Here is a 72,089-nt window from a genome sequence, read left to right on the forward strand (position 1 = left end):
TGGGGCCAAAAAAGAAGAAATGAATTTGATCATATCTTGTAATGCATTGGCGGGAATTACGACTCCTCAAGCTCTCAAGATAGAAGGATATAGCAATAAAAAAGGTAATAGTGTTCATTGATTCAGGTAGTACTCATAATTTTATTCATTGTAAGATAGCCAAGGATTTGAATTGCTTTCAATATCCAACACCAAAGTGTCAAGTGATGGTTGCAAATGGAGGAACTATAAATTGCACAGGGAAGTGTTATAATATTTATCTAACCATGGGGGATATGCATTGAATATTCCAATGCTTTCCATTCCAATGGGTGGTGTGGATGTTGTATTAGGAGTCCGATGGTTACAATCTTTGGGGACGATAACTTTTAATTTTCAAGAACTTTTCTTGAATTTTTTCTCAAAAGAAAAAGAAATTGAATTAAGGGGTATCATAGAGGAACTTGGGAAGATAATAAGCTCTGATGGCATGACAAAGCTTTTGAATAAGGAGCAATGAGGGGTAATTGCTCAATTATGTTTGCTAGATGTTCAAACATCTAAGTCGTCCATTTCTCTAGGTCTCTAAAGAGTACTTGACAATTATTCCAAGGTATTTGAGACCCCCAAAGGTCTCCCACCTATCCATGATCATGACCATGCTATTCACTTGATTCCAGTAAGTGTTGCTTCAAACATTAGACCTTACAGATATCCCTATGCCCAAAAGAGTGAAATTGAACATATGGTTGCATAAATGCTAGAGGCAGGTATAATTCAACCTAGCCAAAGTTTTAAGTATGGGGGATTACGCAGTGCATTATATTAGATATCATTTTTGGGATTCAACTGCGTTAAGTAAGTCATTCAAACGTATGACCATTTCCATGAGAGGTAGTCGTAACTGACTAATTTCTCGTGATTTTTGAATAGTTCACTTAGCACTCATTGCATCGGGTGATGCTCACAGGGGTGAAGAAGTGGGATTGAAACTAGTGAAATGTGGAGAACGAATCACATAGCATCAATCATCACTTCCGGGGCTTGCACCCGGTAACCAGGACTTCCCAGGAGGTCACCCATCCTAGAACTCCTCTGGCTCAAGCGCGCTTAACTGTGGAGTTTTTCCCACAATCAAGCCCACTTAATTCAAGGCAGGTATAATTCAACCTAGCCAAAGTTATTTTTATTCTCCAGCGGTATTGGTGCACAAGAAGGATGGTGTAACACCCTCCTCCCACATCCACCCAAGCAACCACGCCAACTGGCGTAAACATGAGACGAGAGGCTACTATGATCAGATTTGACCTCCTATGTGACGTTAAGGAAGTGGAATCGATAAAACATCATAGACAATCATCCAACATCATCAACACAACCCTCAAAAGGCAATTCAGCCACACAGATAGCTGTCCCTAGGTCCCACTATTGTTCTGGACCTTTGAGGCCATGGTTGCTCTCATGTTATGGGTAAGAGAGCGACCAGAGACCTAAAGTCACTCTCATAGGCCTGTATGCCAGCAACCCCAGGATTTAAGCCAGTTTTCCATGCCTAGAGCCCAAGCCACTGCTCATAATGGAATGATAGCTTGAAATCCATCAAAGTACAGGGAAACAATGAAGCAAAAGTAATAAGCTCAATAATACCTTAACTAGACCCCTACTGGCCATGATAGTCATTTTGTCAAGCATATCATCGACATGTAATCTACAGGTGTAAACAACATAATTAAGTGTAAGGGTCTCATACTTATCTAAGAATCGCTATAAACCATTGTTCCCTCATGTCATTTGCTACATATTCATCTATTAGGTCATAGACACATTATTCATTCATATACAAGTAAAAACATGCTGAGAGCAATACATAGTCGCTATCATAAAATGTGCATATAACCAGCATAATAGGAACATAAATACAATAAACATATCATCCATCAAAATCCATATATACAGCATTAAATTTACACATGAAAATTAAGGGAATGAATTTCTCATTGATTAATGCAATGAACCAACCGGTGATGGGACTACCACATTCTACCTGACCATAGATTGTTTGAGCCAAGTCTCTCTTCAACCAATCACCCTCGTGCCATATTCCAAGCATGAATGTGGGACTCATATAACACATCAAAAAACACCAACCAATGTGGATGCCACCGGAGTTCTCCGCCCACACCGTGAGGAATTTGAGTGCCTCCTAGTCTCTCGTGATTTACCGTGCATCCGAAATTTAATCCAGGGATCACTAGGCCCTACACTGAGACATACTCCCCAAGCTTTACTGTGCATTCCATCCTGGAATCACTAGGCCCAACGGAGAGAAAATCCACCTCTTGGATTAATTGTATATCCCGCCATTCACCGGCAAGGATTCCTAGGCCCACCGAGGCACACAATTTGGCTTTACTGCAACCCACAATTTGGTTCAAGGGTTACTATGCCAATGGTTTCGTGCATCCTTAGTCTGATTCAGGGACCACTACACCATCTGTTTGTCAATTCGGAGATTCACCCCACTCAGCTTCGAATCCAATCCGATCATCCCACATAAACCAAATGAGAGAACCCATCTCATCAAAGTTATGAAGAAATGGCAAGGCTAGGCTAAAAATACTATCACGCCTAGAAAAACCCATGCCATGGTAGAAAAGAAACACATGCAATCCCATGCATGCCAAATCTAGCAAGGAAAATACACATGCAAGTCGATACCTGCAATGAAACTTGTTGTAGCTGCTTGATCCTGCCTTTCCCTGCTTGATCTTTGCTTCCTCTTGACTTCTTTGCCTTTCTTACTCTAATGCCAAAGTGCTCCAAGAAAAATCCAAGTGTCCAAGAGTATGAGAGAGATCCAAAATTGAATTGATCAAGCCTTGCCCACTGATCCTCATAAGCCTTCTTTTATTAATGAGGCCTCTGTTTTCTTCATTTTCCATTATTTTCCTTCATTTTCCTCCTAACATGCAACCTGTGACCTTTCACCTTCCTTTTCTCCTATTTTCCATTATTTCCATTAATAAAATGCCAATAAATGTCTCATTCCTTTCCAAAGCCTTTTCCACTGCCTTTGCTAATTTCCTTAGCCTAGTTATATTGTGATCCCTTGGACTCCTATGCATACCAAGGAGTACTTATTGTCATTTGAATCATCAAAGAATTGTTCATTTATGTAATGTAAAAGGAGTTTTCCCTCTTGGGCTGAAAAAGAAGAAATGAATCTGATCATATCTTGTAATGCATTGGTGATAATTACTACTCCCCAATCTCTCAAGATAGAAGGATATAGCAAGAAAAAAAGGTAATAGTGTTGATTGATTCAGGTAGTGCTCATAACTTTATTCATTGTAAGATAGCCAAGGATTTGAATTGCTTTCTATATCCAACACCAAAGTGTCAAGTGATGGTTGCAAATGGAGGAACTATAAATTGCACAGGGAAGTGTTATAATATCAATATAACCATGGGGGGATATGTATTGAATATTCCAATGCTTGCCATTCCAATGGGTGGCGTGGATGTTGTATTACGAGTCCAATGGTTACAATCTTTGGGGACAATAACTTTTAATTTTCAAGAACTTTTCTTGAAAATTTTCTCAAAAGAAAAGGAAACTGAATTAAGGGGTGTCATAGAGGAATTTGGGAAGATAATAAGCTCTGATGGTGTGACAAAGCTATTGAATAAGGAGAAATGAGGGGTAATTTCTCAATTATGTTCGCTAGATGTTCAAATATCTAAGTCGTCCATTTCTCCAGATCTCTAAAGAGTCCTTGACAATTATTCCAAGGTATTTGAGACCCCCAAAGGTCTCCCACCTATCCACGATCAATATCATGCTATTCACTTGATTCCAGGAAGTGTTGCTTCAAACATTAGACCTTATAGATATCCCTATGCAGGCAGGTATAATTCAACCTAGCCAAAGTTCTTTTTCTTCTCCAGTAGTATTGGTGCACAAGAAGGATGGTGTAACACCCTCCTCCCACATCCACCCAAGCAACCATGCCAACTGGGGTAAACATGAGACGAGAGGATACTATGAACAGATTTTACCTCCTAGGTGACCTTAAGGAAGTGGACTAGACATAACATCACATACAGTCATCCAACATCATCAACACAACCCTCAAAAGACAAGTCATCCACTCAAACAGCCTGTCGCTAGGTCCCACTGTTGTTCTGGATCTCTAAGGCCATAGTCGCTCTCATGTTATGGGTAAGGGAGTGACCAGAGACCTAAAGTCACTCTCATAGGCCTGCATGCCAGAAACCTTGGGATTTAAGCCACTTTTCCAGGCTTAGAGCCCAAGCCATTGCCCATAATGGAATGATAGCTTGAAATCCATAAAAGTATAGGGAAACAATGATGCAAAAGCAATAAGCTCAACAATACCTTAACGAGACCCCTACTAGCCATGATAGGCATTTTTTCAAGCATATCATCGACATGTAACCTACAGGTGTAAACAACATAATTAAGTGTAGGGATCTCATACTTATCTAAGAATCGCTATAAACCATTGTTCCCTCATGTCATTTGCTACATATTCATCTATTAGGTCATAGACACATTATTCATTCATATACAAGTAAAAACATGTTGAGAGCCATACATAGGTGTTTTCATAAAATGTGCATATAACCAACATAATAGGAACATAAGTACAATAAACATATCATCCATCAAAATCCATATACACAGCAGTAAATTTACACATGAAAATTAATGGAATGAATTTCTCATTGATCAATGCAATGAACCAATCGGTGATGGGACTACCACATTCCACCTGACCATAGATTGGTTGAGCCAAGTCTCTGTTCAACCAATCACCCTCGCGCCATATTCCAAGCATGAATGTGGGACTCATATAACACATCAAAAAACACCAACCAATGTGGATGCCACCGAAGTTTTCTGCCCACACCGTGAGGAATTTGAGTGCCTCCTAGTCTCTTAGGATTTACCGTGCATCCGAAATTTGATCCAAGGATCACTAGGCCCTACACCGAGACATACTCTCCAGGCTTTACTGTGCATTCCATCTTGGAATCCCTAGGACCAACGGAGAGAAATTCACCTCTTGGATTAATCGTATATCTCGCCATGCACCGGCAAGGATTCCTATGCCCACCGAGGCACACAATATGGCTTTACTACAACCCACAGTCTGGTTCAAGGGTTACTATTCCAGTGGCTTCGTGCATCCTTAGTCCAATTTAGAGACCATTACACTAGGTGTTTGTCAATTTGGAGATCCACCCCACTCAACTTTGAATCCAATCCGACCATCCCACATAAACTGAATGAGAGAACCCATCTCATCAAAGCTATTAGGAAATGGAAAGGCTAGGCTAAAAATATTGCCACACCTAACAAAACCCATGCCATGGTAGAAAAGAAACACATGCAATCCCATGCATGCCAAATATAGCAAGGAAAATACACATGCAAGTTGATACTTGCAATGAAGCCTATTGTAGCTGCTTTATCTTGCCTTTCCCTGCTTTATCTTTGCTTCCTCTTGACTTCTTTGCCTTTCTTACTCTAATGCCAAAGTGCTCCAAGAAAAATCTAAGTGTCCAAGAGTATGAGAGAGAGAGAATAATGAGATAGATGCAAAACTGAACTGATCAAGCCTTGCCCACTGATCCTCAGAAGCCTTTTTATATTAATGAGGCCTCTATTTTCTTCATTTTCCATTATTTTCCTTCATTTTCCTCCTAACATGCAACCTGTGACCTTTCACCTTCATTCTCCTAATTTCCATTATTTTCACAAATAAAATGTCAATAAATGCCTCATTCCTTTCCAAAGCCTTTGCCATTTCCTTTGTCAATTTCCTTAGCCATAATAAACCGAATCAACACCCATTACGATGTTTCCCCCACCGTTCAGCCTAGAATACGTGTCCCATCTCCATGACCTTATATATATTTTTACATGGGATTTCCACTAGGGCTGTTACAAACCCTCCCCCTTAGAGGAACACCATCATTGATGTTCAATGACACCTATAACCAACAAGACTGCTAAAAACAAAACATACTGCCCATGGAGCTTTATAACATAGCTCGTTGCAATGTTTACAATGGCCACGGCTGAAACATGACAAACATGCCGTATACTGGAGCTTTATAACACAACTCATTACGGTATTTACAATTACCACATATACACATACACATTTGTTTCAACCAACAAATAACCATATTGTCTATGGAGCTTTATAAATCCAGTTTGATACAATATTTACAATAATATATACATATACACATTTTCTCAACCAACAAATAAAAATATATGATGCCTGCATCTGCAACAAGGGAATCCAGAGGCTCACACCTTGTTATGAAACCAACTCATAAAAGATAGAAAAGAGAGATAAATGCCTTAGAATTCAGCCTCTTCGAGGGGGCAACCTCCTTTACATTACACAAATGAACAATCCTTGGATGATACAAATGACAAGACATCCTTTCTATATATAGGAGTCTAAGGGGTCATATTATAATCAGAGTCGACATAAAAATAATAATGTAAGGGTACAATAATAACAATATGGGGACTACATGGGTACAACAATATAATAATGGGGTTGTATTAATAACAATAAGGGGTTACACTAGTAGTATACGGGCCTAACATGCCCCTCTCCTTCTAAAAGTGTTGTCCTCAACGCTTGAGTAGTTCTTGATGCTTCTGTATAAAATTCTTGTCCTCCCATGTGGAATCTTCAATGGGTAAGTTCTTCCACTTGATGAGATACTCTGAAATTGATCGATTTCGTAGCTGTTGGGTTCTTGTTTCTGTGACTACTCCAGGTTCCAATATGATTTTTCCTTCATCTTCAAGTTCTGGCAATATTGTTTGAATTGGGATCTTCTGCAACTTTTGAATGAGTGGCACACTTCTTCGTCCTTCTTCCATTCATACCTTATTTCGTTTATCAAATCTGGTTGGATAATCGAAATAAGACAAAACAATGCTTCCATGTCCTCATCATTTCTTAAGAGTGCTTCTGCAACAAAATTTTGCTTCTCTTTCTTGTAGATGATGTCAAAGTCATAACCCAACATATTTGTGACCCATTTTTTCTGTTCTTTTAAAGATAATATTTGTTCTAAAAGTATTTAAGACTATCATGATCCATTTTTACCTTGAAGTGTCTTCCCATTGGGTAAGGTCGCCATTTCTTAAGTGCACGTAGTATTGCCAACATTTCCTTCTCATAAATAGCTTGCTTGAGATGTAGCCGTAAAAATACTCAATCACTTACATCAAAACTTTTTTCACTGTGATGTTGATCTACCTATTGTTTCATTTGATTCTGCACCAAAGTGGCGTTATCCTTTAAAAGTTGGAGAACATGTTGTTGATGCTCGATGTGATCTCTCACTGCTTGAACCTTTTTCTTCTTGATATGTCCTTCTATCTTGATAGTTTGAGGATTGGTGATTCTGGCCAATGCATTACAAGATATGGTTGGTTGGATTCATTTCTTCTTTCTCGATGTGATCTTTCACTTCTTGAACCTTTTTCTTCTTGATATATCCTTCTATCTTGAGAGTTTGAGGAGTGGTAATTCTTGCCAATGCTTTACAAGATATGGTCGGATTCATTTCTTCTTTCTCTGGGGTTGGTTCCTGGTGTATATCCTCTTCTTTTGATGTTTCTTGATCCTTTTCTTCATCCTCTTCATAATCTATGTAAAATAATTTCTTCTCAGCACACTTATGACCTTTAATGCATTTGTTATCACAATTGTAACCAAGCCCTTTTTCTCTTCTTTTTTTTCCAATTGTTGTGGTGTAACCCTTGTAGGTTGTGGAAGGCTAGGAGAAACAACACTTCCATCTTTATAGTTGTGAGGGGTAGACTTCCTTGATGCCATAATTTTTCTTTCCACTTTGTAACAAAGCCCCTTTGCTCTTTTGTCTTCCAATTATTGTGGTGTTGCTCTTTGTATCCTCGTAATGTGCTATAATTTCCTCTGTGAAAATTGACCACGTAACAAGTGGTTTAAGAGAACAAAGCCCTTTATACCATAAAAATTGATCTTGTTCTAAATATGAAGATGCAATACATACCTTTTGTAACAATGTTACACCATGTAGATCAAAATATTTCTCCATCTGTAGTATCCAATTTACCGGATCCTTGCCATCAAACTTCCTCATCTCGATTTTTCTTGATTTTAGGAGCTCGATCTTGAAACGACTGTAACTTTGTACTTTCGAATCTTTAAGTTCTGAAATTTGGGTTTGTAATAGCCCTCTGAGTCCTCTTTCTAACTCCACAAGTCTGATTGCAATTGGATTCCTGAAGAAAGATTTATTCCCAATCTCCCGTGATGACCTAATTATAGACCTTTTCAGAAGAGCGAACTTGTATGAAGTGCCACGTGTCACTGTTTTGACCTTCGGATCTGAAAAATATACACAGGAAACTATAGTCCGTCCTCTTTCTATAACTTCTTACGAAATTTCAATCTGATGCTCAGAGAGACAGTTATGACTATTTTCCCCAAGTCACCTGTTTGGGATGTAATTTGGGAGCCTGCAGAAACCCTGCATGTCTTGGACTGTATCTTGAAAAATATAGCGAAACAAGAGCTAAAATTTGGACCCGAGGTTCAAACAATTTTTTTCTCAAATGGATTTTTGTTTTACGTTCTGAAACTTTGTAGCGAAAAAGCTATAGCGAAAATTCCACGATGACCTGTTTTAGATGAAATTCTGGAGTTTGCAAAAACCCTAACTTCCTCAGATCATATCTCTGAAACTATAGCGAGACAAGATATGAAATTCAGAACAGAGGTTCAACAAGATTTCATCTCAAATGGGTTTTTGTTTTGTTTTGTTTTTTTTTTTTTTTTTGTTTTGTTTTGTTTTTTTTTGTTTGTTTGTTTTTGTTTTTGTTTTTTTTTTTTTTGGAACAACAAGATTTCATCTCAAATGGTTTGTTTGTTTGTTTTGTTTTGTTTGTTTTGTTTTTTTTTTTTTTGTTTTTGTTTTTGTTTTTTTGTTTTGTTTTTGTTTTTGTTTTTGTTTTTTGTTTTGTTTTTGTTTTTGTTTTTGTTTTTTGTTTTGTTTTGTTTTGTTTTGTTTTTTTGTTTTTTTTTTTTTGTTTTTGTTTTTTGTTTTTGTTTTTGTTTTTTTGTTTTTTGTTTTGTCTTTTTTGTTTTTTTGTTTTTGTTTTTGTTTTTTTTGTTTTTTTTTGTTTTTTTTTCCCAATCTCCCACGATGACCTAGTTATAGACCTTTTCAGAAGAGCGAAACTTGTATGAAGTGCCACGTGTCACTATTTTGTCCCTCGGATCTGAAAAATATACACAGGAAACTATAGTCCGTCCTCTTTCTATAACTTCTTATGAAATTTCAGTCTGATGCTCAGAGAGACAGTTATGACTATTTTCCCCAGGTCACCTGTTTGGGATGTAATTCGGGAGCCTGTAGAAACCCTACATGTCTTGGACTGTATCTCCAAAAATATAGCGAAAAAAGAGCTGAAATTTCTACCCGAGGTTCAAACAATTTTTTTCTCAAATGGGTTTTTGTTTTACGTTTTGAAACTTTGTAGCGAAAAAGTTATAGCGAAAATTCCACGATGACCTGTTTTAGATGAAATTCTGGAGCTTGCAAAAACCCTAACTTTCTCAGATCATATATCTGAAACTATAGCGAGACAATATATGAAATTCGGAACAGAGGTTCAACAAGATTTCATCTCAAATGTTTTTTTTTTTTTTTTTTGAAACGTCACAGAAAAAAAAGAAGTTATAGCACAAATACCATGATGACTTGTTTGGAGCAGCAAAACCCTAGAATCCAAAGCTCGGATACCAAATGTTATGAAACCAACTCACAAAAGATAGAAAAGAGAGATAAATGCCTTAGAATTCAGCCTCTTCGAGGGGGAAACCTCCTTTACATTACACAAATGAACAATTCTTGGATGTACAAATGACAAGACCTCCTTTCTATATATAGGAGTTTAAGGGGTCATAATATAATGATAGCTGACATAAAAATAATAATGTAAGGGCACAATAATAACAATAGTGGGCTTCTATGGGGCACACTAATAACAATGTGGGGACTACATGGGTACAAAAATATAATGAGGGGGTTGTACTAATAACAAGAAGGGGTTCCACTAGTAGTATAGGGGCCTAACACATCTCCACCCTCAAGTAATACCAAGATTCACCTCCTTCCCAGGAAGTCCAAAATCCACTGCCATAGTCAAACTGCATCTAATGTCCAACGCTATAATCCTGTGCCACTTGTCCTCTAAGTGAACAATTACCAGCTCATTGTTCCAGGGCACACTCCCAATGTGCATCTGATTCCATCTAGCAATGCTAATGACCAAAAAAAATCCACCCTCGGTCTTCCCTTCTCTGCTACATAGTCCCTGGGGAAATCCAGTCAACCCCTTTTGTTCAGTCACTCACCTTTGCAGTTTCGTTGGCACCCCCATGTCGGGAAGATACAAAAACCAAGGCATATCCCTACTTCAAAACCATCATACCGGTCATAGCATGTTCATGGAAATCAATAGACACTATTGGGTACCAGTGTCCCACAATGGCCTTGTTCCTGAAGTACACTGCCAGCATATTGCTGCACGTTCCAATTTCTTTTGTTGTTGTTGCCAATTCTTGTAGTTGATTTCAACCACCCAACTGGGAATGTTCATGCATTCCTGTTCCAAGCACATAACTTCCATTAGATTTAAAATAAATTAAAATAAATTCACATCATACCTCATTGGTAGCTCGTCCATAAGGTACATTTGCAATCATGTTCACTTATTGTCACAACAAGTCAAACTAGCATATTTGACCAAATCAACATATATAAAAACATTACATCAAGTTAGTTCAAACACAACCATCACAGACCAAAATCATAAATCACATGTAACCATCATAAATCACATATAATCATCATATATCATAGTCATAAATCACACGCATAATAAAACTAAAATAAAATGTTGATACTTATCCTTTCATCAATCCTTAGCTTCTACCTTTGTCTTTATTCCGTTCGCACTCTGAATCGGTCGCCACACCAGACAAACACCCAGTTCCTTCTCCCCAACCATGTGCACATATACATAGTGTGCATCACACACATACAACCACACATGACATACAATACAATGGAATACATGCACACACACCTGACATGCCACACATACAACTACACCCAGAGTACAACATCAATAATATACACATCATAATACCACACGTACACCAGTACCATATGTATAGCATGTACATAGTACCACCTGTACAACGCACCACCTGCACAACGTGTGCACAACATCACATGTACATGACAACACCTGCACAACATCTACACAACGCCACATGTACACTGCACCATTGTACAACGTGTACACAATACCACATGTACACAGTACCACACACATGACATGTATGTGACACCACATGTACACAGCGCCACATGCACAACATGTACACAACACCACTTGCATACAACGCCACTTGTACAACATGTACACAACACCACTTGTATAATCATGCACATGACACCATATATACATAGCACCACGTGTACAACATGCACACAACACCATTTGTACATAGCATTTCATATCCATCATGTACATAGCATCATATGTACACAACATCGCATATCCAACGTGCATAGAGCACCATATGCACACAACACCACATATCCATCATGCACACAGTATAATATGTACATAGCACCACATATCCAACATCTACATAGCATCATCTGTAACCAGCGTTGTGTATGCAATATTCACACAACACTATATGTACGATCTTGTACATAACGTAGCATAAGCAACATGTACACACGCTATGTATACACAACACTGCTTGTGCACAATATCACAGATGTGACATGTACAACATATACAACATGTGCACAACAATAGTACCATACATCCAAAACCACACCATCTTTACCAAGCAACCTTGATTCTAACATCTTATCCATGCTTGTCCCAACATGTCGTAGACCACACTGCTTTCATTTCGTTGTTGTATCCCTTGGTATAACCTGTCCATAACATATACATAGGCATAATACAAGCATACAATATAAATTCATATTCACATGATATTGACCTCATATGTTTGTCATGACTACTTTTCCCACTTGATTCCTCATAGACCAGGGACCTCTTCATGCCATTCACCTGTATAAGCGATCATTCCTCCACAAGAATGATCCTTGGAAACCCTATCAAACAGTGACATAGATACATACATACATGCATATATATAATCATTAGCATAAACAATCATCATCCTATCATGCAATGACATACACGCAGACATACATGTATACATATATAAACATTAGCATAATCATGATCATAACATAATTACTAGATATCAAAAGGTCTAGGTTAAGAGAACTTCCTTATTTTTGCACAGTATGCACAACATTGAAAACAACAATTCCCAACATAGACAAGGCATCCAACACCTCAGATCCATTTACTTTACCTTTTTCTGGTTACCTTTCTCATGACTATATTGCCACTGTCCATTTACACCAATGGACCGAATCAATCTAATCAATTATCATAGTCTTACCTTCTGTTGCGCTTACTCATGCACAAAGCTTCATATGAATCTCACATTACCTTTTGGGTACTACACAAATCTCCCCAAGCTCCATTAACTTTCCTCTTTCCCGACCAATTCCCAAGACTCAAAACGTAAAAGGCAAGAACAAAAACAACAACAACAAGACCATGAAAACCAAAAGTAATACGACATCGCAACAAAGTGGCATAGTTATGCACCAGACACAATCAAAATCGCAAATAAAGCGCAACAATCGCAAAAGACCAAAAGCATAAGACTAACAACATACACCATGACTCAATCCCCATGGTTCCCAAGGAAAGTTCAACTTGAGCCTTCTTTGAGATTTCATGGAAACCTCTCTTGCCATGCAAATCCCTGCATCATTCTGCCATTAACACATAATTGTTAGTGCATAAATAAACATAACAATACATTGGTTACCTTACCTTGTTGTGTCGAGCACATTTCTTACAACTGAACACATCTACACCATCTCTCAAGGGACTCCAATCCTTTGACAGATCCACCTGTAACTAAAGACTATCTAATATACCTGTCAAGTACATTTTCGTGAATCTAGCACATATCCACATAAAGTCAAACAAAATCAAGGTTAAGAAGACTCCTTGTATGCAAAGCACTTGTTCATTATGAATTAGGGTTTCCAAACATAGCCAAAGGAATTCTTACCTGATTCCTTTCTTTCACCTTTACCCTACTGCAACTGAGTCTTACTATATAATGTCACGTCACCCAATTGTTAGTTATATAAAAACATCAATTATTACCTCATCACGCTAATACCAAGCATGTTTCCTACAACTGCTCACACATGTCAACCACATGTTCCAAATATCAAGACAATCATATCTATTAATTTGAAATCAACCTTTACAAACAATCATGTCAAAATCCATAGTCAACTCATAGTCATTAGACATAATATTACAACTGTCAACTACTTTCAAGTACATATCAACTGTCTCAGCACATATATGTTAGTACAATCATCTTAAAACAAAATCATTTGAACCCATACACATATTATGAAATTCATCAAACATTAAACTAACTTGCAACATACCATGTTAAATAAATTAACTAGACACCAAACACTCAAACACCAAATAGATGTCATAATCAAACAGTCAAGCACCAAGTATACTACATAATCAAACTCATACCTTAGTGCACCTTAGGGTAGGATATCTTGTCTGCACAATCAATCTAGTTAGCAATACATAACTTTACAACATGTCAACTCAAACATAAATAAGATCACAATATCCACAACACTAACTAACTAACATGTTCACATCATAAACTCATAAGCATTTACCATTCATGCATAACAATCACATATGTATGATTAGTCTAGATTAGTACGATACCATATCACAAATATGTCGACTCATACCGGAATATCACAATCATAACCATCTGCATAGGTCAAGCCAGGTTAACACAATACATATAACATCAAGATCTTCAATGCAATGAACATAACCATCATGCATATGACCAATCCAAATTACAACATCAAGATCTCAATGAAATAACCCTAATCATCAAGTTAATAACATATAACAACAAGTTAGCCTATAAGATACTTTATCAACAACATATAACATAATCATTAAGTTATCTAATCTAAAACAACAATAACAATGCATACAACCATAGATTACTATCATTCATGACTATTTGACACATGTGCATATGACTACACTAATTTACTACAATCTATCATGTATGTAACCATAACATCAAAAGGCATGTACATAAACCTAATGTATATAACCCTAATGCATATAACAACCCTTAACTTGCATACCTACATACCCATCGTACAAACTTGTACGACGACATGCTCTCGCCTCAAGATCCAATGTTGCAACTTCACTTTGATGATCTACATCTCCTGCTTTACCTCATTCAACACATTATCATCATAACATTCCAATAGCACCATGATGACCTAAATTTCATACAATGACTTCACAAGACATGTTTGACCTACTATTCATGCATAACTATAACCAAGACCATACATATATAATGACTGCATATAGAAATATAACACATCTGTACAAAACCATATACACATCCTTCTAGCTAGAATCCAATCATTAATGCATGACCATATCAACTTCACAAACCATGACAACGACCATTACTCCACTGTACACATTGCCACATGCAACCATCAACATGCATAAGCAATGCCAAATCAACTACACATACACATAAACACATGTAGTCGAGCATAAGCGATCAATTCTTGTAATCAACCTACAAGACTGATACATGTAATCAAACCTACAAGAATGTAGCCTAACATACAAGGATGTAAGTAGGCAACATAAAATCAATCATGTAAGCAACATGAAACAATATGTAACCAATCATATACTCATGACGATGCATTCCATAAAATCAACATCAAATTCTTATGACAACCTTACTACAACCATGATCAATCATCAAGCAAATGTAACAAGAACATGAAATGAAAGTGTAGGAGACACACATGCAATTGACATGCATGCATGACTAATGCATTCAAGTCATCCAGTCTAAGAGTTGAACCATGCTCCGATACCAATCTGTAACACCCTCCTCCCACATCCACCCAAGTAACCATGCCAATCTGGGTAAACATGAGACGAGAAGCTACTATGATCATATTCGACCTCCTAGGTGACCTTAAGGAAGTGGAATCGACGAAACATCACACACAGTCATCCAACATCATCAACAAAACCCTCAGAAGACAAGTTAGCCACTCAGACAGCCTGTCCCTGGGTCCCACTGCTATTATGGATCTTTGAGGCCATATTCGTTCTCATGCTATGGGCAAGGGAGTGACCAGAGACCTAAAGCCACTTTTATAGGCCTGCATGCCAACGACTGTGGACCAAACTTGCCAATTTTGTGCTAGAGACCCCAGGATTTTAGCCACTTTTCCAGGCTCAAAGCCCAGGCCACTGCCCATAATGGAATGATAGCTTGAAATCCATAAAAGTACAGGGAAACAATGATGCAAAAGCAATAATCTCACAAGACCTTAACCAAACCCCTACTAGCCATGAAATGCATTTCTTCAAACATATCATTGACTTGTAACTTACATGTGTAAACAACAGAATTAAATGTAGGGGTCTCATACTTATATGAGAATCACTATAAACTGTTGTCCCCTCTTGTCATTTGTTGCATATTCATCTATCAGGTCATAGACACATTATCCATTCATATACAAGTAAAAACATGCTAAGAGTCATACATAGTTGTTGTCATAAAATGTGCATATAACGAGCATAATAGGAACAAAAATATAATAACATATCAACCATCAAAATCCATATATACACCAATAAATTTACACGAGAAAATCAATGGAATGAATTTCTCATTAATCAATGCAATGAACCAACCGGTGATGGGACTACCATGTTCCACTCGACCATAGAATGGCTGAGCCAAGTCTCTCTTTAGCCAATCACCCCCGTGCCATATTCCAAGCATGAATGTGGGACTCATAGAACACATCAAAAAACACCAATCAATGTGGATGCTGTTAGCGCTTGAAATTTCACCTCAGGCTGAGAAAGGTAGACCTCAAGGCAACATCAAACCACTTAGCCTCGTAGCTAGCCCTACAGGGCAGGAGAGGGCTCTCTCCGGTCTATCTCGATAAAGATCTTCAATGGGCGAGATAACCAATAGGGTAACACTGATTTTAGGCTAGTAAACTGATCAAAGGGTTGATTTGGGACTTTTAGGGTTTTTGGTGGCAAATTGAGGAAATGGCAATTTTGGGTGCGGGGATTGGACACAGTTTCTGCAGGGGGTTCTTTGGGGCGAGATAGGAGACAATATTGATGCCTTAGATTGAGGTGAATGGATGAGAAAGACAGGTGAGGAGCTAAGGAGAGAAAACAATAACTTTGAATTCTCCTTAAACAGTAGAAAACATTGAAATTAAACAAACTTAAAAGCAGAGCATGACAGTCATGAGTTCTACTTTAACACTTCATTTGCTTAATGTGCAGAAGGAAAAGAAAGGAAATGATTCACATAACACACTTACAAGTACATAGATAAACACACCATCAATACATGTAACCACAAGAATCCCAAAAAGGACTGCAAAACCCTGGTCTTCCTTAGCCAAAAATTGCAGAGATACAGTGAATAATACAATGATAGCTTCTCCCTCAAGAGTCCAACCATGAAAATGAGCAAGAAAGTACATAATATAGATCATCTAACATCTTTCCCTGCCTCTAGGGGTCGAGCTCACTATCCTAGGAGCTGTTTCAACCAATTCTAAACTAAGCACTCAAAACTAGGCAATCAAAACAACTTGCCTCTATAAACTTGGAAACCAATTCATTCATTTAATTTTCACCTATCTCATGAATGAATCTTCCAGAAGAGATACATAAGTGTAAAAGTGTCAAAAAATTACATTATTTACATCAAGGAGGATAACAATCCACTCAAAAAAGTCAAACATGGTCAAATCTGCGTTTTTCTGAGCTGTACAGTGAAATTTTGAGAAAATTGCCTGATAGGTCGCGCGCCTCTGCCTGACGGGTCGCGCGCCTTTGAGGGAACTTTTGGGGCACTTCCAGGTGTTCAAATTGGGCAAGAGTAGGCTTGTTGGAAAGGTCTGTGAGTCTACTTTCCAACCCGACTGGAATTTCTGAATTTGGTGGTCATTTGCCCCTCCAAAATTGCAATCTCCCAAGACTGCTTTCTGTGTCTCAAAAATGTGGCAGAAAGTCATTTTTTGCTTGTTTTTTGACCTTCTGGAGGCCCAAAACTTCATAAAATCTCTTGGAAATGGATGAGCATGTGTAACTTTTCATGACAAATCTGGAAATGCTGAGTTTTTGCAAAATGAAGTTGCCAAGAGAAAGGGTCGCGCGGGGGGTGAGACCCGTTATAGGGACAAAACCTGTAAATTGCCATAAAAACCAAAATTGACCCAAAATGCTCAAAATTTCTTGGGATTTGTGCTGTGGCTGAGCTATTTAGTGCCTTGCTCCTTCAAGGAAGCCTCGGCCAAGATGTGGAGGGGATCGGGCCTCTTTCTCCTTTTTTGTGCCTTGGCCAACCGCCTTTGGAACATCTTCATCTTCGCCTTGCACACGTGCATCCGTGCCCAATAATGGTTCTTCATGTTTCTCAACAATTTCTTATCTTGGTTGGCCTTAGCCAACAACCTCTCCAAATGAGCATTGAGCTGGATAAGCATAGACTCTCGCTCAGCGGGCAATGGATCACCGGGTCTTCTTCGATTCAAGTTGCGGTCACTACGAATCCTCCACAACTCATCAAGAGCTTGCTCATCCTCCAACTGTTTGTTGCGCTACTCTAGATATGAGATTGTCCATTGTGCCCCCTCTAATCTCCTCTGCAATGCATCATTTTCAGCTCTAAGGTGCTGAATGATCTCCTCCGACTCTAGGCTAGGAGAACTGACATCAAGATCAATAAGCTCTATATCTGGAACACCTGATGGCCCCTCATCAATCTTGGGCTGTTTTCCCCTCCCTGATACCTGTGCTGCTGAAGAAAGCGAGGCCCCTTCCACCTGCTGTGGAGATAACACTCGCTGAGCTGATGAAGAAGGCGAGAGCCCTTCCACATGATGTGGAGAAAATACTCGCCGAGCTGCTGCAAATAAGGCCCTTTGGCCTCTCTGATAAGTGACCAATGGTGAGGAGCTGACATGTCTAGTCACGGGGATGTCGTGCTGCTGTGATGGTCCTCCCTCCTCGTGAATAACCTCAGGATGTGGCGGTGGTGGTGCTGTGAAAAGCTCACGAGAGATAAACTCCTCCCATGAGATGCCCTGCTGAGCCAACTGATGTAAGACCACAAGCTGAATCAAACCATAATGGTAGAGGCTCCTATACTGCTGTGCCGGGCTCTTTCGCTGCATCACGGGCACCATCCTCTCAATGTTCTGGCAGAAGAAAACAGGGATGTTCATCATCCGTACCTGTGTGAAATGCATCAATAGGCGAATATGGTACGAATATACCTGTGAAAATCTGCCCTCACAGGTAAAATATAGCATGATAAGCCTCATCATGGGAGCATACTCACTCCTGAGAAATCTGAAGGGCAACAAACCTGTCAAGTGTCTCATGAGTGCGGGTCTAACGAAAGGCTCAAAATGAACACTGTCCAACACCTTGCGCTTATTCCATACCTCTCCGACATTAGGTATCCCTGTGGCCTGTGCAATCACCTCGGGTGTCAATGTAAAGTCCACCCCGGCAAGGTTGACATGTCCATCATGCAAATGTAAAACAAATAGGCGAGCCAACTCTCTGTGATGCTGAATCCGAGAGACCCTCTTGCAAAACTCATAACAAGACATATACCGGAAACATGAGACTGCCATAGGACAAGCCTGTAAATCTGTCAAAGAAGTGGGCTCCTCTCTCCTATGATGACCACCCTTTACACCCTTATGAGGCCTCCTCTGTACCTCAAACTTTGAAGTTGATGCCTGGTCATCACTTTGCTCGTAATTGGTTTCGGTTTCTGACATTGTTTAAGGAGCAAAGTGGCTGAAATGTACTGTTGTTTCTGCTTGATAAAATGCTGATTAAAATGCTTAGGCAATTCGGCGATTTTGGTGGTTCCTTGGATGAATTTGCAGGCAGTTTGATAAGGAGGGCGCTGACGGGTCGCGCGCCTCACCCAACGGGTCGCGCGCCACTGACGGGTCGCGCCCGTTAAAAAATTGCACTGTCGGAGGGCGCCTGACGGGTCGCGCGCCTGGTCTGACGGGTCGCGCGCCTCTGCAACTCACAAATTCGCCTCGAACTCACTTGCAATCACTTGCTCAATGACTTAGATGCACAATGAGGCTCGATGGAGGGAGATTGGGCTTTTATAACCTTGATTTGAATTAATTTCATGCCCAAACCCACTTTATAATGTTTTTCTTTGACACTTTATAAACTTGATGTTTTTGGTTTCCTTTTGTCCTGAAATTGACTAATTTGATGTTTTTGCTTGATACTTTTTTCAGGGATAACATCTGAGGGATCTTGGCAAGGGAGCCAGGGTTACATGTTGTCCTTTGAAGCCTTTTGAAATTTTACCATTTTTTACAAAATTTCGAAAAATGACCTTGGCTTTAAAAACAGGGTTTTTAAATCCAAGGTGAAATTTAACTATACAAGATAGAAAATTTCGAAGAAACACTTTGAAAAACATCCCTCTGGCTTGCTGGGCACTTATTGACCTTCAGAGACAATGACCTTGAAGACAAACTTGACCAAAACCCTAGACCTAGAATTTGATTTCAAGACAAGACAAGTAAGCTTTAAAAGAGTTTAAGGACTGAAACAACTTTGATCCAGCAATGCCAAGAGGGGGACAAAAACACCAGCTCCTCCATCAGGGTTATGGCATGCCTAATGGAATGCAAAAATTGACACTGATGAGACACCTACTTATGCAAATGCAAAGAGTTTTGATCGCTGATGGAGGGCTACTAGACCGACTCTAACAGATGCCACCAAAGTTCTCTGCCTACACCGTGAGGAATTTGAGTGCCTCCTAGTCTCTCAGGATTTATCGTGCATTCGAAGTTCGATCCAAGGATCACTAGGTCCTACACCGAGACATACTCTCCAGGCTATACCGTGCATTCCATCCCGAAATCACTAGGCCCAATGGAGAGAAAATCCACCTCTTGGCTTTACTGTATTTCCTGCCATTCATCGGCAAGGATTCCTAGGCCCACCGAGGCACACAATCTGGCTTTATCGCAACCCAAAGTTTGGTTCATGGGTTGCTAGGCCAATGCCTTCGTGCATCCTCAATATGGTTCAGGGACCACTACACCATGTGTTTTTCAATTTAGAGATCCACCCCACTCAGCTTTGAATCCAATCTGGCCATCCCACATAAACCAAATGAGAGAACCCATCTCATTAAAGCTATCAGGAAATGGCAAGGCTAGGCTAAAAATATTTTCACACATGGTAAAACCCATCCATGGTAGAAAAGAAACACATACAATCCCATGCATGCCAAATCTAGCAAGGAAAATACACATGCAAGTCGATACCTGCAATGAAGCTTGCTGTACTTGCTTGATCCTGCCTTTCCCTGCTTGATCTTTGCTTCCTCTTTCCTTATTTTCCTTTCTTACTCCAATGCCAAAGCGCTCGAAGAAAACTCTAAGTGTTAAAGAGTATGAGAGAGAGAGAATAATGAGAGAGATCCAAAAGTGAACTAATCAAGCCTTACCCATTGATCCTCACAAGCCTTTTTATTAATGAGGCCTCTATTTTCTTCATTTTCCATTATTTTCCTTCATTTTTCTCCTCACATGCAACCTGTGACCTTTCACCTTCCTTTTCTCCTAATTTCCATTATTTTCATAAATAAAATGCCAATAAGTGCCTCATGCCTTTCCAAAGCCTTTGCCATTGCCTTTGCCAATTTTCTTAGCCATAATGAACCGAATCAATGCCCATTAGGATGTTCCTCCCACCATTTAGCTTGGAATATGTGTCCCATCACCGTGGCCTTATATATATTTTTACATGGAACTTTCATCACAGGTGTTACAAATCGATCATGGTGCATGTGTCTGGATTATAAAGAGCTCAAGAAGCTCATTATTAAAGATAATTTTCCCATTCATTTCATTAATGAATTTTTGGATGAACTACATGGAGTAATTTACTTCACCAAGTTGGATCTCTATTCAAGATATCATCAAATTAGAATGAAGGTAGAAGACATTCCGAAAAAATAATTTAGAACTCATGAAGGTTGTTATGAATTTTCAGTCTTGTCATTTGGCCTTACTAATGCGCCTTCCACATTTCAAGGTTTAATGAATTCCACTTTCAAACCCTTAGAAAATTCGTGTTAATATTTTTTTGATAATATATTAATTTATAGCAGGTCTTGGAAAGGCCATGTTCAACATGTTGATAGGGTGCTCAAACTATTGAAGGATAAACAATTGTATGCTAAACTCTTCAAATGTTTCTTTGGGGTACATGAAGTGGAATATTTGGGTCATATTGTATCCCATGAGGGTGTTAAGGCAGATGCTAACAAGATTAAAGCCATCAAGGAATGGAAAATCCCCACAAACTTAAGGCATCTTCAAGGATTTCTCTGGTTGACAAGGTATTATCGCAAGCTTGTTAAGAATTATGGGAAGATAACAACACCCCAACAACATTATTGGAGAAAGATGCATTTTTTTGGACTCTACAAGCAATTAAGGCCTTTGGATATCTTAAAGAGGCAATATGCGAGCTCTAGTATTAACTACACCATACTTCACATAAACCTTTATTGTGGAATGTGATGCTCAAGAAACGGGATTGGTGATGTTTTAATGCAAGAAGGAAGACCCATTGTCTTTGAAAATCATATAATCAAGGGAAAATATTTACTGAAGCCTATTTATGAGAAGGAAATATTGGCAATCCTACATGCACTGAAGAAATCGCCCTTACCTAATGGGAATACACTTCAAGGTAAAAACATATCATGATAGTCTTAAATAATTCTTGGAACAAATATTATCTTTAGAAGAGCAACAAAAATGGATCACAAAGATGTTGGGTTATGACTTTGAAATCATCTACAAAAAAGGGAAGCAAAATGTTGTTCCAGATGCACTCTCTAGGAGGGATGAGGATGTGGAAGCATTGTTATGTGCCATTTCTATTATCCAACATGATTGAATAACTTAAGCAAGGTAGGAGTGGAAGAATGATGAAGAGGTATGGACACTCATTCAAAAGTCGCAGCAAGACCCCAATGCATCTGATTTGTTTATTTGGAAAATTGATTCACTGTGGTACGAAGATTGCTTATGTCTATGCAAGAAATCCCAACTTAAACAAAAGGTTCTTTTGTAATTACACACCTCTCCTATAGGAGGTCACTTAGGATTTTTAAAAACTTACCTTAGGGTCAGAAGGAATTTTTTGGGGATAGCTTTAAATCTAATATTCAAAAGTTTGTGGTGGAATGTTTGGCTTGCCAATAAAATAAAGTTGAGATAGTTAAGACCCCATGTGTCTTACAACCATTAGCTATTCCAAGTCAACATTGGGAAGAGGTGTCAATGGATTTTATCACGGGTTTACCCAAGTCTAAAGGAAAGAATGTCACCATGGTGGTAGTTGATAAACTTACCAATGCAATGAAAAGCTACATGGAAGCCCAAAGATTATTGTAAGTGATGGAGATCCCATTTTCATTGGAATTTTCTGGACAAAATTATTTTCTTATCTTGGTACTCAATTAGCTCATAGCTCATCTTATCATCCTCAATCGGAAAACTGAGATAGTGAACAAATGTTTGAAATGATATCTTTGTTGCTTTGTGTATTATAAACAAACAGAATGGATGAAGTGGTTACCCTTGGTAGAATGGTGGTCTAACACTTGCATACTGCAACAAAAATGATCCCATTTATGGCACTTTATGGATATCATCCACCGTCCGTCACATCATCTTTAAGAAACAATTATAAGGTTCAAGAAGTGGAATATCAAATCAAGCATCAACAACAAGTTCTCCAACTTATAAAGGATAACCTGACTCTGGCACAAAATCAAATGAAACAACAAGCAAATTAACATCACAGTGAAAGAAGTTTTAATGTCGGTGATTGGGTATTTTTACGACTACAACCATAAAAACACATATCCCTCAACCAAGCTAAGAAGGATAATAAATTATCACCCAAGTGTTATGGCCCTTACAAGGTGTTACAAAAGATTGGTACTATGGAATACAAATTGGAGTTTCTTGCATCTTCATGAGTACACCTAGTTTTCTATGTTTCATGCTTAAAGAAGGTTATAGGTGACAATATCCCAGTTTAAACTATATTTTCAGGACTTGAAGAGGAAGGAAAAATCATATTGGATCATGAAGCAATCAAAGAAATAAGAATCCGACAACTTCGAAACAGGTCAATTTCAGAATATCTCGTTAAGTGGAAGAACTTACCTGCTAAAGACTCCACACGAGAGGATGAGTATTTTATTGAGAAGCATCTAGAACTACTCAATCATCAAGGACAACACTTTTTGGAAGGAAAGGGGTATGTTAGGCCCCTATTATATTGGTGTAGCCCCCATATTGTTATTGTTGTGCCCTTACATTATTAATGTTATGTAGGTCCTAGTTATATTGTGACCCCTTAGACTCCTATATATACCAAGGAGGTCTTGTAATTTGAATCATCCAAGAATTGTTCATTTATGTGATGTAAAAGGATGTTTCCCCTTCAAAGAGGCTTATTTTCAAGTCGTTGATCTATATTTTCTTCTGTTTTGTGATTTGGTTACATAACAGTTTATGTATAATGAACAAGCATATATACATTAACAATACTATACACCTTTTTTATTTGAGAATGAATATCCACAGATATAATATTTTATGTCAACGTTTCAGAGCCACTAACCGGTTCCATTATCAAGACTTATCTGAGTGAAGATGAAGAGCAGAGATTAATTATATAGTATAAAGGGAACCTAAGAAGGCCAACTAGAGGAAATTATACAGCTTATTTTATGGGAGATGAAACGAGTGAACCACCAACCAATGAGACATGGAATGTGAGTCATTCAAATTGAAAACATAGGTAGAACAAATAGAACAGAGTCCCCTAAAAGCCACATGCGATATAGTCACTCGAAGATCAAAATCCTTCAATAATTTTGACAACTTTTGGAGGGACTCGCGTTCCCCATATTTGTCTCCTATAGCAGGAGGATGGTCAAAATTTCCTTTTTTAATAGATATTTAACTTTAAACTTTCATTTATTAGAGCCCAAACCAGATGTTCCTCCAAGAAGATAGGAAAAATTTGACCATTTTTTCTTAATTAGAAATTGTCGGAGTAAACAAATACCTATAGTATACCATCAAATTAAATCATTCCTTGCTTCTATCTCACTATAGAAGGGGAATTTTTCATGTTCACAGTCCTCGTTGTTATAATGAGGTCAGCTCTTCTAGGACTAGATCTTGGTACCAGACCATAACGATCAGACACTCAAGGGGAAGCATCCCCTTTTGCATTGTAGGAGAAAAAGGCTTAGTGAGGCTTGGGGCCTTCTCCATTATAACTGTAGCAATTGGAATTTCCCCTTATCCCGACAACTAATTCAAGATATCAAAGCTATTTTTTGGATTTGGGGATGTTTTGTTATTACTAGCAGAGGCTCCCTCTCTAGGCGTCGACCCTTACTTTTTTGGAGACATGGGCCCTTTCCCTTTTTGCCCTGTGGTCACTTGAGGAGGAGCTTGGTTGTTCATCCATGTAAGGCCTCTTTTTCTTTTCTGTTGTTCCCATTGTTCTCCATCATCAGGCTTCTTTAGCTACTCTCCTACCTTCTTCTTGCAATTGCTTGCGAAATTGCCATATTCATGAGAAAACTTGCATTCAAATGGAAGTTAACTGTAATCAACTTCCTGTATGTGAGACCAATTATCCAAGTTTATATTTACTGATGCCAGTAACCCTTGTTTAGGTCCACCTCCACACAAGTCCTTGCATAGTTTTGCAATCCTTCTTTTAGCTCAGCTTAGTTGATGTATTTGCCAAGGGCATTTCCTATACCCTTAAAAGTTTCCTTGTTCCAACCATGTATCGAGAAGAAGGGAAGCTTGACCCATATTGGGGTTGCTACCAAAACATCATATCCAGGACTCAAATCTGGAATCCAATGGTCCGAATATAATCCTTGGGCTCCCATGAACTAGGGGTTATTCCTGAAGATGAGATCCCGATTTGCTTTGTATTCGAACAAGAAGGTGTAAAACCCTCATTCGCAAAATGACATTGAAACCTTATTTTTAATTTTGGGTGTCTAGTTCTTATCGATCCATGCCCATAGGGATATCAAAAAGGGCCATAAGCTCATAAACTAGCCAATAAGCCCATGAATTGCAAACTTTGGGGCCATCGATCTTCTTCAAAAATTTGGAGGATTTGGCCTTTGGAAATGTGCCCTCCAGCGATAACGACATTCAATGTTGTTATGTCTAGATAGGATGATGGGGGGAAGGAGGGGAGATGAGGGCCCTCCCAAACCTTGATCCATATTTAGCAAAGAGGGGAACAAAGCAAAGGGTGCTTGGATGAGAAGTGTACACTAGGGTACACAGGAAAAAAAATCTTAAAACATATTATGCATTTCCGTTCCTCTTACACAACAAAATTATTCACTCTAAATAGATTCTAACAATAAATCATTTAATATAATAAGATTTTAGATGTTATTTTAAAAAACATCATGCAGAGGTATACTTGGTCATTTTGGTTTAGTCATCTTCATGCTTAGATGTAGGCATTTAAGAGTATCTTAAGAGTAGGAAATCAAAGAGGGAGTTTTAAAGAGATATTTCGCCACAAGTGAAATTTAATAATGTTACCAAATCAACGAGAACTTTACAAAGTTATCATTTTTTTGGAGCTTGCATCAAATCATGATTTTCATGCTAATTTTGTAAAGTGGTGATGCAACATTATTCCTTTTTCATTTTAGGGTTAAAATTCCAATATTTTGTAACCTTGACATTAAAAACCAAATATCATGATTACGAAAGGTTTTGCAGTATGGCTTGTTGATGACATCTGATAAGTTCTGTTCAGTTTGTTGTTGCTTGCCGATGATGTCTCTATCATAATAACCTGTGTTTGACAGTAGTGATTGGGTTCAATTGATTATGGAATGGAATGTTAATGATGGTACTGTGTGGTGATCTGTATTTGGTTCAAAAATTTGTGATGGATTCAGTATGTGATTCAATGATTGGTTTAGTGTGACATTGATTTAGATTCAGGGGTTAGTTATTTGAGATTTGTATGTAGGTCTTCTTCAAGGGAAGCACGTACATATGCAGGTATGATTCAAAATAGTAGTGTATACATGTTGATATATGTTTGATCAGGGTTTGCAGTGACAACATTTAATTTCTTTGATGAAGAATATGTGGTCTGGTATACTTATCAGTGGTTATGCATTTATATGAATTGGTTTGCTCTTGTTGCATTGGTTGACTAAGATTCAATGATTGATTTGGTTCAATGATTGGATGATTTGATTTAGTGATTGGTTTCAAAATTGTTACTTGGTTTGAGCTTAATGATGGAAGTGTGTCTAATCTAAAAATATTATGAAATATGGCCTACAAGTTTGATGTTTTGAGTCAGGTGGATCCAGTATGAAATATTATGAAACGTGGTCCACAAAGGTGTTGAGGGTTGGAGCCTTTAGTGAGGAAGTCAAAGCTTCCTTCGAGTAGTAGCTGGAGAATTTCTGTAGGGGGTACGAGCTTCCTTCCGGTAGGAGCCAGTATACGAGATTAGGAGGTTGGATCTCCCTTCTAGTGGGTGCTGGAGAATGAGAGAAGGTTGTATCCTTATGAAAGTGGGTGCCTATGTACTGGTATGGGTCTACACTAGTACAAGATTGTAAGATGTTTTCCTTTATAATAAAATAAGAAGACAGAGATGACAACAACAATGTTTTTCTGCCACATTGGGTTTCCACATAAAGTCCTGGTGTTTATGTGTGTTGATATGATTCTTGTTTGCTGATGATTTATCTGCTTCTTACTGCTTATGGTTATATTTAATTAATGATGAATTAATGATGCACTAGATAAAGATGAACTGATGATGAAATATATGATAAATTAGTTATCAAGATATACATTGTTTGTATTCATCACAGTCGCGTACATACGCTTGTTTCCAGAATAACATTAACGTACATAAATCAGAATAAGAAATTGAAAAGAAGCAAAAGAAGAAGGTTGCTCAAGGGTAGAAATCTAGTGAAGAAAATTGTGAAAGAAATATATGAGAGACAATTATGGTTATAGATATTTAGATGTTAGCAAATATTCAATTTCAGAAACACCCCATTTTATGTTGATCAAGAATGAAGAAGATAATAACAAAGAATTATCAGGTACATGTTTTTGTTCTAATTGTGGTCCATTTCCTTGTCTATGTAATAATGATGATAGTGAAGATGACAGTGAATCAATTGAAATTGCTCTCATGGGTAAAAGTAAAAGTAAGAATTTTAAAGAGAAAACAAATTCAAAAATGATGGCCCTAGAAGTAGAAGAACAAGGCAAATAAAAAATAATGGATAATAAAGGTAAGTTTATGCTAAGTAATGATAACTATCAGGAAGGGAAAGAAGAGATGACGTCTAAATTAATGAATCTAGGATCTCATGTTTGGAATTTACTCTGTAATGGTTGCACTAAAACCCCTCCATTAGGTGAATAATTACAAAAAAATAATGTAGAATTAAATGAACTCTTTGGTAACATACCTAATTCAGCATTAGGAAATATTATGCACTATGAAACTGCAAAGGAAGTATGGGATAGTCTTCAAGAAATCCATGAAGGAAAAAAAAAAGGAAGATTGTTCATCAGGAGAACCAACAGGAAATCTTATTTCTAAGGAAAATAATGATAAGTTTGTTATGTCAAATGGAGTTATTGATTCAGAAGAAGACGGGTTAGAGGAAGTTCTTAATCTTAGAAGAAAACTTGATTTTGCTTTGTGTTAGGACTCTGGACACCACATATCTCCACAATGGTATGATATTGTCCACTTTGGGCCTAAGCCCTCATGGATTTGTTTTTGGGCTTTACCCCAAAAGGCCTCATACCAATGGAGATATTTGTCCATCCTTATATACCCATGATCCTCCCCACTTCTAGTCAATGTGGGACTTTGGTCGTATACCAACAATCCTCCCCTTGAACAAAGGACCATTGAGCCTCCCCTCAAATGATTATCCATCCGTCCACTCTCTACCAACCAGGATTCTCCGCTTCAATGCTTTCGAAGCACACGCCTTACATGGAAGCACCACCTGCCTCGAGAGCTTGCTCTATCCCAGGTCAACTCCTCTTCACCGTGTTGGGACCAGGACACGTCCATGAAGAATCCGGAGCACACCGCTTGTCTAATCGAGCTCATCCACGGATCCCATCGTGATATTACCGGGGCCCACCACCTTCGTTCGGCATTCTGAGGATTCATCCACTTGGCTAACTTCGGGGCATGGCTCTGATGCCACTTGTTAGGACTTTGGACACCACATATCTCCACAATGGTATGATATTGTCCACTTTGGGCCTAAGCCCTCATGGATTTGTTTTTGGGCTTTACCCCAAAAGGCCTCATACCAATGGAGATATTTGTCCATCCTTATATACCCATGATCCTCCCCACTTATAGTCAATGTGGGACTTTGGTCGTATACCAACACTTTGAAAAGGATTATTAATCTTAAGAGGAAGTCGCAGGCATATGATAACAAGGATCATGCTGCAGTGCAATCTAAACAATATTGTGAAGGACTTGAAGCTAAGATTGTCTCTCTAAAAGCTAATCTTGAAAAGTCAAACAAGCGAAATGAAGAGATACTTAAAGTATTTGAAGAACAATAGAATGGGCTAAAGAAGAGATCATCGAATTAAAGGAGATATTGGAAGAAGGAAGAAAGGTTGAAGAAGGAATGAGGAAGTTGTATCGGGTAAAGGAAGAACAATACCAAATAATGGAGGTTAAGGTAAACACTTTAAAAGTTAAATTAGATGAAAATGATAAACACTTGAGATTTCAAGATAGTACTAATATTTTTGATAGCATTCTTACTAATCAAAGGTCTCCTTCTATTAAATCTGGTCTTGGTTTTCAAGAAACTGTAAAAGGAGAATCTAGTTCACAAGCTTGTATAAGGATCTTGAAGGATAACAAGACAAAATATGAAATTGCTGTCAAAGAGACAAGAAATCAACTAGATCAACATCCAAGGAAGATGAATTTTCAAAAGAAATCATTTTCTCCCAATAATAGAAACATTAATCGATTCTCTCCTTTGATCAATAATGTTGAATGTTTTATATGTCATAATTATGGACATGTTGCAACTAATTGCAGAAGCATATTGTTTTGATCTCAAGAAAATAACCACTTCACAGGAAGATCATCATATCCTAGGTACTCAATTTTCTTTAAGGGATATTGTTTTTCTTGCAACATATTTGGTCACAAAGATATTAATTACAATAGAAGGAATATGAAACAAAAATATTATGATTCCTCTACACTATTTTCTGGTCGTATAAGATGTTATGCTTGTAACAAGTTTGGGCATGTGGCAAAAGAATGTAGGAACAAATCAATGAACCTCCACAGACAACACGACAAGCAACCAAATAAGAATATTGTTACCAAAAGACCTGAGAAAGATGGATCCACCAACACTTCTCATAATAAGTAGAAAGAAGAAGAACATATAAGGTGTGGTCTTGTTATTTTGTCATTTGAAGATGAATACGAATGGTACATAAAAAATGGATGCTCTCATTACATCACTGGAGATAAGAACAAGTTTTAGTCTCTCAAGAAAAACAAAGATGGTAAGGTTATTCTTGGAAATAGTGCTCTAGTAAAAGTTCCGGGAAAAGGTAAATCCAAACTTGATAAGTATAGAAAAGCAACTGACACATTACTAGTTCAAGGGCTAAAGAAAAATATTCTAAGTGTAGGACAATTAGTTGACAAAGGATGTATAATTGTGTTTACATCAACTAAATGAAAGGTTATAGATGAAGAAACTGGAAAGATTATAGCAAGGAGATACAAAAATCCAGATAAATTATATGTGCTAGTAAAGAAGAATTCACACAAAAATGAGGAGGATAGTTCCTCTTCTTCAGATTCAGAGTAAAAGAAGATGGTTCCCATTGTAGTCCATTCTCACATTGGCTACAAAAGTGATGTGAGGTACGTGACCTCATGAAGAACAAATGATGATTATCATGTCCACGAGATCAATAATATATGATCTCAGGGGGAGATATGCATGAGTATCTTGGTGATAATTCTCTAGTTTGGCTTGATATTCATTTTATGATTCTTATATTGGTAACATTGCATTGATGAGATAACAATAAATAGGAACATATATGATATGTTCAGGGGGATCTATTGTCATGTATGCGGATACTTTGAAGGACATATGTGTATATATGTGAGTCTTGATCTAGATAGTCGCATATGTTTCTCTGAGATGAAGAAATAATGAGACATACTCAGAGAGATTTTCTGATATGCTTCAATAAGTTATTATTTGAATTTCTTGTTCTGACATTTATTGGTTACATTCTGATGATGATGCTCAAATGTTGATTAGAAATGATATTGGTTCATGAGTTGCTGCAAAGTGCCATTGCTGCTTGGGATTTTTGATGAAATTGTTGATTGATGAAGTGGAGATAATCTAAGAGTTGGCACATGTTCATGGGGAGCATCTGTTATGCTTCTAATTAGTTCATTGTTGGCATTATGGTCACTTGAATACTCATTGTTGCATAATGATGTTTAGGAGCTTGTTGGCATTAATAAGGAGATATATGTTGCTTGGTTTAAAAATTGTTGTTGATATGCATGGATTGCATGGAGGATCTTTATTGCACTCAGAGAAGCTGTTGATATTGATTTATGATGAATATATATCATTGGTAATGTATAGTTGATGTTGCTGAATTCCTGAATGATGACTATATATTACTTAAATTTCACTTAGTGAAGATGATCCTACGTGATACACTTAATGAAGAAGATGTGCATGTTATGGTTGTTGATTCACTCACTACTTGTTGAAATTTACATGCTTCTGCCATTATGTTTACTATGATGCATATGGTGAAGTTATGGATGATGCCTATATGTTGCTTGAGCTACAGATGAAAAGTTGATATGTTCTATGTGATATTATTGGTTCTCACATATGTTGATGTGTTGCAAGAGATATATATGTTTTTGATGTTCATAGATTGTGGCTCTTCGTATGATATAAGATCAAGGAGTTGGGTTACTAAGGGAGCTTATGCTACGATTGGTTAATGATGATGAATTCATACATATTGCTATCTCTATGTCATGGGTTTTTAATGATGGATGAATTGCATATAGGGATCTTATATTACTTGAGTTGAATTTTGGTGAAGTTGTTTATGGTGTGATAATTCTACTTAATACACTTGATGAAGTATACACTATGGTCATTATTAATGTCAAAGGTTCTCCTTGTCTTTGATGGATGCATGAAGATAATATGATGGAATTGAAATTGCTGATTATATCTCTTCCTATATGTGGAAAAGGCAGGTTACACAAATTCAAGAGGATGATTATTGATATGTTTCTGCTACAACGACTTGGTGATGCTTGGAAACACTGCACATTTGGTCACATATTGATGACTACACTATCCTATGTAATGTTGATGAGGATGTTCATGCTGTTATCTATGTTGTTGCGATAAGATGTTCATGTTGCAGGTTCCTATATGGTGTATGCTAATGACTATCATGGTCTTTCTACCTCACTATTGAGGTCTCTGGTTTTGGTTATAAAGGTCATATAAAGTCCCATGTTGTAAATCATTGTGAAATTCAATCATGGGCTATTGGGGTCAAGTCATGTAATCCCATTATGTTGGGACATTGATGTAATATGTAACCCCACTGCGTTGGGTAATTGATGTAATCATGAGTCATTTGTGATAGGAAAGGTCATATTTGATTGTGTCATAGAGTCTTGTGCTTTTACTATATATCTTCATAAGTTTCAGCATATCCTCAAGGGGAGCATGGTCAGTGTACAATCTTCATCTTCAACAAATCAACTCTATAGTGATCCTTATAAGTCTTCATTCAACATTAATCAATCCTTTTCCCTTGATGTCAAAGGGGGAGAGAATATTTGTGTTTGGAGAGATGTCTTGGGAGAGAAGCTTGGTGTGTTTATAGATGTATTTACAAGTGGTGGTAACTAAACACCAAAGTGGTTTCCATTAATTCCAAAGGGGGAGATTGTTGGAATTATGGATAATGTGTTGTCCTTGATGAAGACCTACTTGATAGAGATGTCAACATGACAGTTATGCATATGCTATAGGTGATATACAAAGGAATATCAGTTCAGAGACAAATGGATGACAAAGATAAAATGTGAGAAAGTATACGCGGGTCATGCGAAGCAAGATCACGTACATACATAGGTATGGTGAAGTGAAGTAGCGTACATAATCGACACCATGGTAATTTGGATATCAGGGGTCTTTACCATGGTATTGGCCCATAGTAATGGATGTGTAAACGATTATTTGATCCTGTCAAAGAATACCAATGACATTACTAAGGGATTGGCCTAAAGTATTGGCTAAGGTTAAAGCTATATAAGGAGATGGAGATCAAGGTGTTGAGTGTGCAAATGTTGAATTGTTTATGAATGATTTGATCTGAAACAGGTGTGCACCAGGTTGCCTTGGAGATGGATTAGATCAGATAGATATAAAAGAATAATAATGAATATGCTTGCTTGATATGTTTGTGATTACAACTAACAATGATAGATCTATGGTAATAATGATGCTCTGACATGAATGTGTGACAATAAAGCCTGCAAAGTATGTGTTGTGGTAGCAGCGAAGGCATGATTCAGTAATTTCAGATTTGTACGTTGGTTTGTCTCAGGATAGTCGCGTACATACACGGATCTTCCTCTGGGTAGTTGCATGTATATTTTGCGAAGTAATTTCAGTATGTTCAAAATTCGTATGAGGGTGTTGTGAATGGTAAGCGTGTATATACGCAGATGTGTTTTGTGGAAGTCACATACATATGATAGGGTTTTGGAATATGGCTTATTGATGACATCTGATATGTTTTGTTTTGTTTATTGTTGTCTGTCGATGATGTCTCTATCATAATAACCTATGTTTGACAATACTGATTGGGTTGAATTAATTATGGAATTGAATGTTGATGATGCTACTATGTGGTGATATGTATTTGGTTCAGTAATCTGAGATGGATTCAATATGTGATTCAGTGATTGGATTAGTGTGACAATGATTCAGATTCAAGCATAAGTTATTTGAGATTTGTACGCAAGTCTTCTTCAAGGGAAGCACATACATACATGAGTATTATTCAAAATAGTAGTGTATACATTCTGACATATGTTTGATTAGGGTTTGTAGTGACAACATTTGATTTTTGTGATGAAAATTATGTGTTATGGTATACTTATCAGTGGTTGTGCATTGATATGATTTGATATGAATTGGTTTTCTCTTGTTGCATTGGTTGACTAAGATTAAGTAATTGATTTGATGATTGAGTTGTTTCAATGATTGGATGATTTGATTCAGTGATTGGTTTTAGAATTATTACTTGGTTTGAGCTTAATGATGGAAGTGGTTCCAGTATGAAAATATGATGAAATATGGCCTACAAGTTTGATGTTTTGAGTTGGTGGATCGAGTATGAAATATTATGAAACATGTTTCACAAAGGTGTTGAGGGTTGGAGCCTTTAGTGAGCAAGTCGAAGCTTCCTTCCACTGGTAGCTGGAGAATTTGTGTAGGGGGTAGGAGCTCCCTTCCGGTAGGAGCCGATAAACGATATTAGGGGGTAGGAGCTCCCTTCCTGTAGGAGCCGATAAACGATATTAGGGGGTTGGAGCTCCCTTCCAGTGGGTTCTGGAGGACGAGAGAAGGTTGTACCCTTCTGCAGGTGGGTGCTTGCATACTGGTATGGGTCTGTGCCAATACAAGATTGTAAGATTTTTTCCTTTATAATAAAAGAAGAAGACAAAGACGATGGCAGCAATGGCTTTCTCCCACATTGGGTTTCCACCTAAAATCTTAGTGTTCATGTGTGTTCATATGATTCTTATGTGTTGATAATATATCTGGTTCTTACTGCTCATGGTTATTTTTAAGTAATGATGCATTGGATAAAGATGAACTAATGATGAAATATATGATAAATTAGTTATCTAGATATATGTTGTTTGTATTCATCACAGTCACATACATATGCTTGTTCCCTAAATAACAATAGCATATAGAAATCAGAATAAGAAACTGAAAAGTTGAAGTGAGTTTAAAATATTGATTCACCCCCCCCTCCTTAGTATTTTTCCCAACGAGCATTCAGGGAGATTTCCTGCCTGTACGTAAATCCTTGGTTCTCCAAGGTGGTATATTACAGTTCACATTTGCTTGGTAAACCATTTTGACTAGTTACCCCTTTGTTTTGTCTTGTGTCTTTAATTTTTAAAATCAATTAATTGGCTGAGGAACGACATCCTTACCGTGGGACAACTCCTTAGTATATCTTAGGTTGAGACTAATGGAAACAATTCCTAAGTCTACCAATCAAGGAAACCCCTCTAATGCGAATCCTAGTCCTTTTCTTGCTCTTATAAATATTGGTGCTCCTTATATGGCAATGTTGTCCCTTCCCAAATTTACCATTGGTTTGCTAGTTTGGTTGTTTTCGACTACTATGGTTCCAAATTTCCAATCTGCACCTCAACCATGTTCTCCTCCACTTGAACCATATCAACCTTAAGTTTATCCTAAAGTTGACCCTTTTCCTTCTTTACCTTTTGTTTCTTCATCTCTTTCTTCCTCCTTGCCTGGTGAAAGTCTTGATTCTAGTAACTAGGAAGCGAAGAAGAAGAATCCAAATAAGCAGGGGGAAACCAAGAACCATTTCTACCAAACACAACTATTATGGAGAAACCTTCCAATCAACCCTGCAAAGTTAAATTCCCTTGCAAGCTTTGTAAGGGCGATCATCTTCTAAGAGATTGTCTTGGTATTTCTAAGGCATTAGAAGTGTGGTCCACAAGCTCACATCAACCTTTGTCGTCAACTTTTGGAGATCATGCTGGTGATAAACCATCGACTAGTGATCATAAGGTTCATGGAAATAAGGGTAAATTTAAGTTTAGGAATCATCCTATTCACCTTTGTCCTTATATGGATGAAGCCTCAAAAGTGTTGGACAATCTTACAACTTCCAAGCCATATTCTTGTTTGTTATTGAAAAATTTCTCCCAATTCTCCACAAGTTGATGAAGTGATTAATTAAAATCCATCTCCATTCGATCCCACTCTCTTTAAATGTGAATCCCATGAGTTTGTTCCCTACCAACCATCGGTTGAGAAAATGGTTGACTCAATTCCACCTTCAGTTGATTGTACCTTTCCCATAGAGAGTGAACCTTGTATCACTCAGGTTCTTCTTGTTTCTTCAGATTCCAATGAATTGGGTGGGAGCAATCCTCCCATTCCAATGATACAGGGGGACAATCCTCGTATTCCCACAACACAAGGGAATAGTTCTCCTGTTCCCATAACACAAGGAGTTAGTTGTCCTGTTCCCACAACACCCCCTCCAAGTAGTATGGTCACTTCCTTTGATTGGAGTCGACTAGTAGGATATCATCTTCCTCCTTACGTGCCCTTCTAGATAATAGTACATACTTATAATGTGCAGTACCTGGAACAATCATAGATGAAGGTGCCTCTGTTAGTATTATGTCCTCAACTACTTGGCAAGATTTCGGTTCTCCGCATCTTATGCCTGTTACCCATAATCTGTTGGATTTTAACAAAGGAGGCAGTCAACCGTTAGGGATCCTTCCTCAGTTGCCTATTACTTTGGGAGGAACAACTCTCTATAGATATTTGATGGTATTCCAAGGCCCTTTGGATTTTAATTTACTCCTTGGGCGTGACTATGTTTACGACATGGGAGCTCTTGTTTCTTCACTCTTTCATGTGATGTGTTTCCTGCATGAAGGAAGAATCATGACCATTGACCTTCATTCATTTATTGGTCCTAATTTGACTCCCAATCAACCAGATTCCCTAAATGATCCTTGTATGCATGTGGTATCTTCTTCGCTGCAAGTTAATTATGTGGCAACATGTCCTATGCTTGCGTCCATTGATCTAGTAGGTGATGTAGTGCATCATGTACTGGGAGCATTAGAGCTTGATCTTTCCATTAGATCCTTTGATATGTATCTTTTCCAAAAGATTGTTCTCCCATATTATGAGAGATTCTTGGAATCCATGGCCTCCTAGAGGTCATGATCAAGGTTGCCAGAGCAGCGCTATTTTTCTTGTGTCAAGCTCGTAAAAAAATGAAAAAGGTTCCATGAGCATAGTTCGTTGACTTGTGTCAAGCTCATTAAAAAATGAACAAGGTGTCATGAGCATAGTTCTTTTCCTGTGTCAAGCTCATTAAAAAATGAAACAGGTCCCCTTCTGATCTGAGTCTTTGATTAGATCTCGTAAATTCCTAGTCAAGACTTTCACTAGATCTCGCAAATCAACCTTCATCCCATCCACCTGTTAGTAACCAATAGTCTACTTAGGTGTATAAAATAAAGCTTGGGGGGAATGTACCTAGAATTGAGTCATTATGCTGGGGGCATGCATGAGTCCTGAGGGCATGCAAACTTATTTCAAGAATAATTTTTCTCTGTTTCAAGCTTGTGTAAAAATGAAACCACTCTCAAGCACAAATTTTCTCTGTTTCAAGATTGCGTAAAAATGAAACCATTTTCATCCTACTTCCCATGATTTCCATTTTTATTAGCCTATTTCTACCAGATGAGCCTTTGTTTTCTTATTCCATTATCACCATCTGCTTGGCCGATCACAAACTTTCACTATGTTGTTTTACCCTTTCCCGAGGAATCACTGCAATGAGTGGTCTTATTAGCCAACCTCTTGACCTCTATGCCTTTTGCGCAGTTCCATCATGATCGGAATAAGTTGCTACCCTTTATACCACTCGTTCCTCCAAGAGGAGTTCTCTTTCAGCTCTTTTCAGACTCCCTAAATATGAAAAGATTGTCAGGCACTTGTCTTTTTGAACTCACTAAAGTAAATGAAAAGACATATACTCAATACACATTTAACCCTTTTCCGGACTAAGATAGACTAACTAAGAAATAGGAATAACTTAGTCAAACATCGCTAAGAGGTTCTCCTGGGTATTGTTTTCTTTCTTTTCAGACTCAAGAGACTATCTATGAAAGTGAGCCTTTGGAGTTTTATTTTTTCGCCTCTTTTTCAAACTCTCTAAACATGAAAAAGATGTCGAGTCAGACCTTCACTGGACTCTTTACAAGCATTAAATAATGACGGACTCGTTGAACATGATGGGGATGAACCACTCCTTCTTAGGGATTTGTTAAACAAACTCAGAGGGATTCATATGAAGGATGAACTTACAGATCAAGAATATGTTATCCTCCTCAAGCTTGTTAAAAAATAAAGAGGTACTGACTAGCAATGGTTGGGGAAATTGGGAAAATGGGATATTCCACCTATTATGGTAGTGAGTTTCTCTTGAACATGACACTCTTCCACTTCATCTCTGTGGCTGTTGGGTTGGGAAATTTGCTTGTCTTTTGGTTCATCATACCATTTTAGAGCCTCCATTTTCGATTTTGGGTCAATGCTACTAACTCCATTTAGTGTCGTCAGTGTGTTCAAGAGAAGTCATTCAATTAATATCTTCTATGATACTCTTAAGACTTCATTCCATGTCTGTCATTCATGAACTAGTTCCACATCAAAGTCTTTCTGTCTTGAATCATGATACTTGTTTCGTGTCATTGATGGGGGATACATCAAGGCCCTCCTGTGACGGGTCACTTCCTGTTGACATCAACTCATTATCCAGGAATTTGACTTAGAAACTCTTCTTTTAGTACCTTGGGACTTGCATACATCAATGGTAAGTTTCCTCACTCTTGACTACAAACTGTTCGACTTCAACTCATTCATTCACACCATAAAGATTGTACTGCAATACCTTGAGAGCCATTAACATCATCGATGGTTTCTCTCATGCCCGTTAATGACTTACATCATTGGATGATAATCATATGGTGTCTTCCATGTTTGAATTCATCTCCTTTATTCATATGGTTAGAATTGTTCATTGGATGATTGAGTGAACGAGATAGAAGACCCCGGATCTAGTTCCAACCATCTCAGCTGTGATTTTAGGATTAATACAAGATCGTAATGTATGATGGATATGATCATACAAACAATCGTCCAATCATGGGTCCTTCCTTTCCCATAAGTGGACATGTCTTTTTGATCATTATACATGTAATGTTAGCTTATATTGTTAAGTATGGGTATGCCTCCCTCGACAAAAAATATCATGATGTAAATGTATTGTAACAGATGATGATCTAACCAGTTGTTATTGTTCCAGACTTGTCACATGGTAAATCACTTCAATCATCGACCACTATTTTAGACTTTGCGCTTTAGGGGGAAATATGTTATAGGCCATTTTGTCACATCTGGTCAATAGGCCTACAAATTAGATCCATCAACATCCATGAACACCTTGTCATCATCCCTACACAAATCCCTAAGCATGAATCTCTTAAATACCTGAGTTTCTGACCTTTACTGCTTCATTTCAGTGCTTTTAAGGCCCAACACACCTTAACCCCTTAGGGACACACTTTGAGTGGCATGTTGCTTAGTTCTACATCTGCTCTAATCAAAACAAGTCTTCCATTGTTAGGGATGCACTGACCAAGAAAATTTAGGAAAAATAAGAAGAATCCTGAAGCTTCCTCTTCTAGAAGCTTCCAAGAGTTGTTAAAACCATTTACCTTGGATAAGAACTTTGAATCCTATCTCCCCTACCTTGGAGTTTTCACCTTCTTGTCCCTTGATTTCATCCTCCCATAAAGTGTGGATCTCAATCCTATATTAGTAAATGGATAAGATTTCCTAAACTGCCATCCTATCCTATATATTCACTACCATCCACAAGCTATGGTTGGCTTTTGGAGACTAATCATACCCTTATGTTGTTGCTTTAATCATAAGAGAGTTATCATTTCCATGCATTAGGGTGTCTTTGAGGTGTACATTGTGGCAAGGAAGGACAAGTCAACTTGGGAGGTTCTCTACAAGATCAACTTCCACTTTTGGTTGTAAACTATCTCCCTTCCATTTTAATACAAAGAGTATATCATTTTCCTACATGTGTTATGTTATGTTTATGTACATGTGTTTCATTGCTATGCTGATCCATTGAATAGAATGATTAGATAATGCTACATAGATCTTGCAGATCTTTGGCTTGTGTTGTTTGTTTGTGTAGATCTTAATTATAGCGATCAGATCTACAGTTGGAGTTGACAAGTCAAGAGGAGGGAAGAGCTTCCGACAGATCACAAGTAAGTCATCTTTCCATTATCCAATTCTTCTAAGGAAAACTTTATAGTCTTCTATTTCTGTTGTTATAGACTAGGCCACTAGGTCTAGGGAAGATACTTCTGTTCGTAGCCATAGATTTCGTATAATAAGGTTGACACCACCATAATTGGAGGGAAAAAGAGCAAAAGGGTTTTTTACAGTTGTGATAGAAAGTACACTAAAGGTCATAAGTGTGGTGAGAATAAATTATTTTACATACATTGTGAAGAGGAGGAGGAAAAGGAACAAGAAACATTAAAATAAGATGATATACACCAAGAACCAACCCCAGAGAAAGAAGAAATGAATCTGACCATATCTTGTAATGCATTGGTGGGAATTACCACTCATCAAACTCTCAAGATATAAGGATATATCAAGAAGAAAAAGGTAATAGTGTTGATTGATTCAGGTAGTGATCTAATTAAGAATATTATTTCGTTGTGCTAAGATCTTCCTCATATTAGAAACAAAATTCTATTCATCTTCTTAAGGATTCATGATTTTGGCAAGTGAAAAATGAGTTTTTATGTTAATTTATATGAGCAATTTTAACATAAATAAGAGACTGAACAACAGCATAAAAATGTACAAAACATCACCAAAAAACACATCACAACATGAACATGATGAAGGAGTTCACGCCTCCTGGGCTACGTCTTCTTGGTTCAACTTCTAATGGCTTGGGCTTCTCTATTATGCTCAAATGTGTAAAAATATGTGTTTACAATGCTCAAATGCTTCAGAAACCTACTCCAATGAGTCCATGATGTCCAAAAATGGCTACCTAGCCTCTTTCTACCCCCAATTTAGTAGAAAATTGGAGAAGTTATGACCTCTCCTAGTTTCTCCACCATTCGCTCCACAAATTGCCCAAAATCTGGCATCATCCTACAATTTCGCTTGCCAAGCACGCTAACGGAGTGACAATTTCACCGAAAACCGAGCGAAATTGTGGGATCATTAAAAAGACCTCTACTGCTTAACTTCTGAAAATTTTGGCGACGTGGGGGGCCATGTGCCCGGGGGCTAAGGCCAACGTCCTGACCCCGCCAGCCAGGCCCCCAATCCACCTCTGTCATAGTGTTCACATGGGCGGTCTATAAACTGCGTGGGCTTGCCCTCTTCCCAAACTATGCGCGCATGTCATTCAAATATAAACCACAATGTATAAGGTTAAGAAACATTATGTATGGTGTGTTGGTAGAGCCTTTGTGTTAGCATGGGGAGGTCAAGGGTTCGACCCCCGCTGCCTCCTCCCAGTCGATAACAAACTTTTGGGGGCCTCCCGGGTTGCCACGTGGTGGCCTCCAGCTGGGCCACGTGTCAGTCCGTGGTTTGCCACTCTGCCAACCAATAAAAAATGCAGAATTTACATTAATACCAAGGTGCCACTTGGCATAACCCAATTCGACGAGGGAAATTTGACCAAGTCAATTGCCACATAAATTTCCCAGTCAATGCTACGTCAGAAGTACAAACTGCTAACTGGGCTGTCCATTTAATTGAAAATCCACCTGTTTGACAAAGTGGACATAACTCATTTCTGGAGTCATACGGAGTCTATTTCACGCGAAACAAGTTGCGCCGGACTCAGGATGACGAGAACTATGTAGTAGTTTAGGTTCTGCACTATTATGACAACTCTTATTTTTGAGCATAATTCTGAGCATCTGATCAGGTAGTACCCATAATTTTATTCATTGTAAGATAACCAAGGAATTGAATTGCTTTCTATATCCAATACCAGTGTTAAGTGATGGTTGAAAATGGAGGAACTATAAAGTGCTCTAGAAATTGCCATAATGTCAAGATAACCATGGGGGAATATGTATTGAATAGTCCAATGCTTTCCATTCCAATGGGTGGCGTTGATGTTGTACTAGGAGTCCAATGGTCACAATCTTTGGGGAAGATAAGTTTTTAATTTTTGAGAACTCTTCTTGAATTTTTTTTGGGAAGGAAAGGAAATTGAATTAAGGGGTAGCACAGGGAAATTAGGGAAGATAATCAACTCTAATGGCATGACAACGCTTTTGAAGAAAGAACAACGAGGTGTAATTTCATAATTATGCTCACTAGAGGTTCAAACATCAAAATAATCTATTTCTCTAGATCTCCAAAAAGCCTTGGACAATCATTCCAATGTATTTAAGACTCCCAAAGGTCTCCCACCTATTCATGATTATGATCATTTTATTCACTTGATTCCAAGAAGTGTTCCTCCAAACATGAGGCCTTACAGATATCCCTATGCCCAAAAGAGTGAAATTGAATGTATGGTTGTAGAAATGCTATAGGCTGGTATAATTCAACCTAATAAAATTTCTTTCTCCACTCCAGTAGTATTGGTGCACAAGAAAGAGTAGGGATTGGAATAAGGTAGCATGTGCTTATGAATACAACCTTGTGAGTGAAATTCCTCTCGAGATTCATCAAAGAGGGACCAACTTGGTGGAAACAGGTCCTGGAAGGTAAATATCTCTCTGCCTCCCGCCAACATCTTAATTCTCATATTCCCCGTCGTAATTGCTCATCAATATGGAAGTTGTTTAGGAAGGCCATCCCCCTTATAAAATCTCATATATCTCATTGTAACCACCCCTCCCACATTTTCCCACTTTCATCGGCCTGTTGGGGTAAACATGAGCTGAAGGCTACTATGACATGAATCAACCTCCTAAGTACAATTAAAGAAGTGGAGTCGATAAACTGAAACTTTACTAACCTTCCTAAGGAGCTAAACGACACCCAAGAGCTGAACAACCACTCCCAGTGCCAAAACCCTGAGTTGGAATGCATTTTTAGTGACCTGAGCTCCCAACCTCATGCATGATAGGGCCTCCATGCAGCTGAGTGCCTTCGACCGCATGCATAAGCCTACTAGCTAGCGGTTGTGATCTAAATTCTTCAGTTCAAAGGGTGCAGTTGCAAATTTTGAGCCTAAATTCCAGGTCATCCTCCAAACCACTGCCCAAAACTTAGTGACACTTTCCAGAATGATAATTAACATAAAGACAAAGTCATTCATACAAAAATTTGATAAAAAACTTGACCTAACTAGGCCTAACCATGAAAATCATTTCGTCAAACATATTGAGAACATGTAATCTATAGGTCATGAATGCATATCTAAACATACAAGTCTGATACTTATCTAAGAATCATCAAGAAGGTCTAATGCCCTCTCATAATAGCTGCAATCACATATGTTAGCTCATGCATTCATTAACCATTCATAAAAAAATCAAACATATCAAGAGCCATAGCTAGAACTTGTTATGGAACCATGCTTATAACCAACATATAAACAAAATAATAACCATGATAGAACAACCATCAAATCCACATAATAACAAGTACAAGTACTCATGAAATACAAGAAGAAAATAGATCTTATTAACATATGGCAAAACCAACCAAGTCAAGGACTTCCAAGTACCACTCGACCAGAGATTGAGTTGAATCAAATATATCTTTTAGCTAATCACCCCCATGCCATATTCCAAGCATGAATGTGGGACTCAAGACAACAACAACCAGGGTTTCTCAGAAATTAAACCACCTCCACCCTTAGGCTTTAATGCAATCCCACCAAAACCAGTCAAGGGATTACTAGGCCCAAAACAAGCACACAAACAACTAGGGATTCCCAGAGATTAAACCACCTCCACCCTGACGCTTTGCCGCAATCCCGCAAAAAATGGTCAAGGGATCACGAGGCCCAAAACAAGCTTGGATGCCTCAGAATTTCTTCACTAATACCTTGAGGAATTTTCTTGTCTCTACCCTCAGGGTTTACCACAATGCCACCAAAACTAGTCAAGGGATTCCTACGCCCTTGGGAATTTTCCTAAGACCACCGCACCCGGTTCCAAAACCATCCAACATTCCAAAGATCAACCAAATTAAAGGAACCCCATCCCACCATGGCTATCCAGAAATGGAAAGGTAAGGATAAAACCATTGTCACACCTGATAAAACCCATGCCAATGAAAACAAGAGAAATAGATACACACATGAATGTACCATGCATTCACAAACCAACTAGGAAATCACACATGCAACTTGTTACCTGCAAGTATTCTTGCTGAAGTTGCTTGATCCAACTTTTCCTTGTCCTTCTTTTGCCTTCCTTTTCTTGCTTTCTCCTTTTGGCGCTCTCCTCTATTTGAAACTATTTCCAAAGCCAAATTGACAAAAGGCCGTGAATTGATCCATATTTAAAAATAAAATAAAATAAAAAATTAAAATTGGCCAACGACCTAACAAATTAATACTACCAACCATTCTATGAGGAAGCTAGGCTTAAAACTTAACGACGAGTCTTTTCATTTAAACTCATATTTGCCACAAAGGAATAGGGGTACGAAAACCAATGTAGAGGTGAACCCTGAGTGGGCACGAAAACTGAGGAGCAGAAACATGACACAAGGGAATATGCAAGGAATCCAAAAGATTCCCTAAGGGCCAAATTTTGACAGTTTTAGAACCAGACCGACTTTATACTCATTTTACTTAGTTTTTCGAAAGAAGCCCAGTGGTGAAGTTATATTTTTCATCTGAGCAGTGGATCTTCAATGAACTTGTAGAGAGGAATCTTTGCGGAATCATGAGGAATCTAAAAGATTCCCTAAGGGCCAAATTTTGATAGTTTCAGAACTAGACTAACTTTATACTCAATTTTTTGCAAGGAGCACAGTGGTGAAGTCATATTTGTCATCTAAGGAGCAGATATTCAATCAAATTGCAGAGAGGAACCTTTGTGGAATCATGAGGAATCTAAAAGATTCCATAAGGGCTAAATTTTGCTAGTTTCAAAACCAAGTTGACTTTATACTCATTTTACGCAGTTTTTTGCAAGGAGCATAGAGGTGAAGTCAGATTTTTCATATGAGCAGTAAAATTCCAATCAACCAGTGAGAAGGAATCTTTGAGATTCCCGAGGGTCCATATTTTGACAGTGCCAGAAAGGGGTTGCTTTTACATTCATTTTTCAAGATTTTTCACCAGGAACTCAACGATGCAACCGATTTCTTCAACGAACGTGTGCATTTTCAGACCATCCCTGGGAGTAGAGGTATGAGGTGTCTTTTGTACATGCATGCAATGTTATTTTGCTGAATATTAATGAACGAGGCCTCCCCACTTTGAGTAGGGCCCGAAGACGTAACCCACACTGGGTGAACACTGTTATCAAGTTGTTTTGTTCATTTCTTTTCTTATGGTTGCATTTTATTTCCGCTTATTTTATGTGATATGTTTTCATGGTTACATGCTTTTTTCTATGCAATTTTGTATGCATCTTTGAATTGAAAATATTTGGATCAAGTTTGGTATTAGGACGGGTCTTCTATTGATGTGAATTAAAAGTGTATGATAACCAAAACAAAGCTCCAAAGAGGTGAAGGAAAACTTAAGAGCTTTGATCTAGGAGTGGCACGTGCAACACGAAGAAGGAAAACGACAGATGACGATTCTCGGTTGGAGGAAGAGCGAAATTATCGCAAAGCCTTCTATGGCATGGTAGAGAAAGTGGACAAATTATTTGCAGAATATGAGAAGACAATAAATCAAGAGAAGAAAGATCCAGATGATCATGCCTCGGTAAATCATGAAGGTGGAGGAGAAGACCCCCCTCCCTCTCTATCCTCCAGTGCAAGTTCTTATTCTTCCTCTTCTCATCATTCTAACAGGCATCATAGGAATGCAACTAAAAACCCCTTTTCTAAGTTGGATTTCAAGTTTGATTTGCCTGTGTTTAGTAAATAATCTAATGCAAAAAAGCTAGATAACTAGATCAGACAAGTTGAAGTGTATCTTCACATACAACGCATCAAAGAGGATGAATCCAAGATCCAACTAGCATCCCTTCAATTGACTGGCACTGCTCTCGTCTCATGGGAAGGAAAACTGCAGAAAGGTAGTAAGAGTAGTCATAAACTTCTTTCATCTTGGTCTAAGTTCGTTTATGCTTTAAGGTGACAGTGTTGCTCATTGAGTTAAAATAATAATAATAATAATAAATAAATAAATAAATCTATGATGGAATGACAACATTTGAAACAAAGTAAAGGCCAAAATGTTCATAATTTTATAAAGAAGTTTAGGAAACAAGCATTAGCATTGAATGTTCCACTAGACACTTCTGAGACATTTATGAAATATATTGGTTCTTTGCATAGTTATTTGCGTCATTCATTGTTATTATTTCAACGTAAAACTCTTGATGAAGCTAGTGTGAAGGTTGTACATCTTGAAAACAAGGGGAAGCATGAGCAAGAAGACCACCCAAAGAGGACAAAAACAACTAAGAGAAAGGAATCAATGCCCTCTTATACTCATTGTGAGAAAGAAGGGCATGACGAGGAAGATTGTTGGAAATTGCATCTAGAATTGAGGCCAAAGAGGAACAACTGAAAGGAGAAGAAGAATACAATTGAAAATGTGCAACAAGACCAAGAATATGAATTAGAGGATGATGAGAAGAACATGGTTGCATGATTTGTAGGTGTTGGACCAATTAACCTGGGATCAGACTCTGTTAGGGTCCAAACCTAACCACTTTATTTATGTAATAGGGTCGATTCATTGTTATAGTTAGTTAAAGAGTCAATAAAGCCTGTATTAATAATTGGAAGTGGTTGACCCGCATTTAAAGAAAGGGACCACAGTTAGTTGCAAACAGGCCACGGTATTAGATAAATGATATTGAGATAACCATGGTACTGACCCATGGTATTGCATGTATGAATCTTATATAAAGGATAGAGACTCCCCATTGAGGAGCGTCGTGTCTTATTTTGTAATCGAGCTCTGGTCTGTTGGAGGTTGCCCCCTCGAAGAGGCAAGTGAACATTGCTTTCATCTTTGAATAGTAAAATACTTGCTGTTTTTTCTCATTTTGCTCTGTGTTCTGGGTTGTATTTCTTCGTATATTTGGTATTCTGGCATCTTCTCACAGGTCAGGAGCATAACAGACTCAGGTGATGAAATGAAGATTGCAGCTCTTGGGATTGCAAAAGGTGGACCTATTTACTTGGCTTCCAACTTAGATGATGAGACCAAGATTTCCACAGACATTTTTCCAAAGGTGAGAAGGGAACCAAAGATTGTATGGCTTCAAGAACTCGAAGAGATCAACCAAAGAATTCAAGAGGAAAATACTGAACTAAAGAGACTCCTACAAGAAGCAGAGAAGGAAAAACAAAGTTTTTAGCAACAACTACAAGCCAAGGAGGAGGCCTTGTAAAAGTTGCAGCATAACAAACCTGAGGTAAAAAGTGATTCTTCAATTTCATGTTCTTTTTATGATGATGATTTCGCTGCTTTTGAGAAATGTAATACAAGAATTGGATCAAATTTATTGAAGAAGATGGGGTATCAAGGGAATGGCCTCGACATTAATGGCTTGGGCAATGTGAATCCCATCAAAGTGGAGGAATTGCCTCGCTATGCAGGAATTGGGTATGTCAAAACAGAGGTTGGGGAGTGCTCCAAGACAACCAGTTACCAACCAACGACGAATGATGGGAGAATGTCATCAAATTCCAGTGATAGTGAGGGTCCCACAGGCACTTATCAAAGGTGCAACAGGAATAAGCGTTCCAAGACAATTTGAAGGAGAAAGAACCATTGTAGTCGCTGTGACAAGGATGAACACTAGAGAGCCACATGTTAGATACTCCATGCCCCGAAAACATGTATGAAGGAACTAACTGGTGAAGATGTTCAATAAGCGAATCCACCACAGGGAGATGACCCATTCACTTTATTGAGTAAGAGATGGTTTTACTAGATATAACAACTTGTCATGGCTGCATTTTGTAAATCGTATGTTGTGAAATAATTGTAAAAGTGATGATGTGTTGTCCATCACTTATGAAAGCAACATGATGATGTTTCTGCCTCTTTCTGTCGATAGATGGGGTATTTGTTTTTTCCATGACTTTGATGTAAACTTGACCAAAGAGTGTGTTCTAAATTCTTGGCAAGTATGGGGTTGTTTGAGTCATGTTTGGTACTGCATGTAATTTGCAAAGAATGCACCACAAGTTTGCATGGAATGCAGATGTTGAAAGTGTGGCTTGACAAGGGCACATGCAGATTGCAGAATGTGTTCATGCTTTTGGAGGACCAAAAGCTCCTCAGTGGGGAGGAATGATCTAGGTGGCTCTTGAAACACTCAGTGATCAAAAAGGGCTTAGGAAAGGCTCAAAAATAAAATTTATTGGATTACCATGAAACTAGGGTCAAATCGAAGAGCTCGTCACAAGCTTTCCAACGACGTAAACGGTACCTCAATCCAACATCGTATGCAAAAGTTATGGCCAGTCAAAGTTTTGGTCAACTAGGGCCCTTCTCTAAAGTTAGCGAAGTGCCAACTAAATTTGGAAGCTCGACTAAATTTGGTGGAGCCGCTAACTTTGGCAGAAATTAACGAGACAATAATTTGGCACTTTGCATTGATGGTTTCCGGTGGCCAAAATGAGATAAATTTTTGCCTTCTTAATTTTTTCAGTGACCCCAAAATTTCGACCGACGAATTTTGTCCATATTTAAAAATAAAATAACAAAAAATAACAAAAAAAAAAATAAAATTGACCAACAACCCAACAAACCAACACTGCCAGTCATTCTGCAAGGAAGGCAGGCTTAAAAATTAACGCCAAGTTATTTTATTTAAATTCATATTTACCATAAGGGAACAGGGGCACGAAACACAATGTATAGGTGGAACCCTTAGTGAGCACGAAAACCGAGGAGCAAAACCCTGACGTAGGGGAATATGCAAGGAATCTAAAATATTCCCTAAGCGCCTAATTTTGACAGTTTTAGAACCAGGTCGAATACTCATTTTACTCAGTTTTTCGCAAGGAGCACAATGGTGAAGTCAGATTTCTCATCTGAGAAGCATATCTTCATTCAACTTGCATAGAGGAATCTTTGTCGAATCATGAGGAATCTAAAAGATTCCCTAAGGTCCAAATTTTGGCAGTTTCAGAACTAGGACGACTTTAAACTCATTTTACTCAGTTTTTTGCAAGGAGTGCAATGGTGAAGTCAGATTTGTTATCTAAGTAGCAGATTTTCAGTCAACTTGAATAGAGGAATCAAAAAGTTTCCCTAAGGGCCAAATTTTGATAGTTTCAGAACCAAGCTAACTTTATAACCATTTTAATCATTTTTTTGCAAGCAGCACAGTGGTGAAGTCAATTTTTTCATATGATGAGCAGAATTCCAGTCACTCAGCGAGAAGAAATCTTTGAGATTCCCGAGGGTCTAGATTTTAATGGTGCCAGAAAGGGGTCGAGTTTACAGTCATTTTTCACGATTTTTTGCCAGAAGCTCAACGATGCAACACATTTCTTTAGCGGAGGTGTTAATTTTTAGACCATCCTTGGGAGCTTAGGTATAAGGTGTCTTTTGTACATGCATGTAATTTGATTTTGCTGAAGATTAATGAAAAAGGCCTCTCCACTTTGAGCAGGGCCCAGAGACATAACCCACACTGGGTGAACTTCATTATCAAGTTGTTTTGTGCCTTTGTTTTCTCATGGTTGCATTTTATTTTCGCTCCTTTTATGTGATATGCTTTCATGGTTACATGCTCTTTTATATGCAATTATGTATGCATATTTGAAGTGAAAAGATCCAAATCATCTCATCAAATTGGAGAACAACGCTCTGTAAGGGATACATATCAAGGGATCTAATGGAAATATCAAACTCCAATTCCCCCAATAAATGATGCACTACATCTCCTACTAGATTTTCAGTAGACGCGGGCATGGAACAGGTCACCACATAATTAACTTGTGGCGGGAGAGATACCACTTACACATTTGGAACACTTAGGTAAGTAGGATGATTGACAGTCAAATTAGGACCAACAAATGAAATCTGATCTATAGTCACAATCCTTCCATCACGTGGGAAGCACATCACTCAAAAGAGTGTGGAGACAACAACATTCATAATATAAACATAGTCTCGCCCCAGGAGGAAATTGAAGTCCAAAGGGCCCATGACAACCATAAAATCAATACATACAATTTCCCCCCCAAGCTAACAAGAAACTGAGGAAGGATCCCTAAGGGTTCACTGGTTCTTCTGTTAAAATCTAACATATTTGGAGCGACAGACACAAGTTGTGGGGAACCCAAAGCTTGCCAAGTAGTGGATGATAGAATACTAACATAAGATCCCTCATCTATAACATTGCCATGATTTTAAAATGCATGTAAGAAGGGAGATAAGGTTTTGTCAATCAACTCTAATCAAAAGCAGTGGCCTATTTTCTTGGAGGGGGTTTCATGGGAACGGGAGAAATGCCCCCTTGTCTGGTAGAATCAGAAGAAACAAGAAGAACCTGAGTGGTATGATCCTCACTCTCTACAGGAAAAGTACGATCGACTGAAGGTGGAATCGGGTCAACCATTTTCTCAACCAATGGTTGGTCGGAATGAACTCATGGGATTCACGTTCAGAGAGAGTGGGATTGATTGGATTCAGATTCTGATCAATCACTTCATCAACTAGTGGAGGATTGGGAGAAAGCTTTCGATAACCAGCCAAAAGATGAGGCTGAGAAGCTGTAAGGTTTTCCAACACTTTTTAGGCTTCATCCATATAAGGACAAAGGTTAATATGATGATTCTCTTCACATAACTTACATGGAAATTTGACTTTACCCATCACTAGGTGATGTGAGCCTATAGACCACACTTATAATACCTTGGTAATACCAGGAAAATATCTAATAAGGTGATCACCCTTACATAACCTCCAAGGGAATTTAACTTTTTTCGGGCTGATTGAAAGGTTCCTCCATACTAGTTGCATGGGTAGAAATGGTTGCTTGCTTGCTCCCTACTTATTTTGCTTCTTCTTCTTCATCCTTTTCTTCTTCTTCTTAGCTTCCTGGTTACTAGAAGCAAGACTTTCACCAGGCGAAGAGGAAGAAGGGGTTGAAGAAACAATAAGTGAAGAAGGAAAAGGGTCAACTTGAGGTCTATATTGTTTAGGTGGAGGAGAACTTGGTTGAGAAGCAGTTTGGACATTCGAAACCATAGTGGTAAAAAACAACCAAAATGGAAAAGCAATGGTAAATCTGGGAAGGGACAATGTTTCCATATAAGGAGCACCAATATTTCCAAAAAAAGGAAAAGTACCACGATTCCCATCAGAGGGGTTTCCTTAAGGAATTGTTGCCATTAGTCTCAACCTAAGATCTACTAAGGAGTTGTTCCACAATCAATTAATTGATTTTAGAAATTAAAGACACAAAATAAAACAAAGAGGGGTAACTAGGCCAAAGGGTTTACCAAGCATCCATGAACTACAATATACACATTTGCGAACCAAGGACTTAACGTACGTGCAAGAAATTTCCTTGAATGTTTTTTTTCGGTGTATCAAGGTATAGAAGGTGGCTGACTCGATTACCTATGGATGGATAACAATCTAGTGGGAACTTCCAAAATATACTTGACAAGACGTGGAAGTGCAATCTGTAGCAATGTTGTCTAATGTGTAACAATTTGATGAGAGCATTCCCATATACTTATCATGCGTGGAGCATCATCTGATATACCCCAAGGCACGTGGAGAACGATCTGATACAATTGCGTACGTAGAACGGGATTTCACCCCCGGAATGAAACGCTAGCAAAAACGACAACTCCTACTTTAAATAAGTCAAAACATGTCTCTAACCTAGACCTTTATGTGTGTCGTTAAGTTTCAAATGCTCAGGTTAATTGAGGTCAATTTTAGAGTTGATATTGAATTATGTTTCAATTTCAAGGCTCAATACTCGTTGTCACCTAAACACAACTATGATGCAACTAATATGATGAAAATAACTCTTTTAATTTCCTTTTAACAATGAAATGCCTAACTAGGTATGGGAAGAAGAAATCAAACAACAATGCAACAAACAAGTGACGCAACAATAGATCTCCTCAACTTGACAATTCCAATCAAAATGAAAGCCCTGTATGCAATGCATGATGCATAATATTTTTCTTTTGGATTCCACTTAATTTTCAGATGAAAACTAAGATATTTGCCTAATCATTGATAAAAGAAACTATTCAGAATGATGAATGAAACACCAATTATTTCAAGCACTCAATGATCAAACAATTCAGTTTTCTAATGACCTAATGACAAGAACAAAGGAAAATCTAAACAAATTCTTATCAAAGGCACTCAAAACCAAAAGAAAACAAGATGAAGGCTTATGAGAGACCAAGACACACTCAAGGACACAAGGAGGACCAACTAAAACAATGTTATTCAAAAAGAAAATCACAAAAAGGCAATTTCTTGCATTAAAATTGGATCATAGTAGGTGCTAAAAGGGCTAGGGTGCACTGCAATGCAGGTGTAAAGAAGGCTAAGGTGCACTGAAACACATTGTCTCTAGACCATAGGGTGTGCTGATTAAGGAAAGCCAACTTCTGACACAAAAATGCAACTAAAGCTCAATGAAAGGTATTCCTAGGTCTATTGAGGACTGACTGAGACAATAAAGGTATAAATAAGAGGTAAAACAAGAAAAGTGGACAAAGAAACCACCAAGGGAATACACCGTTCCCTAATATGGTCACCAATTTATTATACGGAATCTATGACTGCAGACAAAAGTATCTTCCCTCGGCCTGGTGGACTGACCTAAAACAACAGAAAGAAAAAGAAGCTGATGTTTTCCTTAAAGTAAATAGATAACCGGATGAAGCCTATCTAGAATACATTATATGCTTTCGTTCCTTCCTTGGCTTGTATTCTCCAATACTAGCTCCAATTGTTATAATTAGAACCTACACAATTAGACAACATGAGCCAATGATCTACGTGATCTATGTAGCGTCATCTAATCACTTTATTCAATAGATAAACATGGTATTAAAATCCATGAAATCATAACATCATATTTAGGAAACAAAGAACTCTTTGCATTAATAGAAATGGAGTGAGTTACAACCAAAAATAGGTGTTGATCTTGTAGAAGATCTCCAACTAGTTGACTTGTCCTTTCCTTGCCACAAAGTGCATCTCTAGTCACCCTAATGCATGGAATAATATCTCTTACAACAACAACATAAGGGTAGAATCAATCTCCAAAAGCCAACCACAACCCACCAGGTGCTTGTGGAATGAGGTAAATTGATCCACGTGGCTCCAAACACATGTAGAAGTCCAAGAGGGGTAAAAAATGGTCAAATTTAAAAGTTTTCAAATTTCAACAAACTCAACATCAGATCGAAGTTCTTGTTGCCCTGATTCCAACGGTGCAAGTGACACTTGAATCCGAGCTCATACGGAGGAGATAGGCTAGTTAAAGTTTAGGGTTTACTTGGGCAAGTGGCAAGGTTAAGGGACCTACAAATTGCATTGGCAGCTGTCACCGGAATCCGGCCAGAAGAACATGCGAAATTCGTGCCTACGTAATTTTCCCAATGACCCTTATTTTCCAGCAATTTTAAAATGTCATTTTATTTTTAAAAATAATAGAAAAAAAAATTAATTAAAGAGGTGGCGGGCCACCACCCCCACCACCCCACCGCACCATATATATATATATATATATATATATATATATATATATATATATATATATATATATATATATATATATATATATTTAAACTGAAACCGGTGGGAGTCGAACCCACTGTCGGCAGGTCTTCCAGCGTCGCCCACGCAGCGGCTCCACAAAACACAACGCAAATGCTAATCATGCCATGGCTCCAACTAAAGCCGCCCAAAAATATAACGCGCCATTAAAAGATAAACTGCACAATAGTTTGGGAGTGGCAAGATTTTATCCCCCGACGTCCCCACCTCAAGAACTCCGCTTAACCAACAAGCCAACGATGGAAACTTTGTAAAGTTTGCCACCTGACTTTTATTTAATCGCCATTTCTCATAGGCACGGGAGGAAGGGCAGCTGAGAGCAGAACAGAGAAATGGATGAGCAGTGGAATCGTGTGCCCTAAGGTGGAATTCAGAGAAAGAACCACGAACCAGGTGGAACCTTGACGCAGTTCCAGGAGGCAGAATGATGGCACATATTTTGAGATAGAATATTCCTTGATGCCCGAAGATTCTCAGAGGAGGTAAATTTTCATTTTGTTATAATGATATGAAGTTTACATTCATTTTAACTGGAATTTCACAGGGAATGCGATGGTGAAATCAGAATCACCATATGAGAAGTAGATTTGCAGATTCCCAACAAAGCAAAATCTTTGAAGAATCTTGAGGGAATCTTCCAGATTCCTTGGAGGCTGAAATTTGCCAGAATCAGAATGCAGCCAACTTTATACTCAAAAGTCTCAGAATCTTGCAAGGATCACGATGGAGAGATAAGATTTGTGATCTGAGTTGCAGATCACCCATCAGTCCAGAGAACATAATCTTTGGAGAATCATGGGGAATCTAAAAGATTCCTAAAGGCCCAGATTTTGACGGTGTCAGAATTCGACAAATGGATAGTCGATTTTACACCTCTTGACAACAAAAATTCAATCGTGCAGTTAGTTTTTGTAGCTGTGCCTTCCATTTTTCAGCCAACTTCAAGGTGAAGGTACATGAACCAGTCATGTCATGTTTTCCTTCATAATTGCTGAGATGATTTATTATGTTTTGAGATCCCTTCTTGATGTTATGTTGTGGGATCTCTTTTGCCACATTATGTGAGATGTATTTACCTTGTCATGCTATGTATTGTTGTTGAGATCCTTGTGTAACTATGTTGAAGGGATACTCATTGCCACATTGTGTGAGATCATGTTAAGTTGTCATGCTCAGAGGAAGCCTTCTCAGGTGAGAATTCCTGTAAGCAGAATGTCTCGTGGAGAGACAAACCACTCTTGATTGAGGGTGTATGTCCTTGATATGAAAAAGAGTCTTCCATGTACATTGTAATCATTTAAAACATTATATGAAGCAGCCTCCACCGTCTTAACACCAAGCCCGGAGACATAGTCCACACTAGACGAACTCCGTTATCAACGTCTTGTGTTCTTATGTTGCTGATTGTTGTCATGGTCCCTCTTATTTACATGATGCATATATGTTCATTTATTCTCTTTTAAATGCAATTCTAACAACATCACATAAGTAAAAGACCTTGGATGATTTCGGTAGTTGAAGGAACTCAAATCAAGTTTGGTATCAGAGTGGTCTTCTCGCTAACGTGAATTGCGAGCGTGAACAATTGAACGTGCAACAATGGAGGATGACAAATAAATGTATGAGGCCTTCCTAAGGATGTCCAAAATGGTGGACATAATGTATGAATCTTATGAGGAACGAGAGAAAGAAAGAGCAGAGAACGATGCTCCATCCACACCTTCCAGTGTACATTCATCGCCTTCATCGTCTTCTCATCATTTGAATGAGGAGATCAACCAGAGCCTTCAAGCAGATAACATTGAATTGAAGATGCTTCTACAAGAAGAGAAAGAGGAGAAGCAGTGATTGCAACTTCAGTTGCGAGCCATGGAAGAGGCCCTGGAAGAATTGAAGCGCAATGACTAGAGTCTTCAAGCAGAGCATGTTGAATTAAGGAGGCTTCTACAAGAAGAGAAAGAGGAGAAGCAAAGACTACAACTTTAGCTACAAGCCACGACAGATGCCTTGGAGCAATTGAAGTGCAACGAAGGCATGGAGAAGCCCTCACCACCTATTTCTGAATCAACAGTTTGTTGTGTGTGGAGCATGATTGTTCAGAGGTCTTTGTTTCAGTCGGATGTATACCCGAGGAAGTTTTGTACACCCCTCCATGCGGGGGGGTGTACGGGGGTCCGGGGGCCAGCGGTCCCTCGGCGGGGGCTCGGGGGCAGCGCCCCCGAAGCCAAAAATAAATGTAAAATTGCCTTGTAAAAGTATTGTAATTTCTAGTCAATCTGGGCCGTTCATTAGGCGGATGATCTGACGGTAGAACTTATGTTTAGTTTAGGGTTTTTTGCCCTAGAAGGCAACCCCTCTCTTTGTATGAGGGCATTGTATTTGAGGCTGTGTGATAGATGTGTATTCTGTGAGCGAGAAATAGAGAGCTGAGACTGTGAGAGAAAATAGAGGATATTACAACGGATTTGCTGTAGGTTGTATCTCTTCATTTTGCTGGATAATAGAAAGGAAGGACTGGCTGTTCAGGGTGGACGTAGCCCAAACTGGGTGAACCACGTATATCTGTGTCTCTCTTGTTTTGTGCATTTTCTGTGTTTATATTTCTGCAATATTTTATGTGTTCCATTGCTCCGTAATATATAATTTTCTAACAACTGGTATCAGAGCCGAAGGTATATTTGGTTGATAAACTCGCAGGAAAGAAGGGTTCCTGGTTCGAGTGGGAGCAATGGCGGAAGATGGTAAGTTTAGGGTCGAGAAATTTAACGGCCAAAACTTCTCGCTGTGGAAAATGCAGATGGAAGATTATCTGTATCAGAAAGATCTATACCTACCATTGGGCGGAAAAACAAAGATGCCGATGGGTATGAAAGACGAAGAATGGAACCTTCTCGATAGAAAGGCACTCGGAACAATACGGTTGTGCCTTGCTGCGTCAGTCGCCTTCAACATTTCGAAGGAAACCACGACAGAGGGTTTGATGAAGACGTTGTCGAAACTATATGAAAAACCCTCAGCCTCAAACAAGGTATTTCTTATGAAACGATTATTTAATATGAATATGTCGGAAGGTGGATCTGTTGCAAACCATTTAAATGATTTTAATACAGTTACAAGTCAATTAAGTTCTGTAGGGGTAAACTTTGATGATGAAGTTAGAGCTCTGTTATTCTTGTGCTCATTACCAGAAAGTTGGAATGGTTTGGTAATGGCCATTAGTAACTCCATTTCTGGATCTAGTACTTTAAAGTTTGATGATGTTGTCGGTGCTATCCTTAGCGAGGAAATGCGACGGAAAAGCTCCGGTGAGACATCAGGAAATGCTTTGAGTGCAGAGTCTAGAGGAAGAAAAATGGAAAGAGGAAAGAGCTCAGGATATCGCAGTAAATCAAGGAAAGGCAGATCCAAGTCCAGATCGGGGATAGTGTGCTGGAAATGTGGAAAGAAAGGACACCTAAAGAAAGACTGTAGATCTCGGAAGGGAAAAGAAGGAGATGCACAGCAAGAAAACAATCATGAAGAAAATGTGACAGGTGAGGTGTTACAAGATGCTTTGATTCTTTCTTTCGAAAATATTACTGATTCCTGGGTGGTAGATTCAGGGGCTTCATTCCATGCCACACCTGATAAGAAATACTTTCATGACTATGTTCAAGGAGATTTTGGACAAGTTCGTCTGGGTGATGATAAACCCTGTAAAATCGTTGGAATGGGTAAGGTTATTGTAAAACAACAGAATGGAAACCAGTGGCTATTAAAGGAGGTAAGGCATGTTCCATATCTAAAGAAAAATCTGATTTCAACAGGGCAGTTAGGCGGTGAAGGTTGTGTGACAACTTTCACAGATAAAGCTTGGAAGGTCACTAAAGGAGCCCTGGTAATAGCAAAAGGCGAAAAGGTTGGTACATTGTATTTATGCAATGGTATTTCTAACTCTGTTATTGCTTTAACTTCCAAAGGAGCAGATGCAACATTATGGCATCATAGGCTCGGACACATGAGTGAAAAGGGGATGAAGATTCTTCACTCAAGGAATTTGTTGCTGGGTTTGAAGAATGTTGATTTGGACTTCTGTGAGAACTGCATTTATGGAAAACAGAAGAGAGTCAGATTTCTCAGAGTTGGGAAAGAAAAGAAGAACGGAAAATTAGAGCTTGTGCATACAGACGTATGGGGACCTGCTCAGGTATCATCTCTCGGTGGCTCTCGTTATTATGTTACTTTTATTGATGATGCAACTAGAAAAACTTGTATTTATTGTATCAAGAATAAATCTGATGTATTTGATACTTTCAAGAAATGGAAAGCTTTGGTTGAGATTGAGACAGGAAAGAAATTGAAGTGTCTTAGATCAGACAATGGAGGTGAATATTGCAGCAAAGAGTTTGATAGGTACTGTTTAGAGCATGGAATTCGCAGAGAGAAGACAGTTCCAAGAACACCACAAGAAAATGGTGTGTCAGAAAGGATGAACAGAACAATCATGAAGCGTGCAAGGTGCATGAGATTGCATGCAGGATTGCCTTTACAATTTTGGGCAGATGCTGTAGATACTGCTGTTTATCTAATAAACAGAGGGCCTTCAAGTTCCTTGGATGGTGGTGTTCCGGAGGAAGCATGGACAGGTAAAAAGGTAAACTACTCTTTTTTAAAGCCTTTTGGTTGTGAGGCCTTTGTCCATATTGATAAAGAAAATAGAACAAAGCTTGAGGCAAAATCAAAGAAATGTACCTTTATTGGATATGGTGTTAATGATTTTGGTTATCGCTTATATGATTATGAAAATCACAAAATCATTAGGAGCAGAGATGTAATATTCAATGAAAAGGTCTTGTATAAGAATCAGTTGTAGGAAAAGAAGCAAGAAAAAGAAAACAAGGAATACGCAGTTCTTGATGAAATCACTGAAAAAGTAAAGGTGCCTGAAAATAATAATAATCAACAACCACAACAACAACAACCACCACAACAGCAACAGGCACCCCAAATACTCGAAAGTGGTGTTAGAAGATCTACCAGGATAAGTAGACCCCCTGAACGTTACTCTCCTTCATTATATTATTTATTGTTGACTGATTCTGGTGAACCTGAATGTTATGAAGAAGCAGTGCAGGTAGAAACCAGGAAGAAGTGGGAGCAAGCCATGAAAGAAGAGATGGACTCCTTAGCACATAACCAGACTTGGGACTTAGTCAGGTTGCTTGCAGGTAAAACAGCATTACAGAATAAATGGGTTTACTGGATGAAGGAAGAAGATGGAGGAAAACAGAGGTATAAAGCTAGACTTGTGGTGAAGGGGTTTGCACAGAAAAAAGGTATTTATTTTGATGAAATATTTTCTCCTGTTGTTAAAATGACTTCAATCAGAACTATTTTAAGTCTTGTAGCAGCTGAAGATTTGCATCTTGAGCAGTTAGATGTAAACACAGCCTTTCTCCATGGGGATTTGGAGGAAGAGATATATATGCAGCAGCCACAAGGATATGAGGTGAAAGGGAAGGAGAAACTAGTGTGCAGGTTGAAGAAGAGCTTGTATGGCTTAAAACAAGCTCCAAGGCAGTGGTATCTAAAATTTGACAAGTTTATGTCTGAACAAGGTTATACTAGATGTCACTCTGATCATTGTGTTTATTTGAAAAAGCAAAATGATGGCAGCTATATTATATTGTTATTGTATGTAGATGACATGCTTGTTGCAGGATCTAACATGCAGGAAATAAATGTGCTCAAAAGAAAATTGGCAAATTCATTTGCAATGAAGGATTTGGGAGCTGCAAAACAAATCCTTGGTATGAGAATAACTAGAGACAGGAAAAATCGTAAATTAACATTGTCTCAAAATGAGTACATACAAAAGGTGTTGAAAAGATTTAACATGCACAATGCAAAACCAGTTAGTACACCTTTTGCTAGCCATTTCAAACTTAGCAAGGAAATGTGCCTAAAGACCCAAGAAGACATGGATTATATGTCTAAAGTTCCATATGCATCAGCAGTTGGAAGCTTAATGTATGCAATGGTCTGCACAAGGCTTGATATTGCACATGCAGTGGGAGTTGTAAGCAGGTACATGAACAATCGAGGAAAGGAACATTGGATGGCAGTGAAATGGATTCTCAGATATTTGAAAGTACCACAAATCAAGCATTATGCTTTGGTGGTTCAAACATTTGCCTACAAGGATATGTTGATGCAGATATGGCAGGTGACAGAGATAACAGGAGGAGCACTACAGGATATGTATTTACTGTTGGAGGAACAGCTGTCAGTTGGGTTTCAAAAATCCAAAGTGTTGTTGCACTTTCAACAACAGAAGCAGAGTATGTTGCTGCTACAGAGGCTAGTAAAGAAATGATTTGGTTACAAAGGTTTATGGGTGAATTGGGTAAGGAGCATGATATGGGCACGTTATACAGTGATAGCCAAAGTGCCATTCATCTTGCAAAGAACTCAGCGTTTCATTCCAGGACTAAACACATACAGCTCAAGTACCATTTCATACGATCAGTGTTGGAAGATGGAGAGTTGAAACTGGAAAAGATACAAACTAGCCTGAATCCTGCAGATATGCTAACAAAAGTTGTAACCAGGGAGAAACTGAGAACATGCTCAGTTTCAATTGGTCTTCAAGGATGACGATGAAGATGAGAAACAACCAGGTCCAAAGAGGAGTCATTGTCCAGCAAATGAAGCAGCGGTGGAGTTGCTACAATCATTCTCCAAGTGGGAGATTGTTGTGTGTGGAGCATGATTGTTCAGAGGTCTTTGTTTCAGTCGGATGTATACCCTAGGAAGTTTTGTACACCCCTCCACGCGGGGGGGACTTGTCCCCCCGCGGGGGTCTGGGCCGTTCATTAGGCGGATGATCTGACGGTAGAACTTATGTTTAATTTAGGGTTTTTTTGCCCTAGAAGGCAACCCCTCTCTTTGTATGAGGGCATTGTATTTGAGGCTGTGTGATAGATGTGTATTCTGTGAGCGAGAAACAGAGAGCTGAGACTGTGAGAGAAAACAGAGGATATTACAGCGGATTTGCTGTAGGTTGTATCTCTTCATTTTGTTGGATAATAGAAAGGAAGGACTGGCTGTTCGGGGTGGACGTAGCCCAAACTTGGTGAACCACGTATATCTGTGTCTCTCTTGTTTTGTGCATTTTCTTTGTTTATATTTCTGCAATATTTTATGTGTTCCATTGCTCCGTAATATATAATTTTCTAACACAGTTGAGGTAAAAAATAGTGATTTTTATTCATATTCATCTTCACATGATGTTATTTATGTTGGAAATGTGGAGATACCAATTACAGGAAATGGCATGAGACTCCTTACGAAGATGGGGTACAAAGGAGGAGGACTTGGTATTAATGGCCAAGGCATAACTCAACCATTGGAGGTTGTGCAGAGACCTCGATTCACAAGTTTGGGATACACCGAAGGAGAATTCTCAAAGGTGTCATAAGCTTCCACGACATTGTTGAAATCGTTAAGGAAAGAGAATGACATGAACTCATCACCATAATCCCATGGCAGTGCCCATTGCATGGAAATAGCTGAGGTAAGCTCTCATCGCCATAATTACACCAACGACAACCAGGAAAGGTATAACAAGTCTCAGTATTCTAATGTTCATTTCGATTACAATCATGTTGTTAATGATGAACGTAAATCATGGCATCGAAAAACATTTAGTTTTTTCGGTTTACATAACCATGTGTTTGCTGAGTGTTGGAAGAGAATGGAAGCACAAAAGAGGATGAGGCATGAAAGGCCTTCTCCACAGTAGGGAAAGAAGCATGTTAGGCAGATCTGGAGGAAGAAGACTTATTGCAGTCATTGCAACAAAGGTGGTCATCAAATAGCCACGTGTTGGAGGCTCCATCCATAGCAACGCCTTAAAGACAAAATGCCCATGTAGAACCAGTTGTAAGAGTTGATCGACAAGCGGATTCACCACAAGGAGATGACCCATTCACTTTGATAAGTGAGATATGGTTTTTCTATATGTGTTAGATTGTCATGGCCGTATTTTTTGTAAATCATTTGTTGCAGTTTACATTGTAGAAGTGATGATTTGTTTTCCATCACTTGTTGAAGCAACAATGATATTTTGGCCTTGTTTTCATAGCTAGGGTATTGTTTCCATTTTGATGTAAACTTGACCACAGAGTATGTGTTATAAACTTGTGGCAAGTATGAGATGCTTGGGTCATTAGTTGGTCATGTTGATAAGCATGTAATTTGTAGAAATGTACTACAGGTTTGTAGAGGGTGCAGGTGTCGGTTCATGGCTTATGGATCTGAAGGACAAAGGTGAACGAGAAGGAAGGGTGACCTGTCAAGACACTTGTGGTGCAACAAGGTACAAAGAAGTTGCAGATTATTTTCATGCTTTTGGAGGAGAAAAAGCTCTTCAGTGGGGAGGATTGATTCAGGTGGCTCTAGAAACATGCAGAAGTCCAAGAGGGCTTATAAGTGGTTAAAATTCAAAGTGTTCAAATTTTAATAAACTCAGCATCAGATCGAAGTTCTCGTCGCCCTGATTCCAACAATGTGAATGACACTCGAATCTGAGCTTGTATGGAGGAGATAGGGCCAATCAAAGTTCAAGGTTGAATTTGCCAAGTGGTAGGGTTAAGGGACCTACAAATTGCACCAGCAGTGGTCACTAGAATCCGTTCAGCGGTATGGGCGAAATTGGTGTCTACTTAATTTTCCCAATGACCCTTATTTTCCAGCGATTTTAAAATGTCATTTTATTTAAAAAAAAAAAAAAAAAAAATTAATTAAAGAGGTGGCAGGCCACCACCCTTGCCACCCTACCGCACCATATATACCGTATATATATATTTAAACAGAAACTGGTGGGAGTTGAACCCATTGTCGGCGGGTCCGGTGGCCTGTGCACGCAGCGGCTCCACAAAACAGAAGACAAATATTAATCATTGCCATGGCTCCAACTAAAGCCACCCAAAAATATAACGTGCCTTTAAAAGATCAACCTCACAACAATTTGTGAGGGGCGGAATTTGATCCCCTAACCTCCCCACCTCAAGAACTCCGCCTAACAAACAAGCCAATGGTGGCGACTTTGTAAAGTTTGCATATGAATGGGACGAAGGGCAGTAGAGAGCGGAACAGAGAAAAGGATGAGTAGTGGAACCGTGCCACCCAGGGTGGAATTTAGAGGCGAAACCACGAACCAGGTGGAACCTTGACGCAGTTCCAGGAGGCAGAATGATGGCACGTATTTTGAGACAAAATATTCCTTGATACTCGAAGATTCTCCAGGGAGGTAAATTTTCATTTTGTCAGAATGGTATGAAGTTTACAGTCATTTTAATCAGAATTTTGCAGGGAACATGATGATGAAATAAGAATCACCATCTGAGCAGCAAATTTGTAGATTCTCAACAAAGCATAATCTTTGAAGAATCTTGAGGGAATCTTCTAGATTCCTTAGAGACTGAAATTCGCCAGAAGCAAAATGAAACCAACTTTATACTCAAAAGTATCAGAATATTGTAGGGATCATGATGACGAGATGAGGTTTATGATCTAAGTTTCAGATCACTCGTAAGCCCAGGGAACAAAATCTTTGGAGAATCATGAGGAATCTAAAAGATTCCTAAAGGCCTAGATTTTGACGGTGTCAGAATTCGAGAAATGGATAGTTGATTTTACACCTCTCGACGACAAAAATTCAGTGGTGCAATCAGTTTTTGTAGCTGAGCCTTCCATTTTTCGGCCAAATTCAAGGTGAAGGTACATGAACCAGTCATGTCATGTTTTCCCCCATAATTTCTGAGATGTTGTATTATGTTTTGAGATCCCTGCTTGATGTTATGTTGTGGGATCACTTTTGCCACATTATTTGAGATTTATTTAGCTTGTCATGCTATGTATTGTTGTTGAGATCACTACGTAACTATGTTGAAGAGATACTCATTGCCACATTGTGTGAGATCATGTTAAGTTGTCATGCTGAGAGGAAGCCTTCTTGAGTGAGAATTCCTGTAAGCAAAATGTCTCGTGGAGAGACAAACCACTCTTGGTTGAGGGTGTATGTCCTTGATATGACAAATAGTATTCTATGTACATCATCATCATTTAAAGCATTAAATGAAGTGGTCTCCACCATCTTGACATCGAGCGTAGAGACGTAGTCCACACTGGACGAACTCCGTTATCAACGTCTTGTGTTCTTATGTTGCTGATTGTTGTCATGTTCCCTCTTCTTTACAACATGCATATATGTTCATTTATGCTCTTTTAAATGAAATTCTAACAACATTGCAAGAGTAAAAGATCTTGGATGATTTCGGTAGCTGAGGGAACCTAGATCATAAATATATAGGAAGGAGAGGCAGTTCATGAATTATTATCCATTTACTAATTTAGGCTTAAGATCCAAAAGTGATGGGAGGATGAGCTCAAGGGATAATATGGTGATTTCTCCAAGTTGGAATTAGATAGGATTCAAATGTTTATCTAATGTAAATGGTTGAAAGAACCTCTAGAAGCTTCTGGAAGAGGAAGCTTTGGAAATATTTTTATTTTTTTCCTGAATTTCTAGAATCAATGCACCCCCATAGTTATGTAGGGTGCGGCGCATAACATCTTGAGAGAAGGAGAGACTGCACTACAACGCAATTGCTCAGTTATGTAGGGTGCGTTGGGTCTTAAAATCACTGAAATGAAGCAGTTTCAAGCAGAAACTCAGGGATTAAAATAGTCATGCTTAAGGATTTGTGCAAGGATGATGAAAAAGGGTAAAAGGATGTTGATTGATCCAATTTGTTGGCATATTGACCAAATGCGACAAAATGGCCTATAACACCTAAAATTATGATTATTGATTCATCTCCTAAGAAAATATCACCACTATCGAATCTTTCATACTTGCAAAACCACTCCCTTTGAGGAGTCATATGAAAGGATGTGCTTGAATTGACCAACCATGCCTCATGATCTATGCATTTACTTGAAGAAACCAAGAACACATCCCCTCCTTCATTTGAGGAGTTTTTTTATTTTTATTTTACAAAAGGATCATCTTCATATTCCTTCCATTTATCAAGAATTTAGATATGCAATATTTCTTGTAATGTCCTTGTTTTCCACATCTCAAACATACCTTTACGAACTTTTTTGAAGATTTAGATCTTCCTCTAGAGTTATATATCCCAGTCAAGGAATTACTTTATTTCTATTCTAGGAGCACCCTCTTATAGATAAGGAATCCCCATTATGGCTTTCCATGTTTTTCCATCTCATATCTTTTAGTAATAAGGATGATACTAGTTCATCAAACTTTAAAGTAGTGGAATTACTACCTATGGAAATAAACATACTATCCCACGAGTCTGGTAGAGAATACAACAAATTGATGCACTTGTCTTCATCTGAAATATTAATATCAATAGATAATAGTTGACTTAACACAGTATTGAAGGCATTTCAATTCTTTGTCACTAAGATTTCATCCTTCATCCTTAGGTTATACAACTTCCTAAGCAAGAACAATTTATTCACAAAGAATTTAGATTGATACAAAGCCCTTAATTATTCTAACAAGGCCTTTTTGTAGCTTCCCCTAAAACATTTCATTATATTGAATATAAGAGACAATTATTCGTTCTCTTTTCCTTTTGATCAAACTTTGTCTAGTATTTTGTTGACAACCTTGTTTATGCAGTACCCAAATCCACGGCGATCCACTAATCTTTGTCCAGTAACAAATGTTCTATTTTGAGCTTCCAAAGATAATAAATATGCACATTTAATTTCTTAATTTCTATCTTTGAATTGCTCTACACACCCTTTCAACACAACAATCGCTTCCACAAATCTCCCAATGTAATAGGGTTTTTCACAGGCCTAACCCAAACCCCTAGAGATAAAGGCTTCCCCTTGAAGCCAAAGCTACTCTAATACCAAATTCATGTTTAACCCTCGACAACTAATTGTTGCAAACATATTCTTAATTAAAATAGAAAACATGCAATGAAAAATGCACATATTAAAATAGAGGTTTTATCGTGCAAACCCAAAATTGAGAAAACCAACAATATTTATATACACACTATTACAATACAATGTATATCCCCTAACAACCACGAACTTGTTGGAATCACGATTGCCGTTACACCAAAATCTGTAGGTGTTAGTAAATAGACGCATCGCCACAGTTAGTGGATCCATAAGAGGTGGTTAAGCACATGTCGCGAAACACATGGGGAGTGCTGGTTTATCTAATGTCCAATAATCTCCCCCCGACGTGAGTTGGGTGTGATTTGAAATCAAAACTTTTGGCTCTGATACCACTTTGTTGAATCATGATTCCTGTTACACCAAAACCCACAGGTGTTAGTAAATGGATGCATCGCTAGAGTTAACGGATCCACGAGAGGCGGTTAAGCACATGTAGCAAAACACATAGGGAGCATTGGTTTATCCAAAGTCCAACATAACCACCAATCCATTTGCCTCAAATTTGAATACAACCATATATCCTTAACCAAAACCATGGGAGAAACCTCCATGTGCCATAATGACTACTTTTAGCAAAATCTGTTTGGTAGAAACCACCAAAACTAGATTAAAAAAGCACTTTTTTTTAAAGGGTATTAACCCTAAATAGGGAGGGTTTCCACCCCCATGTGACCCTCTTGTAACGCTTAATGCGATGTACTATGATTGTGGCTACTCATGTAAAGAATATAACATATACCCAACACCAACATGTACAATGCCTAAATTCCATCTCTTGTTACCGCTCTTCTCTTCTAGGTAAAGTCGTGAATACCATTGGTAAGCCACATACCACTAGAAAATAGGATCTTGTTGCCCAAGTGTGTTAATGATGTCTCCATAAAATGCATCTCTTGTTTTATTTGGCATATTTGTTTAATAGTTATTAATAATATTCAACAAGTGAATGAGCTAAGATGTGGCTAAGTGGAAAATTTGGTAGTGTTAACCATCTTGTTAATTTATTTGCGTAAATGAGTGTGGGGGAAGGTGGTTCATAAATAGAAAGTACTCATTTAATTCAAAAGAATAGTTATATATCAGCTAAACATGTGCCTCATTTAATATAGAAAGGATATTTAGTTAGGTCAAGCTTTCATTGGCCATGATGGTTTAACAATACTCCTAACTCCATTGATCCTGACCTCTGCTCCTATTATTTTGCCAAACATGAAAATTTTGTACTAGTTTTCCAATCATAGCTGGATAGGTGACCTAGTCAACTTTGGCCTCCCCATCATTTCCGATGTCTACCTAGGAAGAATATTTACGTCCGACCTGACATCCAAAATAATGTTGAACATATCATAGTCTCTGTTGTCACTCACTGCTTTATAAAGTTATCAGTTTCCTAGAGTGCATAAAAGAAGTGAAGTTAGAAGCCATTTCCCAAGTCACCAAGGATCTCCAAGCTTAGTCAGACCCTCTCCATTACATAGTGCTTAGAATAAGCTTTCCAATGGTATATGGAAGTCCAAAAGTGGACTCTTGGATCAGAAGTTAGAGCAAATTGAAGATGAGGGTTTTGTTGCCTCTAAAATGAAGAGGGAGAGCTTATTGGAGGGCCTCCGTGCATAGCATATCGACGGTGGGCAGGTCCTGCATATCGGGCATCCCATAGTCCCGCATCCCGTAGACCCCACAATCCCACATCCCCGCGATATTGGGCATCCCGTAGTCTCGCATCTCGTAGACTCGCAGTCACGCAGTCCGCAATATTGTAGTCCCGCAGTCACACAGTCCCGTGATCCCGCATTTTAGACTTCTCGACAGTTAAGAATATCAGCGATCGATGGGCTTGATGGGCCATCCTTAAGGAATTACAGGGGGAAATAGGCCGATAGCGCAAAATCGTCGAGAATTTGGGCTTCAGTGTTACAACGCTGGTAGGGCCGAAAAACAATTAACAAAGGAAATCAATTGAAAAACCAAGGATGGATGGGCCTTTTCTCTCTCCTCCAGGGGGCCATGTGGTGGACTACCCTTGGCCCTTATAAATGACATGGTAGCTGACATCGTCATGACGTGGTAGTACGGAGCTGACATGGCGGTACAAAGGACATGTGTCCCACGGATTCGACATTTTTAGGGTCCTAAGGGGTGCATTTATGGGTGACACCTTTTACCACTCATAGGTTGACACATGGCACTAATGATGTCATCAATCCTGCAATTGGCAATCACACAAGTCAAGGCCCTCTTCCATCGTAACCTCTCCAGGTTTGCGATTAATATGTGGGGGATCCTCCTGGATGCGATATTTTATGCATTATAGTTTATGAGGATCCTGCATCTGGGCAGTCGGCCTGTACTATGGAAAGAAGTGGATGGGTCTCTCCCTCTCCTGTGTTGCGATTGCGATACCCCAGGTGGGCCCAATCCTGGAGATCGACAATCACAAGGTGTCAAGGGGTGGTATCAAAGGCAAAACATTGAAAATCGCCGGTATGCGGGATATTATGCAACAAAGGGAAAAGGCCCCTAGACAAGAGTCTAAAGGCTCTAGCGCCTTAGGGCTAAGCCCCAGGTCACAACCCTTGGTCCTTTTATGCAGAAACACAAAGAGGGGCTAAACCAAAGGGGGGTTGAGGGGCATCATAGTGCCCGGTTTCGTACTGTTTCTAAGGGAAAATCCCTGATTACAACAAGGCCCCGAGAGCACGGTACAGAGCTTTAAAGGTGGATGGGTTGATAGTTGTGGTATTGAATGAAAGCATGGGGCAGTGGCATATTGAGATGGGCTAATCCTGTAGAAACCCCTTCAGTAAGAATCCAAGGACTACATAGGCTGCAAAAATGGATTCGATGGCTTCACTGCACGACTTCTGTGAGTAAATGACAGTAGGGGAGGCTCAGGAAAGCTTAGTAGCTTGGCATGGAGATCCACTCCGATACAAATCAAAGGACTACCTGGACATGCTCCATTCCCACTCCGTGACAGGAATTCACATTTGACCCATTCCCTACTCCAGAGAACGAGCTATTCAAGCAGTCAAGGCGAAAGCGATAGGGACCAGCTGAGCAGCTAGAGGGACACACGATGATAGAGATGCAACTTGACCAAAGGTTTTCACAGGAACGGTAGAAGGACCTCTTCCTCCATCATCCTCCAGTTTTCCTTTTATTTCTGCAATTTCTGTTATTTCCAAGAAGGGACCAGATCTTGATTTTAATCTTTTTGGGCAGAAGGAGTTATCACAGGCTGAGGCAACTAGTACATCAGATAGCTAGCCTTTGGCTGAGATATTTTGTAACTGTAATCCAAGCTCCCCCTCTTCTTATGAACAGGGGGAAGAAACACTTAGAATAGGTTTCAGAATTCCTCACCCGCAGGGTCTCAATTCTGAGATTCCACTTTGGTTCTATTTTCTCATTCATGGGGGGAATTGACTGATGTTGTGCTAAATGTTATGGACTGGTATGTTGGACTCATATTGGATTAATGAAACTCCCTAGTGATTCCAAGCATGATCAATGTGAAACATGTTTCCTCTTTGTAAATCACATTTAATTTGTGTTTTCCCTTCTCTGAAATAGTGTAATGAAGCTGTTGGTTTTTCATTGACTGATGGATTTATCTGGGCTGCTAAATAGAGAAGAATACCTGCATTATATTACAGATTTACTTGTTTTATTCAATAGCATAGAATACCTATAGTAATTGCCAATTTATTTGTGTTATTGGATTAACATACAGTACTTGTGTGAGCCCAAATTTACTCATAGTGTTTGGTGCTAATGATACCCATGTTATATCTGGCATGAAACCTTAATTAGCATACCGCTGTTTCTACCATTTCACCTCCTTCCTCTTCAATATTTATGCTGGAACATTTGTGCTAAGGATTTTGTTTGCCTACTTCCCTACACATCTATTTCCCTCCTTCCTCTCTTCCTCTCCGCCATCTCTATAACTTCAATATTAAGTTGTCTCATTGTTGTGTGTCGGCCACTAGAATAATACATTTCCTTTTGAGATTACCCCAATATACCCCCCTTGCATTTGGATCCAAGTGTTGGCTTGAGTCTACCTTCATGAAGGCCTATTGAACCAAGCCCTTCTTATTATCTTTTACTTACGTGACAATTGGAGTGCAACAGAAACCTCTCGCATAATCTTCCATGTACTCCTCTATTTAAGATGTCCCAGGCACTGGTCTACAATCAACCCAGAAGCTATCTCTAGGAGGCTTTCTAGGCCCCCTTGAAGCACTTGCGCTGTAGGTGGTGCTAGAAAAAGCCACAACATCTTTCTGGCGCCGTTGCTGGGGAACAGATTAGAATATTTTCCCTGGGTACGACAAATTTTTACATTTGTTAGGTGAGCAAGGGAAGTGTGGGTTGAAGATCTCTCACCTTGGTGACTCCACTATTTCAATTTTATGGTAAACATCTTGACGACTCTTCTGTTCATTTCACTATTTTATCGCTTTGGCTTTCAAGCAGCCTCATACTCACTCGGATTCTAAAACAGTCGAAAGCTTTCCCTATCTTTAAATCTGAGATCACCCACCTAGGGGGTCTTCAAAATGGCCATTCCTGCATTTCTAACCAACCAATTTGCCCCACTGAATTTTTCTTCTATCGCTGGTAATCCCAATCATGTCCCTTCATTTCATGAATGGAATACCTATTTGCCTAGATTCATTGGAAATGCAGTTAGAAGGCTGGACCAACTCCTTAAGGATTTCCATGAATGCATTGAGCAACAGGGTATTATTTTTGAAGATGCACAAATGAAATTGTTCATGTACTCTTTAGAAGAAGATTTTAGAGTTTGATACAGAACAATACCTCGTGGCAGCATATCCTCCCTAAAATGTTTTCATAAAGCATTCCATCTTTATTGTAAAAGATCATATCCACCGAATGCTCTGTTTAAAGATTGCTTCACACATTGTAATGTAAAAAATATCCCCGAGGGTAATGATTGTGATGAATACATTTGTGAGACTCCATTCCAAGAAGATATACACTCACATCAGGAAGCATTACCCAGTGGTCAAGAAAGCAAAGAAGGAAACATCATCGAGCTGCAAATAAACCCTCAAAGATCATATTCAACCGAATTTGATGATCCTCCTTCTTATGATGAGTATGACTTCGATGGGAAGTCGAGTGGTGTAGAACTACAATAGTCCCAGTCATGGGAAGATGCACAAAAAGAAGAGGCTCTAGTTTACAATGCACATCCTTCACCTGGAGCACAAGTTCAAGAACCTCCTCCTATTTATGATGCGTATGATTCTCAAGAGGATGAGATGGTCACGGATTGTCAAATGGATCTGTTTACCAACAAGTGGGGAGAAAGCTTCCAGCAACAAGTTTTGCTTAAAAAATCTAAGGCTGAGGAGATGAATAGTATTTGTAGCTACCCTGACCAAGAAGATATTGGTCAGTGGACTGTCTATGAAAAAGAGGCAGCTGCAAATTTTTCTTGCTAGTTATATGACCCTGTAGTTGATTACATGATCAGATTCTTCAGTCAGCATCAAAGGTTGTTTTTGGAGTATGCATCAAAGCTTCTTATTTGTAGATTTTTCACAGTGCATGCTTGTTTTGTTTTTAAATTTCAACAACATAAGAGCATTAGGTCCAACACCCAAATGCTAGCCTGGCTCCATTGGAGAGTTGAAATCACTTAGGTGAATTGAGTCATGTGCATAAGTAGGAGTGTATATAAATAAGCTCACTTGATGAGCACTTAATTTCTAGTGGTTAGAATTTTTATTTCTGCATTTCAGTTTGAGGAGGAAGTGACTCCTTGCAAACAAAGTTTCATGGAGATTTTATGTAAGTTCATATATTTTTGACTCCATGCCCAATGGTGAAGGATACTGGTCTATAGGTTCTCAACACCTTGCCAGTAAGGCACTGTCCATAGTAGGAGCCAATGTTGTCACTCACTGCTTTATATAGTTATCAGTTGCCTAGAGTGCAGAAAATCAGTGAATTTTGAAGCCATTTCCCAAGCCATAGAGGTTCTCCAAGCTTAATCAGACCCTCTCCATTTCATAGTTCTCAAAATAAACTTTCCAACAGTATATGGTAGTCCAAAAATGGACTTCTGGATTAGAAGTTAGAGTAGATTGAAGATGGGGGTTTTGTTGCCTCTAAAATGAAGAGGAAGAGCTTATCGAAGGGCCCGCAGGCACAACATATTGGCGATGGGCAGGTCCCACATATTGGGCATCCCGCATCCTGCAGTATTGCAGTCCCGTGATCCGGCATATTAGACTTCCCGGTAGTCAAGCATATCGATGATTGGTGGGCGCGATGGGCCATCCTTAAGGAATTGCGGGGTAAGGGGTGGGGGGAATAGGCCGATAGTGCAAAATCATTGAGAATTTGGGCTTCAATGTTAAAGCGTCGGGAGGGCTGAAAAACAATTAACAAAGGAAATTAATCAAAAAACCAAGGACGAATGGGCCTTTTCTCTCTCCTCTAGGGGACCACATGGCAGACTACCATTGGTCCTTATAAATGACATGGCAACTGATGTCATCATGACGTGGCAGTACAAAGCTGATGTGGAGGTACGAAGGACACATGTCCCACAGAATCGACATTTTCAGGGTCCTAAGGGCGGCATTTCTGGGTGACATGTGTCACCACTCATAGGGCGACAC

The sequence above is a fragment of the Pinus tabuliformis genome, chromosome 5_1, assembly GCF_031772625.1.
Source record: "Pinus tabuliformis cultivar Carrire ecotype Pingquan chromosome 5_1, CPIR1, whole genome shotgun sequence".
Taxonomy (NCBI): Eukaryota; Viridiplantae; Streptophyta; class Pinopsida; order Pinales; family Pinaceae; genus Pinus; species Pinus tabuliformis.